Raw genomic sequence first — 72089 nt, 5'->3', positions numbered from 1 at the left:
GATTACAGAATCCACAGAATGGCGAACAACGGATCAGATGAAAAATACAATGCGGGAGACAATTGGGAGGACTTTATAGAAAGGCTCCAGCAAAGCTTTGTAACCAAAGACTGGTTAGGCAATGATAAACCAGACAAGAGAAGAGCCCATCTCTTGACCAGCTGTGGCTCGAAAACATACGCTTTAATGAAGGATCTGTTGGCACCCGAGAAACCAGCAAGCAAGTTGTTTGAAGAATTGAGCACTGGTAAGAGACCACCTGAAGCCAGCGAGCAGCCTACACATGGTCAGACACAGGTTCTACAACTACAGACTCTGTGTGGGCCAGAGCATACCCGACTTCGTGGCGCAATTTCGGAGGTTGGCTAGTTTATGTGAGTTCTCCGATGAACTGAGGAGAGAAATGCTGAGAGACTTTTTCATTGAAGGAATAGGTCACGCAGGCATAGAGACCAAGAACCTGACCTTAGAGGCAGCAGCACTGGTTGCACAGACATTCTTGGTAGGGGAAGAAGAAACGAGGTTGATTCACAATGCAGATACGACAACTAACGAAATATCGGAACAAGAAGTTCACAGCACTAAACAAGCTGCTACCCCCACACACAGACAAAACCAGAAGAACAGGCTCTTGACAGCAGGCAGAAGCCATCAAGGGCCACAGGAACGGCCGTTCACACCTCATCAACCCACAATGCGAGCAATCAACTACAAACTGAGAGAAGCTCAAGAGAGATCAGCCAGACGCAGCTCATTCTTTGGGAACACTTTGAACAATGGAACAGGTCTGTGCTGGAGGTGTGGAGGTGGGCACTCGTCAAGGGGATGTCGATTTCAGCAGGCTGTTTGCAGAAATTGTGAATATACAGGGCATTTGGCCTGCATGTGCAAAAAAGCGGCAGCTCGGCTGGTATACGAATCGGATGGGTCGGAAAGCGGACCAGAAGATGGTGGGGACAGTACCCGGGACACCGATGTACAGCGGGTCAACACGATCAATGGCCGCTGCTCCTACAACAGGACGCCTCCTTTCTTGATGAGGGTCCTACTCAACGGGATATTTGTCAACATGGAGCTGGATACGGGAGTAAGTCAATCTCTCATGGGCGCTCAACAATTTGAATGACTGTGGCCGCATAAAAGAGACAGACCAAAACTCACAAGGGTCGACACCAAACTAAGGACCTATACCAAAGAAATCGTACCAGTCCTCGGCAGCATCATGCTCTCTGTCACACACAAAGGGACAGTGAACCGACTTCCCCTGTGGATTGTCCCCGGAGACCCCCCAGCACTGCTGGGGAGAAGCTGGCTGGCAAAACTAAACTGGAAATGGGATGATGTCCATGCCATGTCATTAGAGGAACGGACCTCCTGCTCAACAGTTATAAAGTGATTTGAACATCTCTTTCAGCCAGGGGCCAAAGTCAAAATCTACATCACACAGGATGCTAGACCAGTCCATCACAAGGCCAGAGCTGTACCCTATGTGATGAGGAAAAAGATTGAACACGAACTAGACAGGCTTCTGCGGGAAGGCATTATATCACCTGTGGAATTTAGCGACTGGGCAAATCCCATCGTCCCAGTCATGAAGCCTGATGGATCCGTACGAATCTGTGGGGACTACAAATCTACCATAAACAGAGTCTCCCTACAGGACCAGTACCCGCTGCCCAGAGCGGAGGACTTATTTGCCACATTGGCTGGAGGTAAACTTTTCTCAAAATTAGACCTCACATCTGCGTATATGACGCAATAATTGACCGAGGAATCCAAGCTACTCACCACCATCAACACATATCGCGGCCTTTTCATGTACAATCGATGCCCATTCGGCATCAGGTCGGCAGCTGCCATATTCCAGCGCAACATGGAGAGTCTGCTCAAGTCCATCCCGGGGACGGTTGTATTTCAAGACGACAAACTTATCACGGGCAGGGACACCGACTCCCATCTCCGTAATTTGGAGGAAGTACTAAAGCGGTTGGATCGGGTAGGCCTACGAGTCAAGAAATCCAAGTGTCTGTTTCTCGCACCCGAGGTTGAATTTTTGGGCAGAAGGATTGCCGCTGATGGAATCCACCCAACAGAGTCCAAAACAGAAGCAATTCGCCTGGCACCCAGGCCCCGGAATGTCTCAGAATTGCGCGCCTTTCTCAGGCTACTCAATTACTTTGGGAACTTTATGCAGAACTTAAGCACACTGCTGGAGCCTTTCCACGTGCTACTCAGGAAGGGGTGCGATTGGTTTTGAGGGGACGCCCAGGAATGCGCCTTCAATAAGGCACGCAACCTTCTGTGTTCCAACAGTGTTTTGACTTTCTTTGACCCAGGTAAAAAGCTAGTTCTCACATGCGATGCGTCAGCATATGGGGTCGGGTGCGTTTTGTAACATGTCAATAGTGCGGGCAAATTACAACCCATAGCTTATGCCTCCAGGTCACTTTCGCGGGTGGAGCGCGGGTACGGAATGGTAGAGAAGGAGGCGCTCGCGTGCGTGTACGGTGTCAAAAAGATGCACCAATACCTTTTCGGGGCCAAGTTCGCGTTAGAAATCGACCACAAGCCCCTCACGTCCCTCCTATCCGAGAGCAAGGCAATAAACGCCAACGCCTTGGCGCAAATTCAACGGTGGGCACTCATGCTGGCGTCCTACGACTATACCATAAGGCACAGACCAGGCACAGGCTACCCCTGGCGACCACGGAAGGGTCTGACGAACAGACTGTGAGATAGTCATGGCAATCAATGCCTTTGAGTCCACAGGTTCGCCCATGACGGCTCGTCAAATCAGAGCCTGGACGGCCAGCGACCCCACGTTATCCTTCGTAAAAAGATGTGTCCTAACTGGCGACTGCGCAGAGGCTCGCGATGCCTGCCCCGAGGAATTAAAACCCTTTCACAGGCGCATGCATGAGCTATCACTACAAGCAGACTGCCTGATGTGGGGCAGCCGAGTAGTCATGCCTCTGCGAGGCAGAGAGGCATTTGTCCGGGAGCTCCACCGCGAGCACCCGGGGATCGTTCTCATGAAGGCCATAGCCAGATCCCACGTCTGTGGCCTGGTATTGACGCGGACTTGAAGCTCTGCATCCGAAGGTGCACCATTTGTGCCCAACTCAGCAATGCCCCCAGGGAGGCTCCACTTAGCCCCTGGCCCTGGCCTACCAAACCGTAGTTGCGAGTGCACGTAGACTATGCGGGCCCATTCATGGGAAAAATGTTCCTCGTAGTTGTAGATGCATTTTCAAAGTGGATCGAATGCACCATTTTAAACTCGAGCACAACCTCCACCACTGTGGAGAGCCTCGCAACCATGTTTGCAACGCACGGAATCCCTGACATATTCGTCAGTGAAAATGGTCCGTGCTTCACCAGCGCAGAATTCCAAGACTTTATAATTGACCACGGCATAAATCACGTCAAGACGGCACCGTTCAAGCCGGCCTCCAACGGCCAGGCGGAGAGAGCAGTGCAAATCATTAAACAAGGCATGCTTAAAATCCAAGGTCCCACGCTGCAGGGTCGCCTGTAGCGACTGCTGCTGGCATACAGATCTCGTCCGCACTCACTGACTGGGATCCCCCCCCGCGCAACTGTTGATGAAAAGGACTTTAAAAACAAGGCTCTCATTAATCCTCCCACACATGCATGAAATCGTTGAGGCAAAACGCCGTAAGCTGACTGAGTACCATGACAGAAATTCGAGGGGGAGATGGAATGAGATAGGGGACAAAGTGTTTGTACTAAACGATGGCAGGGGTCCCAAATGGCTTGCAGGGACAGTAACGGGCAAGGAAGGAAACAGGCTACTGGTAGTACAAATGGACGATGGCAAAACCTGCCGGAGGCATGTAGACCAAGTCAAAAGCAGATTTACCAACAACACTGCGGAACCAGAGGCAGACTACAATGTGGAACTCGCACCACACCTAGTGGACAGACAGAGGGAACAACCTGAGGAAAGGGCAATCCCAACAGACAGCCCAGGCGAGTCAACAACAATCACACCAATCGAAACAGACAGCCCAGGCGAGATACCAGCAACCACACCCAAAGAAAAACAGACACCAAGGCAAACAACTGAACCACAACTCAGACACTCCACGCGAGAGTGTAGACCACCTGAGGGACTGAACCTATAAAGACAATAAGACCTTGGTTGAGGGTGATGTCATGTATCTTACATTATTATTATATATAACTGTATCCTAACATGCTATACATGACTGTAATAAGATATGACCTATAACCACCAGCATACCTTACCACCAGGGGTGCACTTACAAGAGACAGGTATATAAGGACAGGTCTCAGGCAAGTGCAGCATTCCAGAGCTGTGAAATAAAGATGCAGGTCCCGAGTGACCTTGACTTCACTACATGCCTCGTGTGAATCTGTACTGAGGGGACAGGACTTTACAGTGGCGACGAGTTATGGGATTACAGAATCCACAGAATGGCGAACAACGGATCAGATGAAAAATACAATGCGGGAGACAATTGGGAGGACTTTATAGAAAGGCTCCAGCAAAGCTTTGTAACCAAAGACTGGTTAGGCAATGATAAACCAGACAAGAGAAGAGCCCATCTCTTGACCAGCTGTGGCTCGAAAACATACGCTTTAATGAAGGATCTGTTGGCACCCGAGAAACCAGCAAGCAAGTTGTTTGAAGAATTGAGCACTGGTAAGAGACCACCTGAAGCCAGCGAGCAGCCTACACATGGTCAGACACAGGTTCTACAACTACAGACTCTGTGTGGGCCAGAGCATACCCGACTTCGTGGCGCAATTTCGGAGGTTGGCTAGTTTATGTGAGTTCTCCGATGAACTGAGGAGAGAAATGCTGAGAGACTTTTTCATTGAAGGAATAGGTCACGCAGGCATAGAGACCAAGAACCTGACCTTAGAGGCAGCAGCACTGGTTGCACAGACATTCTTGGTAGGGGAAGAAGAAACGAGGTTGATTCACAATGCAGATACGACAACTAACGAAATATCGGAACAAGAAGTTCACAGCACTAAACAAGCTGCTACCCCCACACACAGACAAAACCAGAAGAACAGGCTCTTGACAGCAGGCAGAAGCCATCAAGGGCCACAGGAACGGCCGTTCACACCTCATCAACCCACAATGCGAGCAATCAACTACAAACTGAGAGAAGCTCAAGAGAGATCAGCCAGACGCAGCTCATTCTTTGGGAACACTTTGAACAATGGAACAGGTCTGTGCTGGAGGTGTGGAGGTGGGCACTCGTCAAGGGGATGTCGATTTCAGCAGGCTGTTTGCAGAAATTGTGAATATACAGGGCATTTGGCCTGCATGTGCAAAAAAGCGGCAGCTCGGCTGGTATACGAATCGGATGGGTCGGAAAGCGGACCAGAAGATGGTGGGGACAGTACCCGGGACACCGATGTACAGCGGGTCAACACGATCAATGGCCGCTGCTCCTACAACAGGACGCCTCCTTTCTTGATGAGGGTCCTACTCAACGGGATATTTGTCAACATGGAGCTGGATACGGGAGTAAGTCAATCTCTCATGGGCGCTCAACAATTTGAATGACTGTGGCCGCATAAAAGAGACAGACCAAAACTCACAAGGGTCGACACCAAACTAAGGACCTATACCAAAGAAATCGTACCAGTCCTCGGCAGCATCATGCTCTCTGTCACACACAAAGGGACAGTGAACCGACTTCCCCTGTGGATTGTCCCCGGAGACCCCCCAGCACTGCTGGGGAGAAGCTGGCTGGCAAAACTAAACTGGAAATGGGATGATGTCCATGCCATGTCATTAGAGGAACGGACCTCCTGCTCAACAGTTATAAAGTGATTTGAACATCTCTTTCAGCCAGGGGCCAAAGTCAAAATCTACATCACACAGGATGCTAGACCAGTCCATCACAAGGCCAGAGCTGTACCCTATGTGATGAGGAAAAAGATTGAACACGAACTAGACAGGCTTCTGCGGGAAGGCATTATATCACCTGTGGAATTTAGCGACTGGGCAAATCCCATCGTCCCAGTCATGAAGCCTGATGGATCCGTACGAATCTGTGGGGACTACAAATCTACCATAAACAGAGTCTCCCTACAGGACCAGTACCCGCTGCCCAGAGCGGAGGACTTATTTGCCACATTGGCTGGAGGTAAACTTTTCTCAAAATTAGACCTCACATCTGCGTATATGACGCAATAATTGACCGAGGAATCCAAGCTACTCACCACCATCAACACATATCGCGGCCTTTTCATGTACAATCGATGCCCATTCGGCATCAGGTCGGCAGCTGCCATATTCCAGCGCAACATGGAGAGTCTGCTCAAGTCCATCCCGGGGACGGTTGTATTTCAAGACGACAAACTTATCACGGGCAGGGACACCGACTCCCATCTCCGTAATTTGGAGGAAGTACTAAAGCGGTTGGATCGGGTAGGCCTACGAGTCAAGAAATCCAAGTGTCTGTTTCTCGCACCCGAGGTTGAATTTTTGGGCAGAAGGATTGCCGCTGATGGAATCCACCCAACAGAGTCCAAAACAGAAGCAATTCGCCTGGCACCCAGGCCCCGGAATGTCTCAGAATTGCGCGCCTTTCTCAGGCTACTCAATTACTTTGGGAACTTTATGCAGAACTTAAGCACACTGCTGGAGCCTTTCCACGTGCTACTCAGGAAGGGGTGCGATTGGTTTTGAGGGGACGCCCAGGAATGCGCCTTCAATAAGGCACGCAACCTTCTGTGTTCCAACAGTGTTTTGACTTTCTTTGACCCAGGTAAAAAGCTAGTTCTCACATGCGATGCGTCAGCATATGGGGTCGGGTGCGTTTTGTAACATGTCAATAGTGCGGGCAAATTACAACCCATAGCTTATGCCTCCAGGTCACTTTCGCGGGTGGAGCGCGGGTACGGAATGGTAGAGAAGGAGGCGCTCGCGTGCGTGTACGGTGTCAAAAAGATGCACCAATACCTTTTCGGGGCCAAGTTTGCGTTAGAAATCGACCACAAGCCCCTCACGTCCCTCCTATCCGAGAGCAAGGCAATAAACGCCAACGCCTTGGCGCAAATTCAACGGTGGGCACTCATGCTGGCGTCCTACGACTATACCATAAGGCACAGACCAGGCACAGGCTACCCCTGGTGACCACGGAAGGGTCTGACGAACAGACTGTGAGATAGTCATGGCAATCAATGCCTTTGAGTCCACAGGTTCGCCCATGACGGCTCGTCAAATCAGAGCCTGGACGGCCAGCGACCCCACGTTATCCTTCGTAAAAAGATGTGTCCTAACTGGCGACTGCGCAGAGGCTCGCGATGCCTGCCCCGAGGAATTAAAACCCTTTCACAGGCGCATGCATGAGCTATCACTACAAGCAGACTGCCTGATGTGGGGCAGCCGAGTAGTCATGCCTCTGCGAGGCAGAGAGGCATTTGTCCGGGAGCTCCACCGCGAGCACCCGGGGATCGTTCTCATGAAGGCCATAGCCAGATCCCACGTCTGTGGCCTGGTATTGACGCGGACTTGAAGCTCTGCATCCGAAGGTGCACCATTTGTGCCCAACTCAGCAATGCCCCCAGGGAGGCTCCACTTAGCCCCTGGCCCTGGCCTACCAAACCGTAGTTGCGAGTGCACGTAGACTATGCGGGCCCATTCATGGGAAAAATGTTCCTCGTAGTTGTAGATGCATTTTCAAAGTGGATCGAATGCACCATTTTAAACTCGAGCACAACCTCCACCACTGTGGAGAGCCTCGCAACCATGTTTGCAACGCACGGAATCCCTGACATATTCGTCAGTGAAAATGGTCCGTGCTTCACCAGCGCAGAATTCCAAGACTTTATAATTGACCACGGCATAAATCACGTCAAGACGGCACCGTTCAAGCCGGCCTCCAACGGCCAGGCGGAGAGAGCAGTGCAAATCATTAAACAAGGCATGCTTAAAATCCAAGGTCCCACGCTGCAGGGTCGCCTGTAGCGACTGCTGCTGGCATACAGATCTCGTCCGCACTCACTGACTGGGATCCCCCCCCGCGCAACTGTTGATGAAAAGGACTTTAAAAACAAGGCTCTCATTAATCCTCCCACACATGCATGAAATCGTTGAGGCAAAACGCCGTAAGCTGACTGAGTACCATGACAGAAATTCGAGGGGGAGATGGAATGAGATAGGGGACAAAGTGTTTGTACTAAACGATGGCAGGGGTCCCAAATGGCTTGCAGGGACAGTAACGGGCAAGGAAGGAAACAGGCTACTGGTAGTACAAATGGACGATGGCAAAACCTGCCGGAGGCATGTAGACCAAGTCAAAAGCAGATTTACCAACAACACTGCGGAACCAGAGGCAGACTACAATGTGGAACTCGCACCACACCTAGTGGACAGACAGAGGGAACAACCTGAGGAAAGGGCAATCCCAACAGACAGCCCAGGCGAGTCAACAACAATCACACCAATCGAAACAGACAGCCCAGGCGAGATACCAGCAACCACACCCAAAGAAAAACAGACACCAAGGCAAACAACTGAACCACAACTCAGACACTCCACGCGAGAGTGTAGACCACCTGAGGGACTGAACCTATAAAGACAATAAGACCTTGGTTGAGGGTGATGTCATGTATCTTACATTATTATTATATATAACTGTATCCTAACATGCTATACATGACTGTAATAAGATATGACCTGTAACCACCAGCATACCTTACCACCAGGGGTGCACTTGCAAGAGACAGGTATATAAGGACAGGTATCAGGCAAGTGCAGCATTCCAGAGCTGTGAAATAAAGATGCAGGTCCCGAGTGACCTTGACTTCACTACATGCCTCGTGTGAATCTGTACTGAGGGGACAGGACTTTACAGTGGCGACGAGTTATGGGATTACAGAATCCACAGAATGGCGAACAACGGATCAGATGAAAAATACAATGCGGGAGACAATTGGGAGGACTTTATAGAAAGGCTCCAGCAAAGCTTTGTAACCAAAGACTGGTTAGGCAATGATAAACCAGACAAGAGAAGAGCCCATCTCTTGACCAGCTGTGGCTCGAAAACATACGCTTTAATGAAGGATCTGTTGGCACCCGAGAAACCAGCAAGCAAGTTGTTTGAAGAATTGAGCACTGGTAAGAGACCACCTGAAGCCAGCGAGCAGCCTACACATGGTCAGACACAGGTTCTACAACTACAGACTCTGTGTGGGCCAGAGCATACCCGACTTCGTGGCGCAATTTCGGAGGTTGGCTAGTTTATGTGAGTTCTCCGATGAACTGAGGAGAGAAATGCTGAGAGACTTTTTCATTGAAGGAATAGGTCACGCAGGCATAGAGACCAAGAACCTGACCTTAGAGGCAGCAGCACTGGTTGCACAGACATTCTTGGTAGGGGAAGAAGAAACGAGGTTGATTCACAATGCAGATACGACAACTAACGAAATATCGGAACAAGAAGTTCACAGCACTAAACAAGCTGCTACCCCCACACACAGACAAAACCAGAAGAACAGGCTCTTGACAGCAGGCAGAAGCCATCAAGGGCCACAGGAACGGCCGTTCACACCTCATCAACCCACAATGCGAGCAATCAACTACAAACTGAGAGAAGCTCAAGAGAGATCAGCCAGACGCAGCTCATTCTTTGGGAACACTTTGAACAATGGAACAGGTCTGTGCTGGAGGTGTGGAGGTGGGCACTCGTCAAGGGGATGTCGATTTCAGCAGGCTGTTTGCAGAAATTGTGAATATACAGGGCATTTGGCCTGCATGTGCAAAAAAGCGGCAGCTCGGCTGGTATACGAATCGGATGGGTCGGAAAGCGGACCAGAAGATGGTGGGGACAGTACCCGGGACACCGATGTACAGCGGGTCAACACGATCAATGGCCGCTGCTCCTACAACAGGACGCCTCCTTTCTTGATGAGGGTCCTACTCAACGGGATATTTGTCAACATGGAGCTGGATACGGGAGTAAGTCAATCTCTCATGGGCGCTCAACAATTTGAATGACTGTGGCCGCATAAAAGAGACAGACCAAAACTCACAAGGGTCGACACCAAACTAAGGACCTATACCAAAGAAATCGTACCAGTCCTCGGCAGCATCATGCTCTCTGTCACACACAAAGGGACAGTGAACCGACTTCCCCTGTGGATTGTCCCCGGAGACCCCCCAGCACTGCTGGGGAGAAGCTGGCTGGCAAAACTAAACTGGAAATGGGATGATGTCCATGCCATGTCATTAGAGGAACGGACCTCCTGCTCAACAGTTATAAAGTGATTTGAACATCTCTTTCAGCCAGGGGCCAAAGTCAAAATCTACATCACACAGGATGCTAGACCAGTCCATCACAAGGCCAGAGCTGTACCCTATGTGATGAGGAAAAAGATTGAACACGAACTAGACAGGCTTCTGCGGGAAGGCATTATATCACCTGTGGAATTTAGCGACTGGGCAAATCCCATCGTCCCAGTCATGAAGCCTGATGGATCCGTACGAATCTGTGGGGACTACAAATCTACCATAAACAGAGTCTCCCTACAGGACCAGTACCCGCTGCCCAGAGCGGAGGACTTATTTGCCACATTGGCTGGAGGTAAACTTTTCTCAAAATTAGACCTCACATCTGCGTATATGACGCAATAATTGACCGAGGAATCCAAGCTACTCACCACCATCAACACATATCGCGGCCTTTTCATGTACAATCGATGCCCATTCGGCATCAGGTCGGCAGCTGCCATATTCCAGCGCAACATGGAGAGTCTGCTCAAGTCCATCCCGGGGACGGTTGTATTTCAAGACGACAAACTTATCACGGGCAGGGACACCGACTCCCATCTCCGTAATTTGGAGGAAGTACTAAAGCGGTTGGATCGGGTAGGCCTACGAGTCAAGAAATCCAAGTGTCTGTTTCTCGCACCCGAGGTTGAATTTTTGGGCAGAAGGATTGCCGCTGATGGAATCCACCCAACAGAGTCCAAAACAGAAGCAATTCGCCTGGCACCCAGGCCCCGGAATGTCTCAGAATTGCGCGCCTTTCTCAGGCTACTCAATTACTTTGGGAACTTTATGCAGAACTTAAGCACACTGCTGGAGCCTTTCCACGTGCTACTCAGGAAGGGGTGCGATTGGTTTTGAGGGGACGCCCAGGAATGCGCCTTCAATAAGGCACGCAACCTTCTGTGTTCCAACAGTGTTTTGACTTTCTTTGACCCAGGTAAAAAGCTAGTTCTCACATGCGATGCGTCAGCATATGGGGTCGGGTGCGTTTTGTAACATGTCAATAGTGCGGGCAAATTACAACCCATAGCTTATGCCTCCAGGTCACTTTCGCGGGTGGAGCGCGGGTACGGAATGATAGAGAAGGAGGCGCTCGCGTGCGTGTACGGTGTCAAAAAGATGCACCAATACCTTTTCGGGGCCAAGTTCGCGTTAGAAATCGACCACAAGCCCCTCACGTCCCTCCTATCCGAGAGCAAGGCAATAAACGCCAACGCCTTGGCGCAAATTCAACGGTGGGCACTCATGCTGGCGTCCTACGACTATACCATAAGGCACAGACCAGGCACAGGCTACCCCTGGCGACCACGGAAGGGTCTGACGAACAGACTGTGAGATAGTCATGGCAATCAATGCCTTTGAGTCCACAGGTTCGCCCATGACGGCTCGTCAAATCAGAGCCTGGACGGCCAGCGACCCCACGTTATCCTTCGTAAAAAGATGTGTCCTAACTGGCGACTGCGCAGAGGCTCGCGATGCCTGCCCCGAGGAATTAAAACCCTTTCACAGGCGCATGCATGAGCTATCACTACAAGCAGACTGCCTGATGTGGGGCAGCCGAGTAGTCATGCCTCTGCGAGGCAGAGAGGCATTTGTCCGGGAGCTCCACCGCGAGCACCCGGGGATCGTTCTCATGAAGGCCATAGCCAGATCCCACGTCTGTGGCCTGGTATTGACGCGGACTTGAAGCTCTGCATCCGAAGGTGCACCATTTGTGCCCAACTCAGCAATGCCCCCAGGGAGGCTCCACTTAGCCCCTGGCCCTGGCCTACCAAACCGTAGTTGCGAGTGCACGTAGACTATGCGGGCCCATTCATGGGAAAAATGTTCCTCGTAGTTGTAGATGCATTTTCAAAGTGGATCGAATGCACCATTTTAAACTCGAGCACAACCTCCACCACTGTGGAGAGCCTCGCAACCATGTTTGCAACGCACGGAATCCCTGACATATTCGTCAGTGAAAATGGTCCGTGCTTCACCAGCGCAGAATTCCAAGACTTTATAATTGACCACGGCATAAATCACGTCAAGACGGCACCGTTCAAGCCGGCCTCCAACGGCCAGGCGGAGAGAGCAGTGCAAATCATTAAACAAGGCATGCTTAAAATCCAAGGTCCCACGCTGCAGGGTCGCCTGTAGCGACTGCTGCTGGCATACAGATCTCGTCCGCACTCACTGACTGGGATCCCCCCCCGCGCAACTGTTGATGAAAAGGACTTTAAAAACAAGGCTCTCATTAATCCTCCCACACATGCATGAAATCGTTGAGGCAAAACGCCGTAAGCTGACTGAGTACCATGACAGAAATTCGAGGGGGAGATGGAATGAGATAGGGGACAAAGTGTTTGTACTAAACGATGGCAGGGGTCCCAAATGGCTTGCAGGGACAGTAATGGGCAAGGAAGGAAACAGGCTACTGGTAGTACAAATGGACGATGGCAAAACCTGCCGGAGGCATGTAGACCAAGTCAAAAGCAGATTTACCAACAACACTGCGGAACCAGAGGCAGACTACAATGTGGAACTCGCACCACACCTAGTGGACAGACAGAGGGAACAACCTGAGGAAAGGGCAATCCCAACAGACAGCCCAGGCGAGTCAACAACAATCACACCAATCGAAACAGACAGCCCAGGCGAGATACCAGCAACCACACCCAAAGAAAAACAGACACCAAGGCAAACAACTGAACCACAACTCAGACACTCCACGCGAGAGTGTAGACCACCTGAGGGACTGAACCTATAAAGACAATAAGACCTTGGTTGAGGGTGATGTCATGTATCTTACATTATTATTATATATAACTGTATCCTAACATGCTATACATGACTGTAATAAGATATGACCTATAACCACCAGCATACCTTACCACCAGGGGTGCACTTACAAGAGACAGGTATATAAGGACAGGTATCAGGCAAGTGCAGCATTCCAGAGCTGTGAAATAAAGATGCAGGTCCCGAGTGACCTTGACTTCACTACATGCCTCGTGTGAATCTGTACTGAGGGGACAGGACTTTACAGTGGCGACGAGTTATGGGATTACAGAATCCACAGAATGGCGAACAACGGATCAGATGAAAAATACAATGCGGGAGACAATTGGGAGGACTTTATAGAAAGGCTCCAGCAAAGCTTTGTAACCAAAGACTGGTTAGGCAATGATAAACCAGACAAGAGAAGAGCCCATCTCTTGACCAGCTGTGGCTCGAAAACATACGCTTTAATGAAGGATCTGTTGGCACCCGAGAAACCAGCAAGCAAGTTGTTTGAAGAATTGAGCACTGGTAAGAGACCACCTGAAGCCAGCGAGCAGCCTACACATGGTCAGACACAGGTTCTACAACTACAGACTCTGTGTGGGCCAGAGCATACCCGACTTCGTGGCGCAATTTCGGAGGTTGGCTAGTTTATGTGAGTTCTCCGATGAACTGAGGAGAGAAATGCTGAGAGACTTTTTCATTGAAGGAATAGGTCACGCAGGCATAGAGACCAAGAACCTGACCTTAGAGGCAGCAGCACTGGTTGCACAGACATTCTTGGTAGGGGAAGAAGAAACGAGGTTGATTCACAATGCAGATACGACAACTAACGAAATATCGGAACAAGAAGTTCACAGCACTAAACAAGCTGCTACCCCCACACACAGACAAAACCAGAAGAACAGGCTCTTGACAGCAGGCAGAAGCCATCAAGGGCCACAGGAACGGCCGTTCACACCTCATCAACCCACAATGCGAGCAATCAACTACAAACTGAGAGAAGCTCAAGAGAGATCAGCCAGACGCAGCTCATTCTTTGGGAACACTTTGAACAATGGAACAGGTCTGTGCTGGAGGTGTGGAGGTGGGCACTCGTCAAGGGGATGTCGATTTCAGCAGGCTGTTTGCAGAAATTGTGAATATACAGGGCATTTGGCCTGCATGTGCAAAAAAGCGGCAGCTCGGCTGGTATACGAATCGGATGGGTCGGAAAGCGGACCAGAAGATGGTGGGGACAGTACCCGGGACACCGATGTACAGCGGGTCAACACGATCAATGGCCGCTGCTCCTACAACAGGACGCCTCCTTTCTTGATGAGGGTCCTACTCAACGGGATATTTGTCAACATGGAGCTGGATACGGGAGTAAGTCAATCTCTCATGGGCGCTCAACAATTTGAATGACTGTGGCCGCATAAAAGAGACAGACCAAAACTCACAAGGGTCGACACCAAACTAAGGACCTATACCAAAGACATCGTACCAGTCCTCGGCAGCATCATGCTCTCTGTCACACACAAAGGGACAGTGAACCGACTTCCCCTGTGGATTGTCCCCGGAGACCCCCCAGCACTGCTGGGGAGAAGCTGGCTGGCAAAACTAAACTGGAAATGGGATGATGTCCATGCCATGTCATTAGAGGAACGGACCTCCTGCTCAACAGTTATAAAGTGATTTGAACATCTCTTTCAGCCAGGGGCCAAAGTCAAAATCTACATCACACAGGATGCTAGACCAGTCCATCACAAGGCCAGAGCTGTACCCTATGTGATGAGGAAAAAGATTGAACACGAACTAGACAGGCTTCTGCGGGAAGGCATTATATCACCTGTGGAATTTAGCGACTGGGCAAATCCCATCGTCCCAGTCATGAAGCCTGATGGATCCGTACGAATCTGTGGGGACTACAAATCTACCATAAACAGAGTCTCCCTACAGGACCAGTACCCGCTGCCCAGAGCGGAGGACTTATTTGCCACATTGGCTGGAGGTAAACTTTTCTCAAAATTAGACCTCACATCTGCGTATATGACGCAATAATTGACCGAGGAATCCAAGCTACTCACCACCATCAACACATATCGCGGCCTTTTCATGTACAATCGATGCCCATTCGGCATCAGGTCGGCAGCTGCCATATTCCAGCGCAACATGGAGAGTCTGCTCAAGTCCATCCCGGGGACGGTTGTATTTCAAGACGACAAACTTATCACGGGCAGGGACACCGACTCCCATCTCCGTAATTTGGAGGAAGTACTAAAGCGGTTGGATCGGGTAGGCCTACGAGTCAAGAAATCCAAGTGTCTGTTTCTCGCACCCGAGGTTGAATTTTTGGGCAGAAGGATTGCCGCTGATGGAATCCACCCAACAGAGTCCAAAACAGAAGCAATTCGCCTGGCACCCAGGCCCCGGAATGTCTCAGAATTGCGCGCCTTTCTCAGGCTACTCAATTACTTTGGGAACTTTATGCAGAACTTAAGCACACTGCTGGAGCCTTTCCACGTGCTACTCAGGAAGGGGTGCGATTGGTTTTGAGGGGACGCCCAGGAATGCGCCTTCAATAAGGCACGCAACCTTCTGTGTTCCAACAGTGTTTTGACTTTCTTTGACCCAGGTAAAAAGCTAGTTCTCACATGCGATGCGTCAGCATATGGGGTCGGGTGCGTTTTGTAACATGTCAATAGTGCGGGCAAATTACAACCCATAGCTTATGCCTCCAGGTCACTTTCGCGGGTGGAGCGCGGGTACGGAATGGTAGAGAAGGAGGCGCTCGCGTGCGTGTACGGTGTCAAAAAGATGCACCAATACCTTTTCGGGGCCAAGTTCGCGTTAGAAATCGACCACAAGCCCCTCACGTCCCTCCTATCCGAGAGCAAGGCAATAAACGCCAACGCCTTGGCGCAAATTCAACGGTGGGCACTCATGCTGGCGTCCTACGACTATACCATAAGGCACAGACCAGGCACAGGCTACCCCTGGCGACCACGGAAGGGTCTGACGAACAGACTGTGAGATAGTCATGGCAATCAATGCCTTTGAGTCCACAGGTTCGCCCATGACGGCTCGTCAAATCAGAGCCTGGACGGCCAGCGACCCCACGTTATCCTTCGTAAAAAGATGTGTCCTAACTGGCGACTGCGCAGAGGCTCGCGATGCCTGCCCCGAGGAATTAAAACCCTTTCACAGGCGCATGCATGAGCTATCACTACAAGCAGACTGCCTGATGTGGGGCAGCCGAGTAGTCATGCCTCTGCGAGGCAGAGAGGCATTTGTCCGGGAGCTCCACCGCGAGCACCCGGGGATCGTTCTCATGAAGGCCATAGCCAGATCCCACGTCTGTGGCCTGGTATTGACGCGGACTTGAAGCTCTGCATCCGAAGGTGCACCATTTGTGCCCAACTCAGCAATGCCCCCAGGGAGGCTCCACTTAGCCCCTGGCCCTGGCCTACCAAACCGTAGTTGCGAGTGCACGTAGACTATGCGGGCCCATTCATGGGAAAAATGTTCCTCGTAGTTGTAGATGCATTTTCAAAGTGGATCGAATGCACCATTTTAAACTCGAGCACAACCTCCACCACTGTGGAGAGCCTCGCAACCATGTTTGCAACGCACGGAATCCCTGACATATTCGTCAGTGAAAATGGTCCGTGCTTCACCAGCGCAGAATTCCAAGACTTTATAATTGACCACGGCATAAATCACGTCAAGACGGCACCGTTCAAGCCGGCCTCCAACGGCCAGGCGGAGAGAACAGTGCAAATCATTAAACAAGGCATGCTTAAAATCCAAGGTCCCACGCTGCAGGGTCGCCTGTAGCGACTGCTGCTGGCATACAGATCTCGTCCGCACTCACTGACTGGGATCCCCCCCCGCGCAACTGTTGATGAAAAGGACTTTAAAAACAAGGCTCTCATTAATCCTCCCACACATGCATGAAATCGTTGAGGCAAAACGCCGTAAGCTGACTGAGTACCATGACAGAAATTCGAGGGGGAGATGGAATGAGATAGGGGACAAAGTGTTTGTACTAAACGATGGCAGGGGTCCCAAATGGCTTGCAGGGACAGTAACGGGCAAGGAAGGAAACAGGCTACTGGTAGTACAAATGGACGATGGCAAAACCTGCCGGAGGCATGTAGACCAAGTCAAAAGCAGATTTACCAACAACACTGCGGAACCAGAGGCAGACTACAATGTGGAACTCGCACCACACCTAGTGGACAGACAGAGGGAACAACCTGAGGAAAGGGCAATCCCAACAGACAGCCCAGGCGAGTCAACAACAATCACACCAATCGAAACAGACAGCCCAGGCGAGATACCAGCAACCACACCCAAAGAAAAACAGACACCAAGGCAAACAACTGAACCACAACTCAGACACTCCACGCGAGAGTGTAGACCACCTGAGGGACTGAACCTATAAAGACAATAAGACCTTGGTTGAGGGTGATGTCATGTATCTTACATTATTATTATATATAACTGTATCCTAACATGCTATACATGACTGTAATAAGATATGACCTGTAACCACCAGCATACCTTACCACCAGGGGTGCACTTGCAAGAGACAGGTATATAAGGACAGGTATCAGGCAAGTGCAGCATTCCAGAGCTGTGAAATAAAGATGCAGGTCCCGAGTGACCTTGACTTCACTACATGCCTCGTGTGAATCTGTACTGAGGGGACAGGACTTTACAGTGGCGACGAGTTATGGGATTACAGAATCCACAGAATGGCGAACAACGGATCAGATGAAAAATACAATGCGGGAGACAATTGGGAGGACTTTATAGAAAGGCTCCAGCAAAGCTTTGTAACCAAAGACTGGTTAGGCAATGATAAACCAGACAAGAGAAGAGCCCATCTCTTGACCAGCTGTGGCTCGAAAACATACGCTTTAATGAAGGATCTGTTGGCACCCGAGAAACCAGCAAGCAAGTTGTTTGAAGAATTGAGCACTGGTAAGAGACCACCTGAAGCCAGCGAGCAGCCTACACATGGTCAGACACAGGTTCTACAACTACAGACTCTGTGTGGGCCAGAGCATACCCGACTTCGTGGCGCAATTTCGGAGGTTGGCTAGTTTATGTGAGTTCTCCGATGAACTGAGGAGAGAAATGCTGAGAGACTTTTTCATTGAAGGAATAGGTCACGCAGGCATAGAGACCAAGAACCTGACCTTAGAGGCAGCAGCACTGGTTGCACAGACATTCTTGGTAGGGGAAGAAGAAACGAGGTTGATTCACAATGCAGATACGACAACTAACGAAATATCGGAACAAGAAGTTCACAGCACTAAACAAGCTGCTACCCCCACACACAGACAAAACCAGAAGAACAGGCTCTTGACAGCAGGCAGAAGCCATCAAGGGCCACAGGAACGGCCGTTCACACCTCATCAACCCACAATGCGAGCAATCAACTACAAACTGAGAGAAGCTCAAGAGAGATCAGCCAGACGCAGCTCATTCTTTGGGAACACTTTGAACAATGGAACAGGTCTGTGCTGGAGGTGTGGAGGTGGGCACTCGTCAAGGGGATGTCGATTTCAGCAGGCTGTTTGCAGAAATTGTGAATATACAGGGCATTTGGCCTGCATGTGCAAAAAAGCGGCAGCTCGGCTGGTATACGAATCGGATGGGTCGGAAAGCGGACCAGAAGATGGTGGGGACAGTACCCGGGACACCGATGTACAGCGGGTCAACACGATCAATGGCCGCTGCTCCTACAACAGGACGCCTCCTTTCTTGATGAGGGTCCTACTCAACGGGATATTTGTCAACATGGAGCTGGATACGGGAGTAAGTCAATCTCTCATGGGCGCTCAACAATTTGAATGACTGTGGCCGCATAAAAGAGACAGACCAAAACTCACAAGGGTCGACACCAAACTAAGGACCTATACCAAAGACATCGTACCAGTCCTCGGCAGCATCATGCTCTCTGTCACACACAAAGGGACAGTGAACCGACTTCCCCTGTGGATTGTCCCCGGAGACCCCCCAGCACTGCTGGGGAGAAGCTGGCTGGCAAAACTAAACTGGAAATGGGATGATGTCCATGCCATGTCATTAGAGGAACGGACCTCCTGCTCAACAGTTATAAAGTGATTTGAACATCTCTTTCAGCCAGGGGCCAAAGTCAAAATCTACATCACACAGGATGCTAGACCAGTCCATCACAAGGCCAGAGCTGTACCCTATGTGATGAGGAAAAAGATTGAACACGAACTAGACAGGCTTCTGCGGGAAGGCATTATATCACCTGTGGAATTTAGCGACTGGGCAAATCCCATCGTCCCAGTCATGAAGCCTGATGGATCCGTACGAATCTGTGGGGACTACAAATCTACCATAAACAGAGTCTCCCTACAGGACCAGTACCCGCTGCCCAGAGCGGAGGACTTATTTGCCACATTGGCTGGAGGTAAACTTTTCTCAAAATTAGACCTCACATCTGCGTATATGACGCAATAATTGACCGAGGAATCCAAGCTACTCACCACCATCAACACATATCGCGGCCTTTTCATGTACAATCGATGCCCATTCGGCATCAGGTCGGCAGCTGCCATATTCCAGCGCAACATGGAGAGTCTGCTCAAGTCCATCCCGGGGACGGTTGTATTTCAAGACGACAAACTTATCACGGGCAGGGACACCGACTCCCATCTCCGTAATTTGGAGGAAGTACTAAAGCGGTTGGATCGGGTAGGCCTACGAGTCAAGAAATCCAAGTGTCTGTTTCTCGCACCCGAGGTTGAATTTTTGGGCAGAAGGATTGCCGCTGATGGAATCCACCCAACAGAGTCCAAAACAGAAGCAATTCGCCTGGCACCCAGGCCCCGGAATGTCTCAGAATTGCGCGCCTTTCTCAGGCTACTCAATTACTTTGGGAACTTTATGCAGAACTTAAGCACACTGCTGGAGCCTTTCCACGTGCTACTCAGGAAGGGGTGCGATTGGTTTTGAGGGGACGCCCAGGAATGCGCCTTCAATAAGGCACGCAACCTTCTGTGTTCCAACAGTGTTTTGACTTTCTTTGACCCAGGTAAAAAGCTAGTTCTCACATGCGATGCGTCAGCATATGGGGTCGGGTGCGTTTTGTAACATGTCAATAGTGCGGGCAAATTACAACCCATAGCTTATGCCTCCAGGTCACTTTCGCGGGTGGAGCGCGGGTACGGAATGATAGAGAAGGAGGCGCTCGCGTGCGTGTACGGTGTCAAAAAGATGCACCAATACCTTTTCGGGGCCAAGTTCGCGTTAGAAATCGACCACAAGCCCCTCACGTCCCTCCTATCCGAGAGCAAGGCAATAAACGCCAACGCCTTGGCGCAAATTCAACGGTGGGCACTCATGCTGGCGTCCTACGACTATACCATAAGGCACAGACCAGGCACAGGCTACCCCTGGCGACCACGGAAGGGTCTGACGAACAGACTGTGAGATAGTCATGGCAATCAATGCCTTTGAGTCCACAGGTTCGCCCATGACGGCTCGTCAAATCAGAGCCTGGACGGCCAGCGACCCCACGTTATCCTTCGTAAAAAGATGTGTCCTAACTGGCGACTGCGCAGAGGCTCGCGATGCCTGCCCCGAGGAATTAAAACCCTTTCACAGGCGCATGCATGAGCTATCACTACAAGCAGACTGCCTGATGTGGGGCAGCCGAGTAGTCATGCCTCTGCGAGGCAGAGAGGCATTTGTCCGGGAGCTCCACCGCGAGCACCCGGGGATCGTTCTCATGAAGGCCATAGCCAGATCCCACGTCTGTGGCCTGGTATTGACGCGGACTTGAAGCTCTGCATCCGAAGGTGCACCATTTGTGCCCAACTCAGCAATGCCCCCAGGGAGGCTCCACTTAGCCCCTGGCCCTGGCCTACCAAACCGTAGTTGCGAGTGCACGTAGACTATGCGGGCCCATTCATGGGAAAAATGTTCCTCGTAGTTGTAGATGCATTTTCAAAGTGGATCGAATGCACCATTTTAAACTCGAGCACAACCTCCACCACTGTGGAGAGCCTCGCAACCATGTTTGCAACGCACGGAATCCCTGACATATTCGTCAGTGAAAATGGTCCGTGCTTCACCAGCGCAGAATTCCAAGACTTTATAATTGACCACGGCATAAATCACGTCAAGACGGCACCGTTCAAGCCGGCCTCCAACGGCCAGGCGGAGAGAGCAGTGCAAATCATTAAACAAGGCATGCTTAAAATCCAAGGTCCCACGCTGCAGGGTCGCCTGTAGCGACTGCTGCTGGCATACAGATCTCGTCCGCACTCACTGACTGGGATCCCCCCCCGCGCAACTGTTGATGAAAAGGACTTTAAAAACAAGGCTCTCATTAATCCTCCCACACATGCATGAAATCGTTGAGGCAAAACGCCGTAAGCTGACTGAGTACCATGACAGAAATTCGAGGGGGAGATGGAATGAGATAGGGGACAAAGTGTTTGTACTAAACGATGGCAGGGGTCCCAAATGGCTTGCAGGGACAGTAACGGGCAAGGAAGGAAACAGGCTACTGGTAGTACAAATGGACGATGGCAAAACCTGCCGGAGGCATGTAGACCAAGTCAAAAGCAGATTTACCAACAACACTGCGGAACCAGAGGCAGCCTACAATGTGGAACTCGCACCACACCTAGTGGACAGACAGAGGGAACAACCTGAGGAAAGGGCAATCCCAACAGACAGCCCAGGCGAGTCAACAACAATCACACCAATCGAAACAGACAGCCCAGGCGAGATACCAGCAACCACACCCAAAGAAAAACAGACACCAAGGCAAACAACTGAACCACAACTCAGACACTCCACGCGAGAGTGTAGACCACCTGAGGGACTGAACCTATGAAGACAATAAGACCTTGGTTGAGGGTGATGTCATGTATCTTACATTATTATTATATATAACTGTATCCTAACATGCTATACATGACTGTAATAAGATATGACCTGTAACCACCAGCATACCTTACCACCAGGGGTGCACTTGCAAGAGACAGGTATATAAGGACAGGTATCAGGCAAGTGCAGCATTCCAGAGCTGTGAAATAAAGGTGCAGGTCCAGAGTGACCTTGACTTCACTACATGCCTCGTGTGAATCTGTACTGAGGGGACAGGACTTTACAGCCCATTTAAAACTGAGGTGAGGAGAAATTTCCTCTCTCAGAAGGTTGTGAATCTGTGGAATTTGCTGCCTCAGGGAGCTGTGGAAGCTGGGACATTGAATAAGTTTAAGACAGAAATAGACAGTTTCTTAAACAACAAACAAACCAGCCATCTATCCTCCTCCTTAGCGCTATGCGCCACTCCTGCCCCAGTGGATGGCGCTACCCCTGCGCATGCCCGTTGTTGCAGACTTCTGCCTCCTTGCCCCCATTACCCCGAGGTTGCATCTGTATTTTTTTCCGACATGGTGTTTCTTGCTGTTGGGGTCATCATCATAGGCAGTCATTCGGAATCGAGGAAGACTTGCTTCCACTCTTAACATGAGTTCTTAGGTGGCTGTACAGTCCAATACGAGAACCACAGTCCCTGTCATAGGTGGGACAGATAGTCATTGAGGGAAGGGGTGGGTGGGACTGGTTTGCCGCACGCTCTTTCCGCTGCCTGCGCTTGATTTCTGCATGCTCTCGGCGATGAGACTCGAGGAACTCAGCGCCCTCTCGAATGCACTTCCTCCACTTAGGGCGGTCTATGGCCAGGGACTCCCAGGTGTCAGTGGGGATGTTGCACTTTATCAGGGAGGCTTTGAGGATGTCCTTGTAACGATTCCTCTGCCTGCCTTTGGCTCGTTTGCCGTGGCCGAGTTCCAAGTAGTGCGCTTGCTTTGGGAGTCTACGACAGGGACAGAGCCAAAATGTGTCATTGTGGAAGTCCTAGGTTCCTCTTCGTAATCATCCTCAGCCTCTGAATCAACCCCTGATTTTGGTGCGGAGTAGAAAACGTTCCTCGAATCAATGACAGCCTGGGTGAGCCCCCCTATTGCTGCTACGATCTCTGTCATCTGTCCTGAAAGTCTTGCCACCTTTAATGACAGTCCCGCAATTTCATCCCTCGCCTCGCCCATTCCTCCAGTCAGTGTTGCTACTTCATCTCTTAGTCCCTCTAACTCTACCCTCACCCCACCGAAGGCTTCCAGGAGCAATCGCGATTGTTGGCTGTTCTCCCCACTCCTCCCCACGAGATGTCCTATGTTCTCTGAATCCTGTGTTTCTGCATCAGCTCTCCCTTCCACCCTCCTTTGACGTCCCGCAGGTGTGGCTTGCTGTGATCACTGGGACCCGCAGCCTCAGACAGCACACCAAAAAATGTCCCGTCGGTTGATTCACTCGAGGGGTTCAGCATCTCCAAATCCAGGGTAACCATCTCATTGTCGACATCTTCTTGCTGCCCATCATTCTCCTGATTTGGGATGTCAGGAGTGGCGGTTTCCTGAACATGCTCTTCTTCAACTTCAGGAGAAACTTCTGTCTCCTGATGTGCAACATCTGTGAAACATAAGAGAGATGCATGGTTAGCAGCATTGAGGAAGGAGAAGCGTAGGCAGCACACGCAGTACGTAACATTTAGCCAACCCAGACTGTGCCATTTGCAGGGCTTACTCTCAATTGGGAAATAGGGACGAGCTTCTGTATTGATGGGTGGTCTTCTCCTGTGGCATTTAATCATTGACGCTATCCTCTGCTCCACAGTTGTAAGTTGCAGCCTACTTGGTGGACCTCCTCCAGTTTGTGACCGTTCTCGGTTAATCTGTGACACCATGAAAATTGAACTTTTTAAGAGAGGGTCCTTCTGAACACACACATGCACACACACACATGAATCACATTTACAGATGTTATTGCAGTGTAGAAATATAAATATAATTGAAAACATAAATACATTTAGAAATGATTACTTACAGTCACTGAGGTCCTGCCACTTCTTTATCAGCTGCGCACCGGTTCTCGCGGTAAAGGACATTGCATTAAACTCAACTGCGACTTGGTCCCAAACTTTTGCGAGTACAGAGGGTTTAAGTTTCTTTTTTACCAAAGCTCCCCTTGTTTTCAAGAGCTTCCCATCTACTCCCAATTAAGTCTACCAGGGGCTCAATTTCTTCCACGAGAAATCTCTTGGCCCTTACAGCTTCCCCTTCTCTGTCTCTGTCTCGGCCCCTTTCGCATTCTCTGCGCCCTTCGGTTGCATCCATTTCTTGATTGAAGCTGTATTTCCTACCTGCAAACCCACCTCGGCCACCAACGGACTCTCAATAGTGATCCACACAGTCCCCACATGTGCTGATTTTTGAAAAATGTTTTTACTGCGCATGCACAGAAATTTTTTGTTTGTTTGTTTGTTTTGCGCATGGGTAACGCGCATACGTGTTACCCATGTGCAATGAATTGGTCATTTTTTTTGGGGGGGGGGGGTTTTGAGTGCATGCGCTGTGCGTTTTAGGCGCACACTCTAAGAACCCCCCCCCCCCCCCGAGATCGACTCGGGTAACACCGGCGCGACAGGATGGTTAAGTTTGCCAGAAACTTGGGATTTTCTTTCCAGCGCAGTTGGTCCACAATGAAATGTGTACGCCTTTATTTCTGCTTGGGCAAAATTGGGGCCTATGACCCCTGGTTCTAGAGTCCCCAGCCAGGGGAAACATCCTCCCTGCATCTATCCTGTCAAAGAATGTTGTATGTTTCAATGAAATCACCTCTCATTCTTCTAAACTCTAAAGAATTCAGACCTAGTCCCCTCAATCTCCCCTTATAGGACAATCCCAACCCTCCAGCTCCATTCCCAGGAATCAGTCTGGTGAACCTTCGTTGCACTCCCTCTCAGGCAAGTACAGGTATATCCTTCCTTAGGTAAAGAAACCAAAACTGTACACAATACTCCAGGTGTGGTTTCACCAGGGCCCTATATAATTGTCGTAAGACATTCACTCTTATACTCAAATCCTTTTATAATAAAGACAAACATACCATTTAATTGCTTGCTGTACCTGCATGTTAACTTTCAGTGATTTGTGTACAAGGACATCCAGGTCCCTCTGAACACCAACACTTCCCAATCTCTCACCATTTAAAAAAATATTCTCCTTTTCTATTTTTCCGACCAAGTGGATAACTTCACATTTCTCCACATTATATTCCATTTGCCATGTTCTTGTCCACTCATTTAGCCTGTCTATATCCCCTTGCAGCCTCTTTGCATCCTCCTCACAACTTACTTTGCTTTTTTTATGGCCTTGTTAAATTGCTTTCGCTACTTTTAGTGATTTGTGAATCTGTATCCTAGGTCACTCTGCTCCCTTACCCCAGCTCGACTTTAAGTTCCAAGAAGTAGGTGGTCTCCTTATTCCTCCTCCCAAAATACAGCACCTCGCACTTAACTACATTAAAATTCACTTGCCAATTGCATGCACATTGTGCAAGTTTATTAATGCCCTCTTGTATTTATTGTTGATTTACAGTATATCACTAATCATAAGCGTTTATTGCTTCCTTTTGTAGTACCAATAAAACAGTCAGGTTTCTGTGTAAACTGGGAGAAGCCAGAGTCTTCACCAGAGAGGAGCTGGGGAGGTTAACACTTTGGGTTCACCTCACGATGCAATAAAATGACTTGTGGGTATCATTGCCGCTGGTCTGAAGGGAGTTGGAGAATCTCTGAGTTAAAAACAAGCTTGGGCTCATATGCAAAATGGGAAATAAATGTAACTTTTTTTTTTAGAAATGACTGTCTGGATCGATGTGGAGCCAATAATTTAAAGAGTGATCCAATTTTTATATGACATTTAAAAAAAAAAATGAAACCACGTGGGTAACCAAAGCTTCAGGACGAAGGGGGTGGGGTGGGGGGGGGGGAGGTGGGGTGGGGGACGACATCAGGGCAGTGGGATTAGCTTTAAGGTTGATCGAGTATAAGAGCCAGCACGAACAGAGTGGGCTGAATGGTCTTCCTCTGTGCCTTAAACCTCCACGCTGTTTCTTTATGTTGTCGATGAACTTGGCTCTTAACCAGAGAGGCGTAACCTTGAGTGCTCCTCCAGTTCAATTACCTTGGCTGAAGGAGGTCTGCTCGGTGAATTGCTGCTGAGTTGCGTGCTGATCGGAGATGAGGGAAGAAGCTAAAGCAGCGAAGAAACGCTGACGCAGGCTGTGCCTCCGGAGCTTTGGTGGAGCAAAGTGATTTACGCGTCCACGTACAAAAATCACTGAACGCTAGTGTACAGGCATAAAAAGTCAGCAAAAAGGCTAATGGAATGCTGGTCTTTATCTCAAGGGGGCAGGAATTCTAAAGTGAGGAAATGATGCTTCCGTTGTTACAGAGCCTCAGTCAGACACCATCTGGAATGCTGCGTTCAGTTTTGGACACCGGACCTCAGGGAGGATGTATTAGCCTTGGAAGGGCTACAACGCAGATTCACAGCATTCGATCAAGGGAGGGGAACAGAGGAGACCCAGGGAGGGGAGCAGGGGAGACCCAGGGAGGGGAACAGGGGAGACCCAGGGAGGGGAGCAGAGGAGACCCAGGGAGGGGAGCAGGGGAGACCCAGGAAGGGGAGCAGGGGAGACCCAGGGAGGGGAACAGGGGAGACCCAGGGAGGGGAACAGGGGAGACCCAGGGAGGGGAGCAGGGGAGACCCAGGGAGGGGAGCAGAGGAGACCCAAGGAGGGGAGCAGGGGAGACCCAGGGAGGGGAGTAGAGGAGACCTAGGGAGGGGAACAGGGGAGACCCAGGGAGGGGAGCAGAGGAGACCTAGGGAGGGGAGTAGGGTAGACCCAGGGAGGGGAACAGGGGAGACCCAGGGAGGGGAGCAGGGGAGACCCAGGGAGGGGAGCAGAGGAGACCTAGGGAGGGGAGCAGAGGAGACCCAGGGAGGGGAGCAGGGGAGACCCAGGGAGAGGAGCAGGGGAGACCCAGGGAGGGGAACAGGGGAGACCCAGGGAGGGGAGTAGGGTAGACCCAGGGAGGGGAACAGGGGAGACCAAGGGAGGGGAGCAGAGGAGACCCAGGGAGAGGAGCAGGGGAGACCCAGGGAGGGGAACAGGGGAGACCCAGGGAGGGGAGCAGGGGAGACCCAGGGAGGGGAGTAGGGTAGACCCAGGGAGGGGAACAGGGGAAACCCAGGGAGGGGTACAGGGGAGACCCAGGGAGGGGAGCAGTGGAGACCCAGGGAAGGGTACAGAGGAGACCCAGGGAGGGGAACAGGGGAGACCCAGGGAGGGGAGCAGGGGAGACCCAGGGAGGGGAGCAGGGGAGACCCAGGGAGGGGATCAGGGGAGACCCAGGGAGAGGAGCAGGGGAGACCCAGGGAGGGGTACAGGGGAGACCCAGGGAGGGGTACAGAGGAGACCCAGGGAGGGGAGCAGGGGAGACCCAGGGAGGGGTACAGAGGAGACCCAGGGAGGGGAACAGGGGAGACCCAGGGAGGGGAGCAGGGGAGACCCAGGGAGGGGAGCAGGGGAGGCCCAGGGAGGGGAGCAGGGGAGACCCAGGGAGGGGAGCAGGGGAGACCCAGGGAGGGGAGCAGGGGAAACCCAGGGAGGGGTACAGGGGAGACCCAGGGAGGGGAGCAGGGGAGACCCAGGGAGGGGAGCAGGGGAGACCCAGGGAGGGAGGAATATTGATTACACCAGCAACTAATGGTAACTCACTGAAATTGCGTTGATAATTATTCATAATAATAGTGGTAACACTCTGAATCTGCTCAAAATACAGTAATACAATACCTCATTGATAATGGCTGGTGTGCAACGGTCACCACAGGCTAAAAAAATCCACGCACAGGCATTTTCCACCTTTCAAGATTTAGTTCAGAATCTGGAATATTAGGTCCTTCATTGAAACATTTGTGACCTTTTGGACGTGGTCATCCTCGTTTCGAGGGACTGCCCATGATGATGATCAGTCTATATATAAATGGTAGCACTAGGTGTAATATCCTGATAATCATCATAGGCAGTCCCTCAAAACGAGGATGACTTGTTTCCACGCCAAAAAAGGATGAGTTCACAGGTGTTTCAAATGAAGGTCCTGAATTACATCGTGAAGGGTGGAAGATGCCTGTGTGTGGATTTTTTTAATGTACGGTGACCGTTGCACACCAGCCACCACACGGGCTTGACAGAGCTAGGTCTTGGTCCAGTGGCAAGGATTAACCAAGACGACTGGAGACCAGCTCTGCTGCATGGACCTAGCACACACACATATCGCAGTGTGGGCTGGACCGTGCCAACCCTGGGCCCTCGGCTCTTCTGGGCCCCGAACTCATGGCTCTCCTGGGCCCCGATCACATCGCTCCTCTGATACGTCCTTACTATACAGTATAAATGCACACGAGGCCCATGCTTGAGAGAAGGTCAGTCTGTGACCTGTCCTTTATTTCATAGCACTCAAGTGATGGAAGTGGGTGGAGCTTCCCCTTTTATCTCTGAAGGTCTAGGTTAGGAGTGTCTCCCACAAGTTCACCACCTAGTGGTCAGTGTTCTCACAGTGTACAACTTAGGTCAGATTATACATGGGTTACAATGCTGGTTGAATACATGACATCACCTCCCCCCCCCAAAATCTTATTGGGATCACAGGTTGAGTCTCTCTGGTGGTTTACGCTCCCTTGTAGAGCGCCTGAGTTGGGGCTCCGGTTGTTGGGCACTGGCCTGAGTGTCTGTTGTTTGCGGTGCCTCAGGCCTGTCCGGACTGCCCACAATGACTGGGCTCTCCTCCCTTTGGTTGCTGTGTTCAGTCACCTGTGGTGGAGTGAACTCTACATCGTGTTCTTCCTCTGCTTCTTCTATGGGGTTGCTGAACCTCCTTTTTGTTTGATCCACATGTTTGCGTCAGATTTGTCCATTGGTAAGTTTAACTACCAGAATCCTATTTCCCTCTTTGGCAACCACAGTGCCTGCGAGCCATTTGGGCCCTGCAGCGTAGTTGAGGACAAAAACAGGGTCTTTTACATCAATACATCGCGCCCTCGCATTCCTGTCATGGTAGTCGTATTGTGGCTGGCGCCTGCTCTCGACAATTTCTTTCATGGTGGGGTGTATAAGGGATAACCGGGTTTTGAGCGTCTTTTTAATTAGCAGCTCTGTGGGTGGAACCCCTGTGAGCGATTGTGGTCAGGATCTGTAGGTCAACAGGAGGCGTGATAAGCAGCATTGTAGGGAACCCCTTTGAATTCTGAGTATCCCCCGTTTGATTATCTGCACTGCTCGTTCTGCCTGGCCATTTCAGGTGCCGTTCTAACATGGTTAATTCCATTGCCTGCCATGAAATCCTAGAATTCAGTGCTTGTGAAGCACGGGCCATTGTCGCTGACCAAGATGTCCGGTAGACCGTGGGCGGCGAACATTGCCCGTAGACTTTCTACCGTGGCAGAGGATGTATTTGAATTTAAAATGTCACACTCGATCCATTTGGAGTAGGCGTCGACTACACCAAAAACATTTTTCCCATGAAAGGGCCTGCATAGTCCACATGGATGCGTGACCAAGGCTTGGCGGGCCATGGCCAGGGGCTAAGGGGGGCTTCCCTGGGCGCATTGCCCAGCTGGGCACACGTGTTACACCTGCGAACACAAAGTTCCAGATCTGCGTCTATCCCTGGCCACCAAACGTGTGACCTGGCAATTGCCTTCGTCGTGACAATGCCCGGGTGCTCATTGATGAACACCTCTCTGCCCATCTGGGGCATGACTACGCGGTTTCCCCACAGGAGGCAATTGGCCTGAATCGAGAGTTCTAGCGGGTCTCTATTTGTCCAGGCTTTAATCTGATGGGCTGTCACGGGTGAGCCTTCGCTTCCGAAAGCTTCAACAGCCATGACCATCTCAGCAGCATGCTTGGTAGCCCCCTCAATGGTGGCTAGTGGGAGCCTGCTGAGTGCATCGGCGCAGTTTTCGGTGTCCGGCCTGTGCCAAATTGTGTAGTCATAGGCGGCTAACGTGAGTGCCCACCTCTGTATGCGGGCCGATGCGTTTGCATTTATGGCCTTGTTGTCGGCCAAAAGGGACGTTAGGGGTTTGTGAATCTGTCTCCAGCTCAAATGTCCTGCCAAACAGGTACTAGTGCATTTTCTTTACCGCATATACACTATTTTGGTAACTTTCTTCCCAAATTGAGCACGCTGCTAGAGCCGCTACACGTGCTCCTACGCAAAGGTCGCGAATGGGTCTGGGGGGACAGCCAGGAAAGGGCTTTTAATAGAGCACGCAATTTGTTATGTTCCAACAATCTGTTAACACTTTTCTACCATCCCGTAGCCCCTTTCTGCCTGGGACAGATTTCTGGAGGCATAAGCTACCGGCTGTAACTGACCCTTGGCATTGACATGCTGCAACACACACCCGACACCATAGGATGACGCATCGTACGTTAACACAAGTTTCTTACATGGGTCATATAGCGTTAACAGATTGTTGGAACATAACAAATTGTGTGCTCTATTAAAAGCTCTTTCCTGGCTGTCCCCCCAGACCCATTCGCGATCTTTGCGTAGGAGCACATGTAGCGGCTCTAGCAGCGTGCTCAATTTGGGAAGAAAGTTACCAAAATAGTTCAGGAGCCCCAGGAATGAACGCAGCTCCGTCGTGTTACGGGGTCTGGGTGCTCTCTGGATCGCTTCCGTCTTGGACGCAGTAAGGCTGATACCGTCTGCTGCTACCCTCATTCCCAGGAATTCTACATCTGGAGCTAGGAAGACGCACTTCGCCTTTTTTCAGTCGCAGCCCAACCCGGTCCAGTCTGCACAGCACCTCCTCCAGGTTGTGGAGGTGTTCTTCAGCATCGTAATCCGTAATGAGGATGTCGTCCTGAAAAACCACCGTCCCCGGAATCGACTTGAGGAGGCTTTCCATATTTCGTTGGAAGATCGCGGCGGCCGAGCGAATCCCGAACGGACATCTGTTGTACTCAAACAACCCCTTGTGTGTCGTGATGGTGGTCAGCTTCTTCGACTCACTCGCCAGCTCCTGGGTCATGTAAGCTGAGGTCAGGTCCAATTTTGAAAAAAGTTTGCCACCGGATAGCGTCGTAAAGAGGTCCTCCGCTCTCGGTAGCGGGTACTGGTCTTGGAGTGACACCCGATTGATGGTGGCCTTGTAATCGCCACATATCCTGACCGACCCATCCGCCTTGAGCACCGGCACAATCGGGCTCGCCCAGTCACTGAATTCGACTGGCGAGATGATGCCTTCCCTCAGCAGGCGGTCCAATTCGCTTTCTATCTTTTCCCGCATCACGTACGGCACCGCTCTGGCCTTGTGGTGTACTGGCCTGGCGTCTGGGTTTATGTGAATCACTACCTTGGCCCCCATGAAAGTGCCAATGCCGGCTTGAAATAATGAGTCAAATTTGTCCAGGATATGTGAGCATGATACTCGCTCCACAGAGGAAATTGCATTGACATCGCCCCATTTCCAGTTCATGACAGCAAGCCAACTCCTCCCCAGTAGTGCGGGACCGTCCCCTGGGACAATCCAGAGTGTCAACCTGTTCTCCAAATCTTTGTGGGTCACGACTACCGTGGCGCTGCCTAGCACTGGAATGATCTGCTTTGTGTAAGTCCGTAGCTGTGCGTCAATCGGCGATAATTTTGGCCTCCTGGCCTTGGACACCCACAACTTTTCGAACTGTTTGACACCCATCAGGGACTGGCTGGCCCCCGTGTCTAGCTCCATTGATACTGGGATGCCATTGAGGAGCACTTTATCATTATTGGTGGCGTCCTGGTGTATGAACTGTATACGTGCTCCACATGAACTCGCTGAACTTCATCTTCCAGCGATTTCCCCCAGCGTTCATTTCTGCAATTTCTGCAGGTATTTTGCTCATCTCTGCAAACTCCGGCTGAGTGTGTGCCTCCACGCTTCCAGCATGAGCTGCTGTTCGAAACAAAAGGTCCCTTGCCAGTCGATCGTCCCTGACTGCCCCTGTTATTGCCCTTGAGTGCGCCATTAACAGGTGTTGATGACCCCATTACTGGCCGCATTGTCCCTCGCAATGGCGTGAATCGCCGTTCAGCTTGCCATTGTCTCTGTCGAACTCCCCCTCTGGGTTCGACTACATGTTGGGGCATGCCCGACTGCCCTTGTCTGCCTGGAGAACTGTGTGCTGCTTTAACAATGTTAAATCTCTGTCCCAACCATTCCTTAACACAGTACCTCTCGTCTGTTCTGCAAGTGGCCATGCTCGCGTGGTTTAAATCCCAGTTTCTTGTCGCCATTGATACGTCCTTACTATACAGTATAAATGCACACGAGGCCCATGCTTGAGAGAAGGTCAGTCTGTGACCTGTCCTTTATTTCATAGCACTCAAGTGATGGAAGTGGGTGGAGCTTCCCCTTTTATCTCTGAAGGTCTAAGTTAGGAGTGTCTCCCACAAGTTCACCACCTAGTGGTCAGTGTTCTCACAGTGTACAACTTAGGTCAGATTATACATGGGTTACATTGCTGGTTGAATACATGACATCCTCAGTCTCTCGTCGCTCCTTTGTCCTGACCTCGCTGCTCCTGCTGTGTCTGCCCATTCTCCAATCACCGATCTGGGCCTTGCTGACGTCACTCTTCGCTGCCGTTGCCGTCCTGCAGCAGCTCGCACTGTACCTTGCAGTGGTACACCGCCACGCTGTCCAGGGGCCGCCGCTCGCCGCTCCTTTTATGGCCCCGACCTGCCGCTGATGGTCTCTCGCAGGTCAGGGCCATAAAAGGAGCGGTGAGCGGTGGCCCCGACATCCTACCTGTAACTGGTAGTAATCCTATAACCCGCTGATATTCACCCTGAAACTGCAGACAGAATCCCCCTGCACTGCTCAAGGAGCCGTTAGGTTCTCCAGGCGAAGCCTCCTTCAACAGGCCCGATCTCCTTGGACTCTGGTTTGGACTCAGCTTCTGTGTGAAGGTGATGACTCTGAACCGGGAACCTCAGTCAGAACTATATTTGGATTTCGCACGTCACAACCGGCCGGTGTAGACCGACATGAACCAAACCCAGAGATCGCACAAAGGACAGTGGGCTCGGTGTTTGGGGCTTCTCACAGAGCATGTCGTCCTAAATTCAATTCACCATCAACATTTTGAAACCACTCCTTGGGCTTAGACTTGATAAAGGAGAGTTTTCATAGATTGATAGAAATTACAGGTAAGGAGGAGGCCATTTAGCCCCGGTGCTGGTGCTCTCTCTTGTAACCGCATCCCCCCCAAAACTTTTATATTCCTTCTTTTCAAATATTTATGCCATTCCCCTTTGAAATTAGATTTTAGTCTCTACCTCAATAGACACATGTGCTGAAGTATCCCACAATCTAATTGCCCTTAGTTGAAGAACCTTCCTCCTCCCATTCCCATTGTTTCTTCCCTAGTCCCCATTGGACCAGCAATCTTTCTCTGTTTACCCACAGTAAGGTCCCCAGGTTTCACTCACCCCTTTACTGGCTGATCATCTCTCGGGACCACTCCCACTCACCACGCTACTGCTGCTCCGGGCTCTGCGGCAAACACTGGTCCTCACGCCCACCTCAATCCCCAGTGTCCTTCTGCCCCAAGCCCCCTTTCCCCAGTCTCCCTATCATCCCGCCCATTCCTCGAGTCCCCCTCGATTTCAAAGTTCAGTGTTCTCCCACCTTCCCAGGCTTCAGTCAGTCCTCCCCCACGCTCCCCCCCCCCCACCCTTGGTTTCCATCAGTCCCCCCAGTTTCAGACTCAGTTCCCACCCCCCAGGTTTCAGTCAGTCCCCCCCACAGTTTCAGACTCAGTTCACCCCGCCCCCCCCCGGCCCCCCCCGGTTTCAGAGTCACTGCATGTGGTCGCAGTCTCCGCAGGTGAATCGCAGATCACCCTGGAGGCTGCATTCGGCGATGGGGGGGAGGGGGGGGGAGGACAGAGGGAATCCCCTGATTCCGGGCAACTCCCAGTCACTCCCGGAGAATTGGGAATCCAATTGTAATTTTTGAGACTGAGATGAATTGTTTTTTTGGTCAGGGAACAACAACGTGTATTTACATAGCGCCTTCAACGTAGTGAAACCGTCCCAAGGCACGTTATAGGAGTATTATGAAATAAAAGTTTGACACGGGTATCAAGGGGTTTGGAGCAAAGGCGGGTCGCTGAGGTTGAGGTGCAGATCAGCCACGATCTAATGGATTTGTGGAGCAGGCCCAAGAGGCTCCACTCCTGTTCCTACGTCCCTCTCCAGGCTTGTCCTATTCACACAGGCCCCAGGTGGTCTGTAGAGGGCGCTGTGCTGTTTGGGCTTCCAACCTCCAGGAACTACCAGTGCAAAAGGCCATAGAAAGTTAAACTGGAAAAGGGCAAACCTAACGAAGGGCGTGCGCTGATTATTCGCGGCTACAGTAAATTCTAGCCCATGATTGCAAAGTGAATGAAGTGGTAAAACCTGAGGAGATGCGGGGGAGGAGGAGGGGAGAGATTCAGCGATGGGGAAAGGATCAATATTGTGCTAAATAAGAACTGAACTTTCAAATCAGACATTCAGCAGCATTGCGTTGCGCTATGCCACATTGTCCGCATGCCAGATACGAGACTCCCAAAGCAAGCGCTCTACTCGGAACTCCTTCACGGCAAATGAGCCAAAGATGGGCAGCTGAAACGTTACAGGGACACCCTCAAAGCCTCCCTGATAAAGTGCAACATCCCCACCAACACCTGGGAGTCCCTGGCCAAAGACCGTCCTCAGTGGAGGAAGTGCATCCGGGAGAGCGCTGAGCACCTCGAGTCTCGTCGCCGAGAGCATGCAGAAATCAAGCGCAGGCAGCGGAAAGAGCGTGCGGCAAACCAGTCCCACCCACCCCTTCCCTCAACGACTATCTGTCCCACCTGTGACAGGGACTGTGGCTCTCGTATTGGACTGTTCAGCCACCTAAGGACTCATTTTTAGAGTGGAAGCAAGTCTTCCTCGATTCCGAGGGACTGCCTATGATGATGATGATGACTGCGCTAAGATACTGCATCTTAATCCAACATCAATCACAGCCTCCTGTCAACTGAAGCAAGCTTTTGGGATGGGTGGAGTTGGAAATGTGGCATTTGGGCAACTTTGAAAAGAATATAATTAAACAATGCTGCACAAATGTTTTGTAAACTTGGCATGGGGGTGGGAAAATTGGCATGCTGAGCAAATCCAGTTTTATTCTAATAACTGGTTCATGTTCTGAAGCATCAAATCAATCAACAAACTCCTTTCTTTTTTAAATTCCTCAACCACCGACCAATACACCTTCTGCGTCAGTTAATACCTTTAGAGGGAGGGCATCGTAGGACTGCAGCTGTGCTCACACTGATGGGAAGGGAGGGGAAGCATTGCTGTGCTGTGGTTGTTGATAGAAGTGACAACTTTAATGAAGGGAGGGCCCTGTTTCCATGTCGGCGCTATGTATCTGCTCCCCTCACTGACCTTTTCCGCAACGCACGACTCGCTGCACCCCACAGAGCAGGAGCAGCATGATAGTTAACGCTCCACGTGCTCTCGGGGGCGGTAACCCCAAATATAGGGTGCAGGAACTCCCACCCCGCGGCTGTTAGTGCTCCCAAATGGGGCGCTGCGCAATTTTGCCCCCTGAGTATCTCTTCCCAGTCTGCCCCCAAGTTCCTCAATTCTCTTGGGACTCCAACAGGTAGGCCCTCTGGTGGTGGTGTGATGCAGGTTGCCAAGGGTTACACACATAATATTAGCAACACGTGGGAACATCATAACATAGTGACAGGAGTAGGCCATTCAGCCTCTCGAGCCTGTACCGTCATTCAATGAGATCATGGCTGATCTGTACCCCCACTCCATTCTTTATACGCCTTTGCTCTGTACGCCTTCATGCCCTTAACTAACAAAAATCCATCGATCTTAGCGCTGAAAATTCCAATTGAACCCCCAGCCTCAACAGCCTTTTGGAGGGAAGTGAGTTCCACTATCTTTTATGTGAAAAAGTGCCTCCTAAATGGCCACTTTCGCCGGGTTTTGGAGGGCAGCAGATGTCCGCGTAAGCAAATCATCATCATCATAGGCAGTCCCTCGAACGAGGATGACTTGCTTCCACATGAGTTCACAGATGTTTCAATGAAGAAAAGGACCCGATATTCCAGGTCCTGAACTCCAATTGAAGGGGGTGGAAGATGCCTGTGCATGGATTTTTTAACGTGGGATGGCCGTTACACACCAACCACCACAAGGGCTTGACAGAGCGAGGTCTTAGTCCAGTGGCAAGGGTTAACCAGGACGACTGGAAACCTGTAAATGGTATAACAGTCAATGCCTTCAGATGGCGATAGCAGAAAACTGACGGGGCAAGCTGACTAAATCCTAGGAGAAATCCCCACCCCTCCGCCCCCGCCCCACCCCCACCTGCTCTGCCACAGTTTGAGGGCGACAATATTTAGTGCAGTAGGCTGCACGCAAGCCTTGCACCATGAGACCTCAGCTTGATCACAAGCTCAAGTAATGAAATCCAATTCTCTCAGTATGCTGACTGTAAAAGTTTTGTGTAAAACGAGTCCGAGCTGATCCTTGCAGATATGGGGCTAGACTTTCCATTATTTTAGCATGCATATCGCCCACTTAATGTTCATTTTAACGCTGAAATGAGGTATAAGGCCCAGATATCACCCATTTAGCCACAAAATGGAAATAACGTCCATTTTTGGGCGATCTGCGCAAAAGTGGAAAGTCTAGCCAATGGAGTCACAGGACAGAACTGCCTCTAATTCAGCATACTAAGGGGAGGGGAATATTTCTGCTGTTTGCTATCTGTAATGAAGTCGCAAAGCATTCTTCATACTTCCGTTTGTACTTTTGCTACCAGTAGCAAACAGAGGAAATTTTCCCCCTAAATTTGCAAACTCGTTCAGAGAAATTCCAGAAGGACTGATGCGGGAGACTGAAAATGTCACACTAGTACAGTACGCTGGGGCCTGATGTACGTTGTCAGGGTAGCTTTGCTCTGCATCCTTTCCCTGACCTGGGAGTGCTTGATTCTTCTACATCAGGCCCAAAATAGAAAGCACCCCATTCCTCAGCTAGTATTCTTAATCTTTACTGGTACAAAAATATTTTGGAAAGTAAATAAATCAAGACCTGGAATTTTAATTTTATTTATTCATTCGATGTGGGCGTCGCTGGCAAGGCCGGCAATTATTGCCCATCCCTAATTACCCTCGTGAAGGTGGTGGTGAGCCACCTTCTGCAACTGAGCGGCTCGCTGGGCCATTTCAGAGGGCAGTTAAGAATCAACCACATTGCTGTGGGTCTGGAGTCACATATAGGCCAGACTGGGGAAGGACGGCAGATTTCCCTCCCTGAACGACATTAGCGAACCAGATGGGTTTTTACAATAATGGTTGCCATTACTGATACAGGTGTGATGTCCCAAATCCGGAATCCTCAGGACCGAGGCCGTTCCGAATTCCGGATATTGGAATGTCTTTGTGAGGTCGGGGGTGGAGGAGGGTGAGGGGGGAGGCAAGGTTGGGTGGCCGAGGTAAGGGGGGAAGGTCGGGCCGCCGAGGCGGGGGAGTCCAGTTTCCGGATGACCCCGCCACAGATTAGCCTGTTGTCTGGATTCCAGAACATGCCGAATTTCGGAACTCCAGATTTCGAACGCGCAACCTGTACTAGCTTTTAATTCCAGACTTATTTAATTAGCTGAGTTTAATTTCCCCAGATGCCGTAGTGGGATTTGAACTCATGTCTCCGGATCATTAGTGCAGGCCTCTGGATTACTGGTTCTGTGATATAACCACTATGCTACAGTACCCCCTAATTCCTTCAAATCCACTCCCGCTCTCTAACCTTGCGTTTGGTCGAGGTTCTTGCCACGCTCCCGATAAAGTTATGGCGGCGGAGAGGGAATAGCTGCAAGGAAATTCCCGCCCGTGGTCTTACTAATCTTCTCGGTTGAATATCGAACCTCTTATGATGTAAGCTGTGGCTCAGTGAGTAGCACTCTCGCCTGAGTCAAAAGGTTGTGGGTTCAAATCCCACTCCAGAGACTTGGCACTGCAGTGCAGTACTGAGGGAATGCTGTGCCATCAGAGATGCCATCTTTCAGATGAGCTGTTAAACTGCTCTCTGAGGTGGAAATCGAAGAAGAGCAGGGGAGTTCTCCCCAGTGCCCTCGCCAATATTTATCCCTCAATCAGCTTTACCAGAAACGGATTATATGGTCAATATCACGTTTGGGGGAGTTTGCTGTGCACAAATTGGCTGCTGTGTTGCCTGAATTACAACAGTGCTACACTTCAAAAGTACTTCATTGGCTGTACAGTGCGTCCTGAGGTTGTGAAAGGCGCAATAGAAATGCAAGTTTTTTGTTCTTTCTTACCCTCCATTTGCAGCCGTGTGACTTTATTTAATACAAGTATGTCTTAGCCAACAGGGTGGAGAACAGTCTTTGAATGAATTTTTTCAAACAGTCATTCATCAAATAGCTGCCCTCTCACAAATCCCCTGTCATATGATGTCTGACTCAGTTGCGGTGGAGTGACTCACGACTGCCAGCTCTTCCTGTTGACCTCCTGGGACCCGGGTTCACATGTAGATGTGGCTTTGTGCTAGGTGTCACTTACCTTGCTACTCTGAAAGATCAGCAGATCCCTGCGTTGCTCACCCTTGCCATTAGGGAGACGGGAACCAATCAGATAAGAGCTAGCAAAAGAAAGAACTTGCATTTATATCGTGCCTTTCACCACCTCAGGACATCCCATAGCGCTTCACGGGCGACGAGTTACCTTTTCGAAGATCATTCACCGTTGTAATGTAGCGAAACGCGGCATGCCAATTAGCGCACAGCAAGCTCCCACAAACAGCACTGTGATAACGACCAGATAATCTGTTTTAGTGATGTTGCTCTTCTTCAAAAATAGTGCTGTGGGTTCTTTTACGCCTGGCTGAGAGGGAAGACGGGGGTCTCGGTTTAACGTCTCATTTCATTGTACAGCCATGATCATATTGAATGGTGGTGCAGGTTCGAAGGGCCGAATGGCCTACTCCTGCACCTATTTTCTATGTTTCTATTCCACCAGTTTTAATGGTCCTATAATTAAACTGCCTATTGCGATTTTGATTTCCATTCAGGATTATTCGAGGTATGAGGTTTTTTTTTGTTGGCAAAATCTGTCCGCTCCTCACTGGCACTGAAAGATATAGGCGTAACATTGTTATAGGATTGTTTCTTAGAACAGTATGTAACAGAGCCTACAAGGGAGCAAGCCATTTTGGATCTGGTCCTGTGTAACGAGACAGGAAAAATAAACGATCTCCTCGTAAAAGATCCTCTCGGAATGAGTGATCACAATATGGTTGAATTTGTAATACAGATTGAGGATGAGGAAGTTGTGTCAGAAACGAGAGTACTATGCTTAAACAAAGGGGACTACAGTGGAATGAGGGCAGAGTTGGCTAAAGTAGACTGGAAACAAGGACTAAACGGTGGCACAATTGAGGAACAGTGGAGGACTTTTAAGGAGCTCTTTCATAATGCGCAACAAAAATATATTCCAGTGAAAAAGAAGGGCGGCAAGAGAAGAGATAACCAGCCGTGGATAACCAAGGAAATAAAGGAAAGTATCAAATCAAAGACCAATGCGTATAAGGTGGTCAAGGTTAGTGGGAAACTAGAGGATTGGGAAGATTTTAAGCAACAGCAAAGAATGACTAAAAAAGCAATAAAGAAAGGGAAGATAGATTACGAAGGTAAACTTGCACAAAACATAAAAACAGATAGTAAAAGCTTTTACAGATATATAAAACAGAAAAGAGTGACTGAAATAAATGTTGGTCCCTTAGAAGATGAAAAGGGGGATGTAATAATGGGAAATGTGGAAATGGCTGAGACCTTAAACAATTATTTTGCTTCCGTCTTCACAGTGGAAGACACAAAAACCATGCCAAAAATTGCTGGTCATAGGAATGTGGGAAGGGAGGACCTTGAGATGATCACTATCACTAGGGAGGTAGTGCTGGACAGACTAATGGGATTGAAGGTAGACAAGTCCCCTGGTCCTGATGAAATGCATCCCAGAATATTAAAAGAGATGGCGGAAGTTATAGCAGATGCATTTGTTATAATCTACCAAAATTCTCTGGACTCTGGAGAGGTACCAGCGGATTGGAGAGCAGCTAATGTAACGCCTCTGTTTAAAAAAGGGGGCAGACAAAAGGCAGGTAACTATAGGCCGGTTAGTTTAACATCTGTAGTGGGGAAAATGCTTGAAACTATCATTAAAGAAGAAATAGCGGGACATCTGGATAGGAATAGTGCAATCAAGCAGACGCAGCATGGATTCATGAAGGGGAAATCATGTTTAACTAACTTACTGGAATTCTTTGAGGATATAACGAGCATGGTGGATAGAGGTGTACCGATGGATGTGGTGTATTTAGATTTCCAAAAGGCATTCGATAAGGTGCCACACAAAAGGTTACTGCAGAAGATAAAGGTACATGGAGTCAGAGGAAATGTATTAGCATGGATAGAGAATTGGCTGGCGAACAGAAAGCAGAGAGTCGGATAAATGGGTCCTTTTCCGGTTGGAAATCAGTGGTTAGTGGTGTGCCACAGGGATCAGTGCTGGGACCACAACTGTTTACAATATACATAGATGACCTAGAGGAGGGGACAGAGTGTAGTGCAACAAAATTTGCAGATGACACTAAGATTAGTGGGAAAGCGGGTTGTGTAGAGGACTCAGAGAGGCTACAAGGAGATTTGGATAGGTTAAGCGAATGGGCTAAGGTTTGGCAGATGGAATACAATGTCGGAAAGTGTGAGGTCATCCACCTTGGGAAAAAAAACAGTAAAAGGGAATATTATTTGAATGGAGAGAAATTACAACATGCTGTGGTGCAGAGGGACCTGGGGGTCCTTGTGCATGAATCCCAAAAGGTTAGTTTGCAGGTGCAGCAGGTAATCAGGAAGGCAAATGGAATGTTGGCCTTCATTGCAAAAGGGATGGAGTACAAAAGCAGGGAGGTGTTGCTGCAACTGTATAAGGTATTGGTAAGGCCGCACCTGGAGTACTGCGTGCAGTTTTGGTCACCTTACTTAAGGAAGGATATACTAGCTTTGGAAGGGGTACAGAGACGATTCACTAGGCTGATTCGAGAAATGAGGGGGTTACCTTATGATGATAGATTGAGTAGACTGGGTCTTTACTCCTTGGAGTTCAGAAGGATGAGGGGTGATCTTATAGAAACATTTAAAATAATGAAAGGGATAGACAAGATAGAGGCAGAGAGGTTGTTTCCATTGGTGGGGGAGACTAGAACTAGGGGGCACAGCCTCAAAATACAGAGGAGCCAATTTAAAACCGAGTTGAGAAAGAATTTCTTCTCCCAGAGGGTTGTGAATCTGTGGAATTCTCTGCCCAAGGAAGCAGTTGAGGCTGGCTCATTGAATGTTTTCAAGTCAAAGATAGATAGATTTTTAAGCAATAAGGGAATTAAGGGTTACGGGGAGAGGGCGGGTAAGTGAAGCTGAGTCCACGACCAGATCAGCCATGATCTTATTGAATGGCGGAGCAGGCTCGAGGGGCTAGATGGCCTACTCCTGTTCCTAATTCTTATGTTCTTATGTAACCCTGTGGAGGACAGCAAAAGTGTCTCTTACCTCAGGCTGGTTGGCATTTGCATGCACACCTGTGCTTTTGTTTTCACCAACAGAAGAAAGAGTAAAGCATTGACAACCGTTCACTGCCACCAAACGCTCATTAAGTTAACACAAGCTGGCTCCTTTATTGCAAACAAGCCCACACAAGTTAAACTTAGCAGGGCTGGCTTAGCTGATTGGCGGAGATGGTGGGATGGACCGATTCGGAATGGTCAATTCAGTAGCTATCCATCCCCCAATGGTAAAACGACAGGCCAGATGTTAGCCACTCACCACTGGCACTGGTGGGCTGTGCGTCTCAGGATTTCACAGCGTCGCTGATCTCAGACGTCACACACAAAACTGCACCACACGGCAGGGGAATACTTTTATTATTTTGAAAGAAAGAAAAAAGACCATTAGGCTACTCTGGGCACCTAACCCATTCGCGTTGCACGTAACTGAGGAGTTAACAATTCTGCTACGCCTCTTCTTGGCCCCTTAGAGGAGCGCGCAACACAAGCTTGTGCTCTTCCAGCTTGTGATTCTCCATTCATTAACTTTAATGGGATGCAGACTTTACAAGTTAGTGACCTGCGTTGCTGAGAAGTGGCACAACTTTAACCTAACGCACCAGGCAGCAATCCCACGGGATGGGGTAGAACGCCGGTTTCACAACCCGCCCAATATTACCCTTCGTTGACTTCAACAGAAAGTAAAGTCCAGGGCGGGTGGGGAGGGTGGGGAGTGGAGTGTGTAAAACAACGTTCCCGTTAAGCTGTGTGCCCATGCAGTGCTCTGGAGGTCCCGCCCAGGCAGCTTGACCGCCTTCACAATGGAAAAGCCACGCATGCATGGAAATCTGAACGGGCCGCGCATCCCACCAATGGGGTCGTGCACCTCCAAAAACAATTAGAGGGAACATTGGTGTAAAACCGGTGTTGCACCCGATCCCAGCAGTTTCTCGACAGGAGGGTTAAAAAGAAAAAGAAAGACTTGCATTTATATAGCGTCGTTCATGACCATCGAATGTCTCAAAGCGCTTTATAGCCAATGAAATACTTTTGGAGTGTAGTCACTGTTGTAATGTGGGAAACGCGGCAGCCAACTTGTGCAGAGCAAGCTCCCACAAACAGCAATATGATAATGACCAGATAATCTGTTTTTTTTATGTTGATTGAGGGATAAATAGTGGCCAGGTGAGCTTAAAATGTAGCAATTTTCCTGACAGCGATCGTAGTCGAAGCTCCATCAAAATGTTTCAAAATGTTGAAGAAGGAACTTTAGCCCCATAGCCTCCTCCACTGCAAATTAAATCTGACAAGTCAAATGATAGAATATTTCCTGGCCTAAAATGTGTAAAAGTATTGCAACATGTGAATTGGGGTGGGCGGGGGAGAGGAGAGAGAGAACCTTAGTTCGCGCGATCAGATATCACACTTCAAAATGTCACACTTTGCTACAAATGCAAAATAACCTCAAATAAAGCCAAAGGAAGCCAGCCAGTCTTTTCATGGTAGGTTCATCTGACTTGCTGAAACTAGCAAGCAGTTACAACTGCCCTGAACTTGATTTGTCTATTTGTCCCTTTCCTCCCACACGAAGTACATTGTCAGTAGCGTTAAAGAGGCAGGCCAGGTTAACAGTTAAGTATCAGCCTGGGTTGTTTTTTTTGGAACAGAGGGTTGTGGGGGTCTGGAACTGAAAGGGTGGTAGAGGCACAAACCCTCACCACATTTAAAAAGTACTTGGATATGCACTTGAAGTGCCGTAACCTACATGGCCACGGACCGAGAGCTGGGGAGAGACTTGACTGAGGTGTATAAGATTCATCATAGGCAGTCCCGCAGAATCGAGGAAGACTTGCTTCCTCTCTTAAAATGAGTCCTTTGGTGGCTGAACAGTCCAATCCAGGAACCACAGTCCCTGTCACAGGTGGGACAGACAGTCGTTGAGGGAAAGGGTGGGTGGGATTGGTTTGCCGCACGCTCTTTACGCTGCCTGCGCTTGATTTCTGCATGTTCTCGGCGATGAGGGGCCGAGATAGAGTGGATAGGAAGGACCTTTAGCAGAGAGGTCAATAACCAGGGGGCATAGATTTAAAGTAATTGGTAGAAGAATTAGAGGGGAGTTGAGGTGAACCTTTTTCACCCAGAGGGTGGTGGGGGTCTGGAACTGAAAGGGTGGTAGAGGCAGAAACCCTCACCACATTTAAAAAGTACTTGGATATGCACTTGAAGTGCCGTAACCTACAGGGCCACGGACCGAGAGCTGGAAAGTGGGATTAGGCTGGATAGCTCTTTGTAATCCAGCACTGACACGATGGGCTGAAATGACCTCCTTCTGTGCCGTAAATTTCTATGATTCTATGAAATATCACAACGGTACTTCAGAACTCCAAGCAATGCCATAAGATGTTTTTAAATAAATAGCAACAGTCCATAACAGGCAAAAAGAGAGAGGGGAAATCAAAAAAAAGAGAGGGTCGGGAAAACCAAGAGACTATGGAATGAACACAAACAGCCAAGTAATTATAAATTAGTTTTTTGTTAGTGACTTTGGTAGTGATATCAAGATTTTGCAAGTTGATTCTTGGTTTCCAATTTACATTGGTTTTCACTGCACACCCTTCGAAAAGATGTCTATCCAGTTACTGAAGAAAAAGCGAGTTATGTGGCCAATCCAGATGATTGATGACAATGGCAGAGGAGGTTCTGCCCTGAAGGGGAGAATGTGTTTCACTTTTCTCAGGTACCCCTCCCTCCTCTGCTTTTAGCGGTTCACATCATTTAACTCGTTACCGCACAGACGTACTGTAACAATCTGTGCAAATATTTCCATTGAAGGACTCGTGATGAATAGGGTGCTTCATTCTCAATTCAAATCATAAGTAAAGCTATATGGTTTGATAGCTGTCAGTTCCTTTAGATTTTGGTTCCTGCCACCATTGATATTCAGCTCAAAAATACACATGTTCTTGCAGACTTTGTTTTCTTCGTTCAGGGGATGTGGGCGTTGCTGACAAGGCCGGCATTTATTGCCCAATTGCCCCTTGAGAAGGTGGTGGCAAGCTGACTTCTTGAACCGCTGCAGTCCGTGTGGTGAAGGTGCTCCCACCGTGCGGTTAGGGAGGGAGTTCCAAGATTTTGACCCAGCGACGATGAAGGAACGGCGATAAATTTCCAAGTCGGGATGGTGTGTAACTTGGAGGGGAACGTGGAGGTGGTGGTGTTCCCATGCGCCTGCTGCCCTTGTCCTTCTAGGCGGCAGAGATCACGGGTTTGGGAGGTGCTGCTGAAGAAGCCTTGGCGAGTTGCTGCAGTACATCTTGTAGATGGTACACACTGCAGCCACGGTGTGCCGGTGGTGGAGGGAGTGAATGTTTAAAGTGGTGGATGGGGTGCCGATCCAATGGGCTGCTTTGTCCTGGATGGTGTTGAGTTTCTTGAAATCCATGGCTTTCATAGTCAATTAAATAAGTAGGATATTCTTCCCATGTAAGTACATTTTTGCAAAACTCATTAAATGTTCCCCAATTGTGTCCCACCCACCCTTTCCCTCAACGAATATCTGTCCCACCTGTGACAGAGTCTGTGGCTCTCATATTGGACTGTACAGCCACCAAAGAACTCACTTCAGGAATGGAAGCAAGTCTTCCTCGATTCCGAGGGACTGCCTATGATGATGATGAGTACTTGAGGTACCAGGTGGGCAGAGGAAGTGCTTCAAATACACCCTCAAAACCTCCTTGAAAAAGTGCAACATCCCCATCGACACCTGGGAATCCCTGGCCCAAGACCACCCAAAGTGGAGGAAAAGCATCCGGGAAGACACTGAACACCTGGAGTCTCTTCGCCAAGAGCAAGCTGAAGCCAAGCGTCGACAGCAGAAGGAGTGCGCGGCAACCCAGGCTCCCCAACCTCTCGTTCCTCCAACCACCGTCTGCCCCACCTGTGACAGAGACTGTAGGTCCTGCATTGGACTCTTCAGTCACCTGAGAACTCATGTTAGTGTAGAAGCAAGTCATCCTCGACTCCGAGGGACTGCCTATGATGATGATGCTTTGTACTGTGGATGGTTCATTAAGGGTAAAGGAATTTGCAGTAAGGTGTGTAATGGACTCGGATTTATCGGACGGATATTTCATCCTCCGCCACAACAACTTGTAGCGCCTTAAACGTAATAAAATGTCCCAAAGCGCTTCACAGGAGTATTATAAGACAAAACTTTTGACACCGAGAAATTAGGGCAGGTGACCAAAAGCTTGGTCAAAGAGTTAGGTTTTAAGGAGCATCTTTGTCATGCATGTACATGCTGTTTGTAGCCACCAGATGGTGTCATTGTTGGAGGCCACTGAGCAGCACGCACATGGTGCTGCTCTGGTATAAAAGGCCAGCCATTTTGTAAGTCAGGCATTTTGGGCCGTAATAAAACAGAGCCAAGGTTCAGTTAAACAGTACTGAGTTTGTACCTTTTTTGCATACATAATATTTGGCAACGAGAATACAAGAACCTTTGTTTGCAAAATGAGCACAATTGGATTTTTAGAGCGATTCGTGGAGGAAGAAGATTGGGCAGACTTTGTGAGCCGTTTGAACCAGTACTTCGTGGCCAACAAAATGAAGGGGGCCGACGATGCAGATCGGCGTCGGGTCGTGTTCCTCACTGTGTGCGGTTCAAAGATCTACGGTCTGATAAAGAATCTACTCATGCCTAGTGATCCAACAGAGAAAATGTAGGAGGAGTTGTGTACATTGGTATGGGAGTATTTCAAGCCAGACAACGGCATCATCATCTCGAGATACAGGTTATATTATCACGTTCGATCGGAGGGCCAGAGCGCGGCGGAATTCGTTGCCGACCTGAGACGTCTAGCGGGACGGTGCAAGTTCGAGACGGTGTTGGCAGACATGCTACGGGACTTCTTTGTTATCGGTCTCAACCACGAGGTGATCCTGCGCAAACTTCTGGCGGTGGAGGAGTTGAATTTAAAAAGGGCCATCCAGATCGCTCAATCATGTATGATGGCGGACAGGAATTTAAAGCAAATATCGCTGAAGAACCGAACCTCGGCAAGTACTGTAAATGCGATTGATTCGGCGTTTGGCAGAGCGGCACATGGCAGGGCCTATCCAGCTATGTTCACGAAACTTGTGGCTGCCCAAAGTCCGCCAAGGGTATGTATCTGGCTTCTCCGTGTTGGCGTTGTGGGGGAAATCATCGGCACCAGCAGTGCCTATTTAAGCAATATAGTTGCAAAGGCTGTCTGAGAGTGGGGCATCTCCAGCGCAAGTGTCCGCAGATGAGCAAGCGAGCTGAGACACACCACGTGGAGGAGGATGAGAGTCAGACTAGCGTGGATCCAAATACGCAATCCGAGATGCCAGAGGAGGAAGTGTATGGACTGTACTCTTTCATAACCAAGAGTAAACCAGTTTTGATTAATGTGAAGTTTAACGGGATACCAGTATCGATGGAACTGGACTTAGGGACGAGTCAATCAATCATGAACGAGAGGGCATTTAATAAGCTGTGGGATACTAAGACTATGAGGCCCAGGCTGAGCCCTGTTAACGCCAAGCTGCGCACATACACCAAAGAACCGATAAAGGTGATTGGCAGTGCACAAATTAATGTGTCGTATATCAGTGCGGTTCACGAGTTACCGCTGTGGATTGTTCCAGGCAATGGCCCAACACTGCTTGGCTGGAGCTGTTGGAGAAAATCAGATGCGACTCGAATGACATAAAGGCGTTGTCATTGGAGGAAGATACATGTGCCCAAGTATTGAGCAAGTTCCCTCGCTGTTCGAACCGGGTATCGGCAACTTCACGGGAGCCAAGGTGCAGATCCACATGGACTCAGATGCAAGACCCGTCCATCATAAAGCTCGGGCAGTGCCATATATAATGAGGAAGAAGTTCGAAATTGAACTGGACAGACTCCAGCATGAAGGGATCATATCACCGGTCAAATTTAATGAATGGGCCAGCCCCATTGTTCCTGTGTTGAAAAGTGATGGCACTGTAAGAATCTGTGTGACTACAAGGCTGCGATCAACAGGGTTTCGAAAAAAGATCAGTACCCGTTACCGAAGGCTGATGACTTGTTTGCGACGCTAGACAGAGGGAAGTCTTTCACAAAACTGGACTTGACGTTAGCCTATATGACGCAGGAGTTGGTCGAGACATCGAAGAGACTTACGTGCATTAACACACACAAAGGACTGTTTATTTACCACAGGTGCCCGTTTGGAATTCGCTCAGTTGCAATATTCCAGAGGAATATGGAAAGTCTACTGAAGTCCGTTCCCAGAACCGTTGTGTTCCAAGATGACATCCTGATCACCGGTCGTGACTCCAAGGAACATCTGAACAACCTGGAAGAGGTTCTACTGCATTTGGACAGACTTAAATGCTCGAAGTGCGTCTTCATGGCACCGGAGGTCGAATTCCTCGGGAGGAAAATCGACGCTGATGGCATCAGACCTACTGACGTGAAAACCAAAGCCATCAAGAATGTATCCAAGCCACAGAACGTGACGGAGCTGCGTTGGTTCCTGGGTCTACTTTGGTAACTTCCTACCTAAATTGAGCACCTTACTTGAACCACTGCACATGCTATTGAGAAAAGGCAACAACTGGGTGTGGGGTGCATTGCAAGACAGAGCTTTCGTGAAAACCACCAATCTGCTTTGCTCGAACAAGCAGCTGGTACATTATGATCCATGTAAACGTTTAGTTTTGGCCTCTGACGCATCGTCATATAGAATTGGTTGTGTGTTACAACAAGCTAATGATTCGTGGAAACATCAACCTGTTGCGTATGCATCCAAAGGTTTGTCTAAAGCAGAAAGAGCCTACGGTGTGGTAGAAAAAGAAGCTTTAGCGTGTGTATACAGTGTTGAAAAAATGCATCAATACCTGTTCGGTCTGAGGTTCGAATTAGAGACTGATCACAAGCCACTCATTTTGTTGTTTTCCAAGAGCAAAGTTATCAATACTAATGCTTCATCCTGCATCCAAAGGTGGGCGCTGACATTATCTGCCTATGATTATGTAATTCGCCACAGACCTGGCACAGAGAATTGTGCCGATGTTTTGAGCCGGTTGCTGTTGCCCACACCGGAGGTGAAAACGCCACAACCGGCAGATTTAATGTTAATCATGGATGCTTTTGAGAGTGAAGGTACCCCTGTCACGGCTCAACAAGTTAAGAGCTGGACCAGCCAGGACCCAATATTATCGGTGGTAAAAGGTTGCATCCTCAAAGGGGATTGGTCTGCCATACCTAAGCAAATGCGAGGAGGCCAAACCGTACATTCGTCGCAAGGACAAACTGTCTTTTCAAACAGATTGCATATTGTGGGGCAATCGAGTTGTAATACCTAAGAAAGGGAGAGAGAAGTTTGTGTGTGTGTTACATAGCACACATCCTGGTATAGTGATGATCAAGGCCATCGCCAGGTCACACGTATGGTGGCCAGGAATTGATTCTGAGTTGGAAGCACGCGTGCATCAGTGCAACACTTGCATGTAGCTCAGCAAAGCACCAGCGGAATCGCCACTGAGTCAGTGGCCATGGCCATCCAAACCTTGTTCCAGGATCCATGTAGATTTTGCAGGCCCCTTCCTGGGCAAGATGTTTTTAGTGTTGGTGGATGCTTATTCGAAGTGGATAGAATGCATAATCATGTCATCTAGTACGTCCACGGCAACCATAGAGAATCGCAATGTCATGTTCACGACACATGATCTGCCTGATATAGTGGTGAGCGACAATGGGTCATACTTCACCAGTCAGGAGTTTCAGGAGTTTGTAAAACTTAACGGCATAAAACATGTAAAGTCAGCACCGTTCAAGCAGAATGTGCAATACAAATTATCAAGCAAAACATGAGGAGAATAGCTCAAGGGTCACTGCAGACCCGCTTGTCCTGCATACTGCTGAGTTACAGGACAAGACCCCACACACTCACAGGGATCTCGCCTGCTGAACTCATGATGAAAAGAGGTCTTAAGACCAAGTTATCTCTTGTACACCAATATTTAAGTCATCATGTTGAATACAGAAGACAAAGTCAACAAGGGTACCACGATCGCGCAACTGTGTCACACAAGATTTCTGTTAATGATCCTGTATATGTGTTGAATTATGGTCAGGGTCCCAAATGGATTGCTGGTATGGCCATGGCCAAGGAGGGCAACAGAGTATTTGTTATTAACCTCAAGAATGGGCAAACTTGCAGGAAACACATGGATCAGACAAAGCTGAGGCACACAGACGAGCCAGAGCAGCCGGACGAAGAAACCATCGACGACCAACCAACCTACCAGCAGCCTTCAGTGGACTCAAGGGCCATCAGTGAACCTGGAATTTCCATCATAGGCTTGTTCAATAAAAATGGACTTGCAATTCCTGACATGGCCACTGCCACCCCAACAAGTCAACCATCCAGCCACCAGCCACAACAGACTCCGCACATTCACCCAAGGCCGAATTGAACTGAGACGGTCAACCCGGGAGCGTAAAGCACCAGACCGTCTCAACCTATGAAAGACTGTGATAAGATCTTAGAGGAGGGTATTGTCATGTATGTACATGCTGTTTGTAGCCACCAGATGGTGTCATTATTGGAGGCCACTGAGCAGCACGCACATGGTGCTGCTCTGGTATAAAAGGCCGTCCATTTTGTGAGTCAGGCACTTTGGGCCGTAATAAAGCAGAGCCAAGGTTGTACCTTGTTCAGTTAAACAGTACTCAGTTTGCACCTTTATTGCATACATAACAGTCTTAATGGAAGAAAGAGAGAGGTAGAGAGGTGAAGAGGTTTAGACAGAGCTTAGGGCTGAGGCAGCTGAAGGCACGGCCACCAATGGTGGAACGATTATAATTATGGATGCTGAAGAGGGCAGAATTAGAGGAGTGCAGTTATCTCGGGGGGGTGGGGGGGCAGTTGTGGGGCTGGAGGAGATTACAGAGATAGGGAGGGGCGAGGCCATGGAGGGATTTGTAAACAAGGATGAGAATTTTGAAATCAAGGTGTTGCTTAACCGGAGCCAATGTAGGTCAGCGAGCATGGGGGTGATGGTGAGCGGGACTTGGTGCCACTTAGGACATGGATAGTCACTAATGAATCCAATAAGGAATTCAGGTTTCTGCTTAGCCCATGGGCTCTCTATATTACCATATTCCAGGAGTATAAGGTTTACTTATCTAGCTTCTCCTTAAATGCATCTATGCTATTTTCCTTAGCTACTCCTTGTGGCAGCAAGATCCACATTCTAACCACTCTCCGGGTAAAGAAGTTTCTCTTAAAATGCCTACTGGATTTATTAGTGGCCATCTTATATTTATGGCCCCTAGTTCTGGTCTCCCCCACAAGTGGAAACATCTTCTCTATGTCTACCCTATCAAATCCCTTCATAATTTTAAAGCCTTCTATTAAGTCGAGCCCTCGCTCTTCTCTTTTCTAGAGAGAAAAAGCCCTGTATTGTCTTTTCTGCTTATCTATCGGGCCGGATCTTCGAGTCGTTTGTGCTCCGGGCTTTGCCGGGTTTTGACCCTCCGCGGCGAAAAATGGGGCGGTGAGGTCTTTTGCGTCCAGTCGCGATCCTCCGGTTATCCTTTGTGGCGGCGCTTCGAAGCACCGCCAGGGAGAGCTGCGCCAAGTGTGCAACGGCTCGCATTGCGACACCGGTAGAAGTTTCGATAAACACCTGACCTGTCCGCCGTGAAGCGCGCCCCGCGATGGTCGCCAGGGAAAACACAGCGGACCAGTCCTTGTTGGCGGCGGTGAGGTAGATAAACGGAAAACAAAGGTAAGTTCCAGTGTTTATACTTTTATTTTTTTTGTAGTGATTTGTGTTGTGGTGGTGTGGGCAATGTTTTTTGAATGTTGTTGTGAATTTTTTTGTTGTTTTTCCCACCCCCCCCCTCCCCCCCTCGAGGCCTCTCTCGGAGCGCTCCCAGCCCCGCACTAGCGTTGGCGAAGTTCCCGTTTTTGCGGCGCGAATGTCGTACACCGCCTCCCTTTGCGCTGCACCCCTGGCACAGGGCCCAGATGGCGAATTTTCTCCACACAGCGCAAACATTACCCGGGCAGTAATTTTCCCGCCCTGCTTTCCCGCCTCCGTTTTCGCCCCGATAACAGCGAAGCCGAAAATCCAGCCTGTTACTCTTTAATAAACTTGATCCACAATTTATCGCCGAAGTCACTGTCCGATAGAATGTTTATTCCACTGCGTTCAAAGTTTAGGAGGCCATGAGAGGGTTCATCTAGTAAACTAAATATAGTAACAAAGGCGTTGGAGATATATCATCAACGATGTCTCCGCAAGATCCTGCAAATCCCCTGGGAGGACAGGCGCACCAACATCAGTGTCCTCGCCCCCAGGCAAACATCCCCAGCATTGAAGCACTGACCACACTTGATTAGCTTCGTTGGGCAGGCCACTTAGTTCGCATGCCAGATACGAGACTCCCTAAGCGAAGCTCCTTCACAAGGACATCCTCAAAGCCTCCCTGGTAAAGTGCGACATCACCACTGACACCTGGGAGACCCTGGCCGCAGACCGCCCGAGGTGAAGAAAGTGCATCCGGGAGGGCTTTCAGCTCTTCGAGTCTCAACGCAAAGAGCGTGAAGAGGTCAGGCGCAGGCAGCGGAAGGAGCGCGCGGCAAGCCAACCCCACCCACCCCTTCCCTCGACGAATGTCTGTCCCACCTGTAACAGGGTCCGTGACTCTCGTAATGGACTGTTCAGCCATCAAAGAACTCACTTTGGGATTGGAAGCAAGTCTTCCTCGACTCCGAGGGACTGCCTATGATGATGAGTAACAAAAGCATAAAGACAAAATACTGAGGATGCTGAAAACTTGAAATAAAAACAGAGAATGCTGGAAACACTCAGCAGGTCGGGCAGCATCTGCGGAGGGAGAAACACAGTTAACGATTCAGGCCGATGACCTTCCAAAACATTAACTCTGTTTCTCTCTCTCCACAGATGCTGCCTGACCTACTGAGTATTTTCAGGATTTTTCTGTTTTTATTGATGGTAACAAAGGTTTCTGTTTAGCCCATGGGTTCGCTTCATTATCATATACCGGGAGTTGAAGGCCACACTCTGGGTCATAGGTTAGTGACTGTTGGCTTATGGGACTCTCCTTCCCCACAGACGACCTCCTCCTCAACGGCGACTGGGTCCTCCTCTTCTGCGACGGAGGTTGGCCTCCTCTCAGCGACGACTGGAGCTTTCCTTCCCCACCCTGTGGCATGGCCTCCTCTCCTCCTCCAGCAGGTGGTGAGTACCAGGGCTGTGACCCCCCTGACCTCCCACTCTGAACTTCAGTGGGCCACTGACCCCCCCCCCCCCCACCCTACGCCAATGCCTGCTCCTAACCAAGCCTCGGACCACCTACCATCAAGGGTACTACCCAGTGCCGAGCCTGCGGCCAACATCTCGCCGTAGGCAACTCGGCCCATACAGCAGTGCCTGGTCTCCAGTCGTCTTGGACCCCCTTGCCACTGGACCAAGACCTTGCTCAGCTAAGCCCATGTGGTAGCTGGTGTCTTCCATTCCTTTTTTAAAAAATGGAATTGATCCTTCGTGCTGAGCATGCAGAATCTATCTGAGTTTTACAGTAAAAAAAGAACAAAATCGGAACGGTGCTAATATTTCCACAGAGGCATCTGCGGACTCCAGTGGATAGCAGTTTCATAATCTAATCTGGTTGCTTAGGTTACATACTCACTCGGCTTGTCCTCTGGGACAAGTTCTGAAACCTCAGGCCAGCTGTGTGTTCACACTTTCTCTGCAGTTGGATTTGCAGCTGTGTGGTAGCAGCTGGAGGCACACAGCCTAAAGTCAGCGAAAGGCCAATACAAACCCTCAATTCCTGACTGCCCGGCCTGATAAAATGGTGACACCTTACCTCCCCCCCCTCGCCATGCTCGGAGATGCCGACAGTCGCCATTTACCTTCCCCCACAGCACTCTCAGAGAAGGGGACCATTCTGTTCGCGTGGCAGCCAGATCCTCACACGGCAAAAGGTTTTCTTCACACAGGCAAAGACCGCCTCCCCCTGGAGGAGCCCAACTTCCCTGTGCACCTTTGCCGAGCGTTGGGGGTCTGTTCTCACAAAGGGGCGGAGCTGGCCTTACATCAATGCGAGCTTTAAGCACAGAGCTGGGTGAAGACAGAGTTGGGAGTGATGAGGGGTGTTATATATGCAGACTATAGATATACTCTCTGTGTAGTCACTGTATAGTTGCATAAGATGGAGACTTGTTTACAATATACTGTTTACAATATACATAGATGACCTAGAGGAGGGGACAGAGTGTAGTGCAACAAAATTTGCAGATGACACTAAGATTAGTGGGAAAGCGGGTTGTGTAGAGGACTCAGAGAGGCTACAAGGAGCAAATGGAATGTTGGCCTTCATTGCAAAAGGGATGGAGTACAAAAGCAGGGAGGTGTTGCTGCAACTGTATAAGGTATTGGTAAGGCCGCACCTGGAGTACTGCGTGCAGTTTTGGTCACCTTACTTAAAGAAGGATATACTAGCTTTGGAAGGGGTACAGAGACGATTCACTAGGCTGATTCGAGAAATGAGGGGGTTAACTTATGATGATAGATTGAGTAGACTGGGTCTTTACTCCTTGGAGTTCAGAAGGATGAGGGGTGATCTTATAGAAACATTTAAAATCATGAAAGGGATAGACAAGATAGAGGCAGAGAGGTTGTTTCCACTGGTCGGGGAGACTAGAACTAGGGGGCACAGCCTCAAAATACGGAGGAGCCAATTTAAAACCGAGTTGAGAAAGAATTTCTTCTCCCAGAGGGTTGTGAATCTGTGGAATTCTCTGCCCAAGGAAGCAGTTGAGGCTGGCTCATTGAATGTTTTCAAGTCACAGATAGATAGATTTTTAAGCAATAAGGGAATTAAGGGTTACGGGGAGAGGGCAGGTAAGTGGAGCTGAGTCCATGATCTTATTGAATGGCGGAGCAGGCTCGAGGGGCTAGATGGCCTACTCCTGTTCCTAATTCTTATGTTCTTATGTTCTTACGTTACCTGATGCACTATCAATAAGGTTTACACTATCAATAAGGTTTACACTATCAATAAGGTTTACACTGTATATATACTATGCTGGCACCACTAGAGGGTGCAACTGGTGGAGACTGGGGTTTCCTGCCCATGTGGCAGAGGCTGTCCACTAGAGGGCACTGCGGTGGGAGACCTGAGGGTCACCTGCATAGGTGTGCAGGGCACAGTATAAAAGGCTTCCCACCATGCTTGTGCCTCACTCTGGAGTTACGAATAAAGAACCAAGGTCACTACAGTTTGAATACAACACATTGCCTTGTGGAGTCATTCATAAGTACATTACAGATATAACAACGGGAATTTGGTGGGTGTGGGAATTTGGCGCAGAGGGGGCAGGAGGTGTTCGGGAATCAGTGCTACCCACTGGGTCTCAGTGTCAGGTGTGGTTCAGTGGGTGGCACTGTCTTGGTAAGAGGGGCTAGGAGTGAGCAGGTGCTGCTGGGTGTTTTGATAACTGCAGGAAGTTGGAGTTGGGTGGGTTTCTAGGTTGTTTTCTTCAAGTTTTAGGGCCTGGCTGCTCAGAGGTCCGGAGTGCCAGGCCCCTCAGAGGACAAATGTAATCAGGAGAGAAAATGTAGGGAGAAGGGAGAATAAAAGAACCAAAAATTTGGGCCAGGACCCCAGGAGGTTTGGAAAAGAAAACACGGTGGTGGTTCACTGCCAGGATAGGGAGATGTGAGCTTGGGATATTATCCAGGCAGTACATGAGGACTGCGGTGAGGGAAGTTGCTTTGCCTGCCGACCAAAGCCGAATGTTGGATTCGAGGTGACGGTCAGTGGCCAAGAGGAGGTGGTAAGATTTTTACTGAGCCTGAAGGTTGGTGAGAAGGACTTGGATATATCTTTGCTGTATTCTGAAGAGGTGGTGGTTTCATTCTTAAACATGCCGGTTTATATTGAGGGTGATGTGCTTATAAAAAGTTGGAGTCGTGGGACATTAAACTTTGCTCAGTAATAAAGAGGCGATACTATCCTGGAACGCAGGTGGCCGATGGAACCCGTTATGTAAAGGTACAGTTCCCAGAGGGGGTGAAGTCATTACCATACAGCATGAAATTCGAGACAATGGAAGGAGTGCAGTACTTCCGAGTTCTGCATGATAACCAGGTGAAGGTTTGCTATTACTGTCTCGGACATGACCATCTTGTAAGAAGCTGTCCAGACCTGTACTGCTATAACTGCAGCGAGTCTGGACACATTGCTTGGAGCTGCAGGGCGGAGAGCTGGGCGGTTTGTCACAAAGGTCCCACCAGCTGTGAGTGTGAGGCAGAAGGAAGCTCCTTGAGCGACGAGGAGATGGGAGAAGGAGCGGGAAGTGTGAGTGGAGTGGCCAGAAGAGCGGAGCAGGCGGAGGACACAGCCGCCGAACGGAATGAGGAAAGAGCGCAAGAAGAGGCAGAAAATTGCGGAGCAGAGAACAGGATGGAGATGGTGGAAAATACACCAAGTATGGTGGAAAAGGACAAAGTTAGCGGAGGACATCACGGGTCAAGGGCAGAGTCGAGCCATAATACTGCTCGGTTCTCCCTAAAGAATCGGGTGTGTGTGGGGGGAGCGGAGGCGGGAGCGAGGTAAGGGGCACGTGTAAGTACTCGGGGAGCAGGGGGGGGCAAGAAAAGGAGAGAGTTTAAGAGGCAGGAGCCTTAAAGGGGCAGCAGGAGGTAGCAGGGAGTCAAAGACGCCAAAAGGGCGCAAGATGGGTGAAGGGGTTGCACCTCAACAGTGCTGTGACCAATGTCCCCGCAGGGAGCTTCACTGCTGCTGTGGGATTGTGTTTAAACTAATCGACAGGGGGAGGGACACCAGGGTGAAGCATTAGAGAGGAGATACAAGCTGCACTGAGGACTGGGAGAGCAAACAGCATTAGAATAAAGAGCAGTTCAGAAATCAGAAGGATCAGGCAGGAGGGAAATGCAAGGCAGATTAAGATGGGTTTAGTGTGCATGTGTGCACAGAGGGTGGTAAATAAAGTTGCTGATCTGCAGGCCCGAGTAGCCACATGGGACGATGATATAGTGGTACTAATAGTGACCTGGTTCAAACAAGTGGAGGAATGGGCGTTTAGTTGGAACCCAAATGTCTTTTATAAATGTATAAATAGTACAAGGGTGGGGCCAATTTGGAACCAAAAGGGAGATCTCATTGTGGAGGCAGAGGGCATGGCTGAGGTACTTGTTATATATGCAGACTATAGATATACTCTCTGTGTAGTCACTGGATAGTTGCATAAGATGGAGACTTGTTTACCTGATGTACTATCAATAAGGTTTACACTGTGTATATACATGCTGGCACCACTAGAGGGTGCAACTGGTGGAGACCGGGGTTTCCTGGTGGCAGGGGCTGTATAAAAGGGGAGCCACCATGCGGCTGCCTCACTCTGGAGTTACAAATAAAGGACCAAGGTCATCTCAGTTTGAGTACAACACATTGCCTCGTGGAGTCATTCATAGGTACATTATAGACATAATAGTACTAAATGAATACTTTGCATCTGTCTTCACTAAAGAAGAGGATGCAGCCAATGGCACAGTAAAGAAAGAATAGCAGAGAAATTGGATAGGATAAAAATACATAAAGAGGATGTACTTAAAAGGTTGGCAAAGTAGAAAAGTTACCCGGTCTGGACGCAATGTATCCTCGATTACTGAGGGAAGTAAGGGTGGAAATTGCAGCAGCTCTGGCCACAATCTTCCAATCCTCCTTCGATATGGGAGTGGTGCCAGAGGACTGGTGGGTTAGAAATCTTACACCCCTGCTCAACAAGGGAAAGGAATAAACCCGGCTACACTGGTAGTGGGAAAATGTTTAGAGACAATAATCTGGGGAAAAATTAATTGGTATTTGACTTGGAAAAATATGGATGAATAAATGAAAGTCAGCATGGATTTGTTAAAAGCAAATCATGTTTGACTAATTATAAGCGCCTTAGGACCAATATTCCCTCTTATGTTTTTTTTGGTGCGTGGTCCCTTTAATTGATTGCACAGCCCATTCAAATTTTCGCATGTGTGCGGTTTCTCCCATACAAAATCCAGTTAGCGGCCTGCGCGAGACCTCCGTACTGCTGCACAGCCGTGCAGCTTAGCGGGAACATTGCTGGGTATATTTTACTATGTTAAAGCGCTATGTAAATGCAAGTTGTTGTAAGAACATAAGAAATAGGAGCAGGAGTCGGCCATTTGGCCCCTCGAGTCTGTTCCGCCATTTAATAAGATCATGGCTGATCTGATCCTGGGCTCATCTCCACTTCCCTGCTCACTCCCCATAACCCTTCACTCCCTTATCTGTCTATCTCCACCTTAAATATATTCAATGACCCAGCCTCCACAGCTCTCTGGGGCAGAGAATTCCACAGATTTACGACCCTCTGAGAGAAGAAATTCCTCCTCATCTCAGTTCTAAATGGGCGACCAGTTATTCTGAAACTATGCCCCCAAGTTCTAGATTTCCCCACGAGGGGAAACAGCCTCTCTACATCTACCCTATCGAGCTCCCTCAGAATCTTATATGTTTCAATAAGATCAGCTCTCATTCTTCTAAACTCCAATGAGTATAGGCCCAACCTGCTCAACCTTTCTCCATAAGTCAACCCTTTCATCTCAGGAATCAACTTAGTGAACCTTCTCTGAGCTGCCTCCAAGACAAGTATGTCCTTCCTTAAATGAGGAGACCAAAACTGTACGCAATACTCTTAAGGGGCCGAAATTGATGGCTGCCGAGATACCTGGCGGTACTACTTTGGATGGTAGTTTCGTCAAAAAGATCCTTGAAAGGGCGTCCGGCGGCAAAAGAGGGACTTACGCCATCAATCTGCGCGGCAGCGGGCGGGAGCTCCCAACCTCGGCGGCAAAGGCGCTTGCCGCCCAAGTGCTGCCGAGGATGGAGTCGAGCCCACGGAGGGTCAAAGAGCTGAAAAGAAAAACCAATGCCAAAAATAATATCGGAACACCTTCAGGGGACCCCGTGCAGGTAAGTCGCTCTAAGAAAAATGTTTTTGAAATGTTCACTACCTTTTTTTGCAGGTCTTCATACCTACCGTCGGGGATAGACCAGCCTCCACGCAGCGGTCCTTCCCCATTCTGGTGCGGACTCCCGCCCGTACCAATCTGGCATCTCGGAGGGCAGGAGGTTACTTGCACCACTTGGCCGTCCCGCTGATGTCAGCGGGCGGTTCCCAGCAGGTCTCCCCTCCCGCCCGTTCCAGACCAAGTGCAAACTGGCACAGAGCGGAACCCAAAGAGGAATGTCGGCGGATCTCAGCGGCAGTTAGTGGTAGTGTAATATTGTGTAATATATATAGCTCCATCTGGTGGACTCCTGTGGCACTGCAGCCAGTGCTGTGTACAACTAATGATGGAACAGTTCACCTGACTGGAGTTCCGGAGTGTTCTGCCATCTTAAGGCTGTGTGTGTGTTTGTGAGTTGTACTGAAGATATAACAATGGCGTCGAGGATGGGATAATCGGGGGGGGAAAGCTGCAATTTTTGTTGGTGGAGGATTTAGCCAACTGACAGAGAGACTTTGAGAACTTCTCTGTTTTGATTAACAGCTACAAATCCAAGGTAAATTACAAGCATACGTGTCTGAACTGCCCGAGTCCAGATGGCCACGCCTATGAAAATAATAGGGCATTTGGGGGTGTTTCAACGCGACCATTAAAGTTTCGGAACGTATGTGGAGTGGCTAGAAATGTTTTTCACCGCAAATAATATCATCGATTCCCCAATGATGAAAACCATAACCGGGTGGTGCTGGAACGAGAAATAGTTATTTTCTTAACTGAAGCAGGGACCAAGGTGTATGAAACCCTGAAAAATTTGCTTGTGCCTGTCAAACCAAAGGACACAACTCTTAAGCAGATTCTAACTAAGTTTGAACAGCACTACAGTCCTGAGCTCTTGGAAATTGCTGAAAGTTATCGTTTCGGAATACGAGATCAGTTAACCGAAGAAAATATCAGTGAGTGCATTGTTGCAATAAAAAAGCTATCTACCTATTCACTGTAATTTCGGAAACTTTCAGGACCGAGCATTGCGTGACTGTTTTATTTGTGGAATGAAAAATGATGCTATCAGAAGAAAGTTATTGACAACTCCTAACTTGACTTTTGATTTAGTTTCTCAGACAGCTATGTCAATGAACATGGTCGACCAATATTCCCGAGAATTTCATACTATTTCCAGTCATCAGACAACCGAGGTGAATCGCCTGCAGGTTAAAAGTAAAAGGCGGTTGGACCCCAAAGTCTCAGAAACTGGAAATGGTAACAGAGCACTGAAGTCATGCTATTGGTGCCTGGGACAACACATTGCTCAAAGTTGTCCATATGTGAAGGCAGAGTATTTCATCTGCAGGAAAACTGGGCATCTTGCGAAGGCATGCCGACTGAAGGGTAAACCAGCTTTCAAAGCTATGAGTAGAAATCCCCAGAGACTACATAGCATGGAAGAAAAACAACAGGATGAGGAGGTTTTAGAGCTACACATCATCAGGAGCACGAGGTTAACTAACAGCGATTCAAAAAGTATCACCATCCACATAGATGTTGCAGGAACCAAGACACGCGGGAAATCGACACTGGTGCATCCGTGAGTGTAGTTCCGGAGTCGCTGTACCTTGACAAATTGCGTGATTTCCCAATGGAGAAATCCAAGATAGAGCTGCGAGGCTACTCGGGAGAGAACCCTTCTGTGGTAGGTCGTATCACCGTACCGGTGAAATACAAGGATCAATTTCAGAGCTTGCCTCTATTAGTAGTGGCAGGAGACAAGCCTGCCTTACTCGGAAGAAATTGGTTGGGATCACTGAAGCTGGATTGGAGTGAGATTTTTTGTGTTCAAACGAGATTTGCGTCAAAGAATGATATCATCAAGAATTATCTGAAGATGTTCTGCGAAACAGGCAGTCCGATCCAAGGCTTCATGGCGAGTGTCAGGGTACAGAAGGATGCTAGATCGGTTTACCGCAAGCCACGTCCCAAGAAAGAAGAACTGAAGAAAATCCTTATTAGTCAGAAAATTGTGTTAGGGAAATTGATGGGATTGAAGGCCGATAAATCCCCAGGATCTGATAGTCTGCATCCCAGAGTACTCAAGGAAGTGGCCCGAGAAATAGTGGACGCATTTTCCAACATTCTATAGACTCTGGATCAGTTCCTATGGATTGGAGGGTAGCTAATGTAATCCCAGTTTTTAAAAAAGGAGGGAGAGAGAAAACAGGGAATTGTAGACCGTTAGCCTGACATCAGTAGTTGGAATCAATTATTAAAGACGTAATAGAACGCATTTGGAAAGCATTTGACAGGATCGGTCCAAGTCAGCATGGATTTATGAAAGGGAAATCATGCTTGACAAATCTTCTAGAATGTTTTGAGGATGTAACTAGCAGAGTGGACAAGGGAGAAGCAGTGGATGTGGTGTATTTGGACTTTCAAAAGGCTTTTGACAAGGTCCCACACAAGAGATTAGTGTGCAACATTAAAGCACATGGTATTGGGGGTAATGTATTGACGTGGATAGAGAACTGGTTGGCAGACAGCAAACAAAGAGTAGGAATAAACTGATCCTTTTCAGAATGGCAGGCAGTGACTAGTGGAGTACCACAAGGTTCAGTGCTGGGCCCCCAGCTATTTACAATATACATTAATGATTTGGACGCAGGAATTGAATGTAATATCTCCAAGTTTGCAGATGACACTAATCTGGGTGGCGGTGTGAGCTGTGAGGAGGATGCTAAGAAGCCGCAGGGTGACTTGGACAGGTTAGGTGAGTGGGCAAATGCATGGCAGATGCAGTATAATGTAGATAAATGTGAGGTTATCCACTGCTGGCAAAAACAGAGAGACATACAATTATCTGAATGGTGACAGATTAGGAAAAGGAGAGATGCAATGAGATCTGGGTGTCATGGTACATAAGTCATTGAAAGTTGGCATGCAGGTATAGCAGGCAGTAAAGAAGGCAAATGGCATGTTGGCCTTCATAGCGAGAGGATTTGAATATAGGAGCAGGGAGGTCTTACTGCAGTTGTACAGGGCCTTGGTGAGGTCACACCTTAAATATTATGTACAGTTTTAGTCTCCTAATCTGAGGAAGGACATTCTTGCTATTGAGGCAGTGCAGCAAAGGTTCACCAGACTGATTCCTGGGATGGCAGGACTGACATATGAAGAAAGACTGGATCGACTAGGCTTATATTCACTGGGATTTAGAAGAATGAGAGAGGATCTCATAGAAACATATAAAATTCTGACGGCATTGGACAGGTTAGATGCAGGAAGAATGTTCCTGATGTTGTGGAAGTCCAGAACCAGGGGTCACAGTCTAATGATAAGTGGTAAGACATTCAGGACCGAGATGAAGAGAAACATCTTCACTCAGAGATTTGTGAATCTGTGGAATTCTCTACGACAGAAGGTTGTTGAGGCCAGCTCGTTAGATATATTCAAAAGGGAGTTACATGTGTCCCTTATGGTTAAAGGGATCAGCCATGATCATATTGAATGGTGGTGCAGGCTCGAAGGGCTGAATGGCCTACTCCTGCACTTATTTTCTATGTTTCTATGTAACATATGCACTCAAGGAGCAAGTTGAGCAAGAACTCAAAAGACTAGAGACTGAGCACATTATTTCTAAGATAGATCTATATAATTGGGCTACACCCATTGTTGTTGTACCTAAGTCCGATGGTAAGGTAAGATTGTGTGGTGATTATAAAGTAACCGTAAACCAGGTTCCAGAGGGTAATCTCCCCAATACATTGCTAAATGTAGAAGATTTGTTCACAACACTGACAGGTGGTCAGATCTTCTCAAAGTTGGATCTTACGAATGCCTACTTATAGCTTGAACTAGATGAGGAGTCCAAGTCACGATTGACTATAAATATTCATCTCTTCCTATATCAATTTAATAGGCTACCATTTGGAGTGTTTTCCGCCTCTACCATATTCCAAGAGGTGATGAACAAGATTTTGCAAGGTATTGAAGGAGTAGTATGTTATTTAGATGACATACTAATTTCAGCACCAAATAGGCAAATTCATAAGAACATATTGAATGAAGTCCTCAAATGGCTAGAGAAACACAGAGTCCGAGTGTCTGCTCACAAGTATGAGTTATTTCAAAACTCCATGGAGTACTTAGGATATAGAGTAGACAAAGATGGTTAACATCCAACCAAGGGAAAGCTGGATGCAATCAGAAACGTACCCACTCCCAAGAATGTCACTGAACTTCGATCATTTTTGGGACATTTGGACTATTATGGGAAGTTCCCACCAAATTTGGCTACAGTATTACATCCACTGAATGAACTATTGAAAAAACAGTTCATTGGAAGTGGTCAGAAGAATGTGATGCAGCATTCAAGGAGCGTAAAAGCAAATTGGTAGAGAGCACCATGTTAGTTCACTATGACATATCTAAGGAGATCAAGCTAGCATGTGATGCCTCTCCGTATGGAGTTGGGGCAATGATCTCTCATGTATCACATCGTGGGGAGGAGAGACCAATTGCTTTTGCTTCACGCACTCTCAGTGCCAGTGAGAGTAATTATGCGCAAATCGAAAGGGAAGATTTGGCATTAATTTTTGGGGTCAAGAAGTTCCACAAATACCTGTATGGTCATATGTTTACCATTGTTACAGACCATAAGCCCCTGACAGCAATCTTCCATCCAAAGTCACCAGTTCCAACATTAGCTGCAGCCCGAATGCAGAGATGGGCTTTGATTTTGTCAGCATATACATATGATATTGAATACAGATGATCAGCTGATCACAGTAATGCTGATACTATGTCTAGACTGCCTTCCCATTCACATGTTACACTCAATAGGGAAGAAGTATTCTATTTTTCATACATTGATGAACTGCCAGTCACAGCTGAAGAAACATAGAAACATAGAAAATAGGTGCAGGAGTAGACCATTCGGCCCTTTGAACCTGTACCACCATTCAATATGATCATGGCAGATCATGCAACTTTAGTACCCCATTCCTGCTTTCTCTCCATACCCCTTGATCACTTTAGCTGTAAGAAACATAGAAACATAGAAATTTCCTTGCAGGAGCAGGCCATTCGGCCCTTCGAGCCTGCACCGCCATTCAATGAGATCATGGCTGATCATTCAACCTCAGTACCCCTTTCCTGCTTTCTCTCCATACCCCTTGATCCCTTTGGCCGTAAGGACCATATCTAACTCCCTTTTGAATATATCTAACGAACTGGCCTCAACAACTTTCTGCCGTAGAGAATTCCACAGGTTCACAATTCTCTGAGTGAAGAAGTTTTTCCTCATCTCGGTCCAAAATGGCTTACCCCTTACCCTTAGACTGTGACCCCTGGTTCTGGACTTCCCCAACATCAGGAATATTCTTCCTGCATCTAATCTGTCCAATCCCGTCAGAATGTTATATGTTTCTATGAGATCCCCTCTCATTCTTCTAAATTTCAGTTAATATAAGCCTAGTTGATCCAATCTTTCTTCATATGTCAGTCCTGCCATCCCAGGAATCAGTCTGGTGAACCTTTGCTGCACTACCTCAATAGCAAGAATATCTTTCCTCAGATTAGGAGACCAAAACTGTACACAATATTTAAGGTGTGGCCTCACCAAGGCCCTGTACAACTGTAGTAAAACCATCCTGCTCCTATACTCAAATCCTCTCGCTATGAAGGCCAACATGCCATTTGCTTTCTTCACCGCCTGCTGTACCTGCATGCCAACTTTCAATGACTGATGTACTATGACACCCAGGTCTCGTTGCACCTCCCCTTTTCCTAATCTGTCACTAGTCAGATAATATTTTGCCTTCCTGTTTTTGCCACCAAAGTGGATAACCTCACATTTATCTAAATTATACAGCATCTGCCATGCACTTGCCCACTCACCTAACCTGTCCAAGTCACACTGCAGTCTCTTAGCATCCTCTTCATATCTCCCACCGCCACCCAGCTTAGTGTCATCTGCAAACTTGGAGATATTACATTCAATTCCTTCGTCTAAATCACTAATGTATATTGTAAATAGCTGGGGTCCCAGCACTGAAACTTGCGGTACCCCACTGGTCACTGCCTGCCATTCTGAAAAGGACCCGTTTATTCTTACTCTTCGCTTCCTGTCTGCCAACCAGTTCTCTATCCACGACAATACATTACCCCCAATACTATGTGCTTTAATTTTGCACACTAATCTCTTGTGTGGGACTTTGTCAAAAGCCTTTTGAAAGTCCAAATACACCATATCCACTGGTTCTCCCTTGTCCACTCTACTAGTTGCATCCTCAAAAAATTCTAGAAGATTTGTCAAACATGATTTCCCTTTCATAAATCCATGCTGACTTGGACTGATCATGTCACTGCTTTCCAAATGCACTGCTATTACATCTTCAATAATTGATTCCAACATTTTCCCCACTACAGATGTAAAGCTAACCGGTCTATAATTCCCTGTTTTCTCTCTCCCTCCTTTTTTTAAAACTGGGGTTACATTAGCTGTCCTCCAATCCCATAGGAACTGATCCAGAGTCTATAGAATATTGGAAAATGACCACCAATACATCCACTATTTCTATGGTCACTTCCTTAAGTACTCTGGGATGCAGACTATCAAGACCTGGGGATTTATCGGCCTTCAATCCCATCAATTTCCTTAACACAATTTCCTGACTAATAAGGATGTTTTTCAGTTCCTCCTTCTTGCTAACCCCTCAGTCCCCTAGTATTTCCGGAAGGTTATTTGTATCTTCCTTGATGAAGACAGAACCAAGGTATTTGTTCAATTGGTCTGCCATTTCTTTGTTTCCCATTATAAATTCGCCTGATTCTGACTGCAGAGACCTACATTTGTCGTCACTAATCTTTTTTCTCTTCACATATCTATAGATTGGTAGAGCAACCAAACGTGACCCATTTATGTCAAAGGTGTATGATTATATTGCAAATGGCTGGCCAAACCAGGTAACATACAAAGATATTCATCGATTCTTCATTCGTAGGAATGAATTATCAGTCGATAAAGATTGTATCATGTGGGGTGCAAGAATGGTTATACCAAATAAATTCAGGTCCAACTTATTAGGAGACCTCCATGACCGGCACCTGGGATTGTGCATAACCAAGAGTTTTGCACGCAGTTACTTTAATAGAAACAGAGTAAAAGAGAGAGAGTTCAAATGGAAATTAAGGGCATCCTTGGAGGAAAACTTTCCTTAGGATCAGCCTCGAATGAACTTAAATTCAATACCATGTTTGGAAGGTTCTGTATGAGAGCGAAGTTATCCTCTTCGAAACAGAAAACAGTGGTTAAGGTTGATTTGCAAATATGGCAAAATAAGTTGATATTTTTTGTTATGTATAACCATGCAAGTTATGTATGATGATTAGTTGTTATGATTACTTCTTCATTAAGGAGGCAGAAGTGTAATATTGTGTAATATATATAGCTCCATCTGGTGGACTCCTGTGATACTGCAGCCTGTGCTGTGTACAAATAAAGAGGGAACACGTCACGTGACTCACCAATACCCTGTACAGTTGTAGCAGAACTTCCCTGCTTTTATACTCCATCCCCCTTGCAATAAAGGCCAACATTCCATTTGCCTTCCTTGATTGTAACTTGATTGAGTTCTTTGATGAGGGTTGCTGAAGGTACTGCAGTTGACGTTGCCTATATGGACTTCCAAAAGCTATTTGATAAAGTACCATATAATAGATTTGTTAGCAAATTTGAAGCCCAGGAGATTAAAGGGGCAGTGGCTGCATGGATACAAAATTGGCTACGGGATGGAGAGCAGGGAGCGGTGGTGAATGATTGATTTTTGGACTGGAGTGGGGGAGACAGTGGTGTTCCCAGGGTTGGGTGTTTGCACCATTGCTCTTTTTATAATATATTAATGATTTGGACTTGAGTATACAGCGCATCATTTCATAGTTTGCAGATCATATGAAACTCTAAAATGTAGTAGGCAGTGAGTAGGATAGCAGCAAGACTTCAGGAGGACATAATCAGACAGATGAAATTTAGAGAAGTGTGAAGTGATTCGCTTTGATAGGAAGAATGAGAAGAGGCATTATAAATGAAATGGTACAATTCTAAAGGGGGTACAGGAACAGAGCGAGCTGGGGGGTGTACATACACAAGTCTCTGAAGATGGCATGACAAGGTGGCAGGACAAGGCTGTTGAAAAGTTTTTGGGGATCCTGGGCTTTATATAGAGGCATAGAGGGTGCAATTCCCCAGCGCCGCGTTTGGGGGTGGTAAGCGAGTTGGGGCAGGACCCAAATTGCGATTACCGCCCCTCACAGGAAGTGGAGTGCAATGTCACGCGCTCCTCTACCTGTTGGGGTGGGTTCGGGGGAGATATTCGGGCACGTTCGCTCTGCGTAGCGCTGATGCGTTTCAATGCCCCTCCCCGTCCGCACTCTGCACGACCTCTGATGGCCTCCACTGGGCCACCAGGGCAGCGTGTGACCAGGCCAGCAGCCCAGCACCCAAAACGCAGTGCCGGGCTGCATGATGGCGGCCCGGACCATGTAATGGAGGACCAAGATGGGCCGACTGGGGAGTCAGCCAAACCTACAAAATGGCGGTGCAGCGCTCCTCACCTCCCCTTTAACTTCCGCCCTGCGAGTGGATGTCGGGCTGGTTCACGATCGACGAGACTTCAGGTGCTACGGTGTCAGTGCAATTTCACACGAGCTGGTAGCGAATCCCGCCCTCCCACCCCTGTCCCGCCACCACCCCGGGCGAAAACAGTTTCACGACCCGTTAGCACCCCCCGGAGGCACTAACAGGAGGTGCAGGGCTATTTCGGCCCCATAGAGTACAAAAGCAAGGAAGTTATGCTAAACCCATATAAAACACTACAATTCTGGGCACCGCACTTTAGAAAAGAAGTAAAGTCCTTGGAGAGGGTGCAGAGGAGATTTACGAGAATGGTACCAGGGATGAAGGACTTCAGTTATGTAGAGAGACTGGAGAAGCTGGGGTTGTTCCCCTTAGAGCAGAGAAGGTTAAGGGGAGATTTGATAGAAGTGTTCAACATCATGAACGGTTTTGATAGAGTGAATAAGAAGAAACTGTTTCCAGTGTCAGAAAGGTTGGAAACCAGAGGACACAGATTTAAGGTGATTGGCAAAAGAACCACAGGCAACGTTGGGGAAAAAGGTTTTTATGCAGCGAGTTGTTGTGATCGGGAATGTACTGCCTGAAAGAGTGGTGGAAGCAGATTCAATAGTAACTTTCAAAAATGAATTGTATATATGCTTGAAGTGGAAAAATATCCAGGGCTCTGGAGAAAAGGGAAGTGGAGTGGGACTAATTGGATAGCTCCTTCCAAGAGCTGGCACAAGCACAATGGGCTAAATGGCCACCTTCTCTGCTGTATCATTCTATCTATCTATGATTCTAACGTTCAGCAAAGCCAGCCCTCCCTACTGCCAGTGCGGGTGTGCCCATGCCACGGATGAGTGGAGCCCTAATTTTGCCATTGGGAGGGGCTGGGTCGATTGCACACATTCTCTTTCTCACTGATGGGATTTGAGGGAAGTAGCTCGGGCAGTTGGGACAAAATAAGAAAGAGTGGGTGAAACAGTCAGACTGCGTAGAATTACATCGAGTCCATTTGGCCCAACTGGTCTATACCGGTGTTTATGCTCCACACGAGCCTACTCCCACCCTCTTCATCTCACCCTTTCATCACAGGTTGAGTGTCCGAAATCCCGAGTTCCATAATTTGGAATGTTCCAGAATTCGGACACCGGGCCGATCCGTGGCAGGGTCGTCTGGAAACCGGAAAATGTTCCAAAATCCAGACTCCCCCTGCCTCGGCGGCCCTACCTCACTCCGGCCCGATCTCGCCCCAGCCCCGGCCCCGGCTCTCCCCTCCCCCCCCTCCCCCTCCTCCTCTCCCCCTTACCACGGCTGCCCGAATCCACCTACCTCGGCCCAGGCAAAGACGTTCCAAAATCCGGAAATACCCGGAATCCGGAACGACTTCGGTGCCGAGAATTCCGGATTTCGGATGCTCAACCTGTATCCTTCTATTATTTTCTCCCTCATGTGTTTATCCAGCTTTCCCTTAAATGCATCTATGCTAGTCGCCTCAACTACTCCCTGTGGTAGCGAGTTCCACATTCTCACCACTCTCTGCAGGGCGGGATTAAGGGCATGATGGGCCTTGGACAAACCGATCCAAATGGGCCGATAGTTATATTTGTTCATGTTCATTACATTACATATATGATTCTGATTCTGTATGAAAACATAGACCAGTATATTCAACAATGAAAGCATATATTCTGTATCAAGTAGCTATATATTCTGGTTCTGGTAACATTGCAATACTAGATTCCTATGCATATATGCAAATTTCTCTCAATAACGTGAAATAAAACAGGCTAGTACATGTTCTGTTCTATATATTAGTGTATATAGCTACTTCTGTATATAGGTACATTAGTGTAGATAGGTACTTCTGTATACCGGTACTGTAATGTCTGTAAGCTTGTAATGTTGTAGCTCCACACTGTATATGTGGACGTATTGTGTACTGCAGCTGCATAGTTAATCATTAAACAGAACCAGGCAGATTCCGGAGGCTTCCGAGAGAGCTGCCTGCCATGTTAGGTGTTGTGTGTGCTTGTGCTCTGTGAATGGATGACATTTGGCAATAAGATGGGATTTTTCAGATGATTTAAAGCTTAAATTTTGTTGGGAAAGGATTCAGTCAGCCGACAAAGAGACTTTGGAAGTTTCTGTCTTTGGAAAAAAGCTACAAAATCTGAGGTAAAATACAGCTCACGGTGTGAACAGCTAGAGATTAAAATGGCAGGTGTAATCGGACATTTGGGGGAATATAGACATGACCGGGAACTTTTTAAAGCGTATGTGGATCGGCTAGAAATGTATTTCACTGCAAATAACGTAATCAAAGTTCCAGACAATGCAGTCCAGAACCAGGCTGTGTTGGAATGTAAGAAAGCGATCTTCTTATCGGAGGTGGGTCCGGCATTGTACGAAACCCTTGTAAATCTGCTTGTGCCTGACGAGCCAAAGGACACAACGCTTAAAGAGATTTTAACGAAGCTGGAGCAGCACTAAAACCCCAAACCATTGCTGAAAGCTATCGTTTCGGGATTTGGAATCAAAAGGCGGATGAAAGTATCAGTGATTACATCATAGCATTAAAAAAGCTATCGATGCACTTAATTTTGGAAACTTTCAAAACGGAGCATTATGGGATCATTTTGTTTGTGGGGTGAAAAATGATGCGGTCAGAAGGAAGTTATTGATGACGGATGACTTGACTTTTGAGATTGCTTGTCAGACAGCGAGGTCGATGGGCATGGCCGAACAATATTCCAGAGAATAAATAATGATTACGGTCGTCAGTCAACCAAGGTAAATCACCTGCAGGTTCAAAGTAAAAGATGGTGGGGGCCCAAAGTCTCAGAAACTGGAAATTCTAACAGAGCATCAAAGTCGTGCTATACGTGCCTGGGACAACACATTGTTCAAAGTTGTCCATACGTGAAGGTAGAGTGTTTCTTCTGCAGAAAGACTGGGCATCTTGCGAAGGCCGACTGAAGGGTAAACCAGCTTTCAAACCTATGAGTCCAGCGTTCAAAGCTATGAGTAGTAATCCCAAGAGACTACATAGCATGGAAGAACAACAACAGGACGAGGAGATGTTAGAGTTACATGTCATCAGGAGCACGAGGTTAATGGACAGTGATTCGGAAAGCATCAAAATCCACACAGATGTTGCGGGATTCAAGATACCAGTGGAAATTGACACGGGTGCATCAGTGAGTGTAGTACCGGAGTCACTGTACCTCAACAAATTGCGTGATTTCCAACTGGAGAAATCCAAGATAGAGCTGCGAGGCTACTCGGGAGAGAAAATTCCTGTGGTAGGTCGTATCACCGTACCAGTGAAATGTAAAGATCAATTTCAGAACTTGCCTCTAATAGTAGTGAAAGGAGACAAGTCTGCCTTACTAGGAAGAAATTGGTTAAGCTCACTGAAGCTGGATTGGAGTAAGATTTTCTGTGTGGAAGCGAGATTTTCATCAACGGATGAGGTTATCAAGAAGTATCCGAAGGTGTTCTGCGAAACAGGCAGTCCGATCCAAGGCTTCAAGGCAAGTGTCAGGGTACAGAAGGACGCTAGATCGGTTTACTACAAGCCATATGCACTCAAGGAGAAAGTTGAGCAAGAACTCAAAAGACTAGAGACTGAGAACATTATTTGTAAGATAGATCGATGTAATTGGGCTACACCCATTGTTGTTGTACCTAAATCCGATAGTAAGGTAAGATTGTGTGGTGATTATAAAGTAACCGTAAACCAGGTTCTGGAGAGTAGTCCCCAATATATTGCCGAATATAGAAAATTTGTTCACAACACTGACAGGTGGTCAGATCTTCTCAAAACTGAATCTTATGAATGCCTACTTACAGCTTGAACTAGATGAGGAGTCCAAGTCATGTTTGACTATAAATACTTATCTAGGCCTATATCAACTTAATAGGCTACCATTTGAAGTGTCTTCCATCCCTGCCATATTCCAAGGGGTGATGAACCAGATTTTGCAAGGTATTGAAGGGGTAGTATGTTATTTGGATTACATACTAATTTCAGCACCAAATAGACAAATTCATAATAACATTTTGAATGAAGTCCTCAAACAGCTAGAGAAGCACAGAGTACGAGTGTCTGCTCGTAAGTGTGAGTTATTTAAAAACTCAGTGGAGTACTTAGGGTACAGAGTAGACAAAGATGGTTTACATCCAACCAAGGAAAAACTAGATGCAATCAGAAATGCACCCACTCCCAGGAATGTCACTGAACTTCGTTCATTCTTGGGTCTTTTGAACTATTATGGGAAGTTCCTACCAAATTTGGCTACAGTATTACATCCACTGAATGAACTTTTGAAAAAACAGGTCCATTGGAAGTGGTCAAAAGAATGCGATACAGCATTCAAGGAATGTAAAAGCAAATTGGTAGAGAGCACCATGTTAGTTCACTATGACATATCTAAGGAGATTAAACTAGCATGTGATGCCTCTCCGTATGGAGTTGAGGCAGTAATCTCTCATGTATTAAGTTGTGGGGAGGAGAGACCAATTGCTTTTGCTTCATGCACTCTTAATGCGAGTGAGAGTAATTGTGCACAAATTGAAAGGGAAGCTTTGGCATTAATTTTTGGGGTCAAGAAGTTTCAAAAATACTTGTATGGTCGTAAGTTTACCATCGTTACGGACCATAAGCCCCTAACAGCAATCCTCCATGCAAAGTCCCCAGTTCCAACATTAGC

Source organism: Pristiophorus japonicus, chromosome 6, assembly GCF_044704955.1.
Source record: "Pristiophorus japonicus isolate sPriJap1 chromosome 6, sPriJap1.hap1, whole genome shotgun sequence".
Lineage (NCBI taxonomy): Eukaryota > Metazoa > Chordata > Chondrichthyes > Pristiophoridae > Pristiophorus > Pristiophorus japonicus.
The sequence above is the reverse complement of the archived record's forward strand: the minus strand, read 5'-3'. Positions refer to the sequence as shown.